Source organism: Parasteatoda tepidariorum, chromosome 6, assembly GCF_982258835.1.
Source record: "Parasteatoda tepidariorum strain Cologne lab strain chromosome 6, Ptep-v5.0, whole genome shotgun sequence".
In the NCBI taxonomy this organism is placed as follows: Eukaryota; Metazoa; Arthropoda; class Arachnida; order Araneae; family Theridiidae; genus Parasteatoda; species Parasteatoda tepidariorum.
Window position 1 is genome coordinate 49,386,328 of NC_141760.1, and position 51,656 is coordinate 49,437,983.

The window sequence follows — 51,656 nt, forward strand, 5'->3', positions numbered from 1 at the left end:
ATCATACTCAAATATATGTGTAACTCATTCGAACGCAACATCTTCTTTAAGTTCCAGTATTTTTTTACTTTAAGAAATATATTAAAATCTAAAAAATTATCATTAATTATGCAACGTTAAAGCAGCCGAAATAACCTATTTTTTACTCAAGTAAAGAATATTTCTACATTTACAGAAAAATAAGTTCAAGGTTGTTGAATCATAATATCGCTAACTTGAACCACAATTTGGTGCAATCTTGATAATTCGTTTCCGTTCAAGTTAAACCATAGTATCGTGTAATAAAGATAATGAACTATAATTTGATTCATATTCGAAACACATTTGCGTTTGCAGCAAATCTAAACAATGTTATGTTTTACTACATTCTGAATTTTTTGACAGTGTACAACAGGGGTGTCAAACTCGCGGCCCGCGGGCCGCATGCGGCCCGAGATGAACATTTTTGTGGCCCAGTCAACATATCCGAAGCAAAGTAAAAATAAAACAGAAATGTGAATTACAAACGAAACCAGCATATAAAATTATAATATACTTTATTTATAAACTATACGGATCATTTTAAATCGTACGCGTGAAAATGTAAAATTCTAATTGACTGAAATGGAGACCGTTTCACACTAAGCTATCAATTAGATAGTACATATTCTGGTTTATCCTACTATAGCGAGGTACGTTGGTTATCTTGCTCCAAGGTTCTCAAACAATTCTGGGATTTAAAAGAAGAAATGTGTAAGTTTTTACAAACTAAAATTCAAGATACAAGCTTGTTCTCCGATCAAATATGGTTGCAAGATTCATCTTTTAAGGCTGATATAACCAAACACTTATCCGATTTAAATTTATTGTTACAAGGCAAGGATCAGATCATTAGGAACATGTTTGACATAATTAAAGCGTTCAAATGTAAACTATTTCTTTGGGAAAGGCAACTGAAAAATGAAGATTTAACGCACTTCCCAACGTGAAACAAGAACATATCTTGTTTAGATGATACTGCATCGTATCAAAAATACGCAGAAAGATTTTTTAAATCTTAGAACAGAATTTGAAACAAGGTTTAAAGATTTTAATTCTTTGGGAGACAAATTTTGTTTGTTTTCTTCGATTTTCTCAATAAATATAGACTCAGTACCCAGTTACATGCAAATGGAAATGATTGAGATTCAGTGCAACTCAAATTTGAAAGAAAAAGTCATTGAAATGGGTGTGCCTGAGTTTTACGAATATTTACCGGCGAGGTTTGAAAAGACTCAAAAATTCGCAAATAAAATTATTTCCATATTTGGAAGTACTTATCAGTGAGAGCAATTATTTTCTGTTATGAATGGAACTAAATCTCCTGTACGAAACCGTATTAATGACGCTCACGTTTGGTCAATTTTGAAAATAGTCTCGGCCAATAAAATTTTTCCCGAAATAAAAAAGATAGTAGCAGAGAAGAGATGTCAAATATCAGGACGTAAATAATAATTTAACTTTATATATGTTTATTACAATTCAAAATAAAAATATTTGTTTTCTATGAACATAGATTTTTGTTTTTGCGCCCCACCTAAAGTTTGGCCCAAGTTAGCTTTTGAGTTTGACACCTCTGGTGTACAGCTTAAAAAATTATTTTTTCCTCTTCAATTCAGTTTGAAAATTTAGCTTTTGATATTATTTGACCATAAAATTGTTACTTAAAAGGTATAATTATCACTTGAGCGAGTTTACCTTGCATAAGTGGAATTGAGTCTCACGACTTCGAAATAACCCAATTATATTTAAACTTTTCTATTTTTTTTTCATTGGGCAGTTCTTAATTAAAAGCAGTTTTGTTATTTTCAGTTTATAATATGTGAAGTTTATCAAAGCTAAATAATATTTTTATTCCAACAAGTTTTATACTTGTAACAGGTGTTGGGCACTAAAATATTTCGAATCGGTAAGGCGCTGGGACCATGTCCGAGAATTCGTGGGTTCGAACCCCGCCGGCCGAAGACTCCCCGTGTACTATAGTGTCGAGTAGCAAAAGTTCTCCATGTTCCCATAACAAATAATACCTCTGGGGGTACTGGATTGGAGATCGATCGTTCTCTGATTCAGGTCAAAATTACGATCTGTGGATGAAAGAATGGATGTATGAATGGGTCCGCCCTATAAATGGGTGCCACGCATGGTGTGGCAGAAGTCGAATTCTGGGCCATTGATGGCGCCACTGAAAAACAAGAAACGCACACTCTGCCTTAAATTTGCTCGGTTGTAAGCAGGCTTTCCCGTGTGGCAAGTGGTATTAGAAACAACACTTCTCAGACAAGCTGGTACCCATCGATCTGCAGCTGGGTAAACTTCAAGTGGCAACTGGGAATCGAACTCTCGTCCTTTATATTGATTGTTCAGTGACTTAACCATTGAGTCATTGCAGCTTTCTGTGTAACTTATTACTTATTTCGGAAATTTGCCAAGATTTGATGCCCACCTTCTCATATCATCTACTAAAATCAGTGTCATTTACTAAATTGTTTCAAAATTGTAGTTTTCAAATAATCTTTTAGAAAACCTGATTATAGTTTTTTTTATTTTCTGAAACACATTGTATGGTATGATTTCAACAATAAAAACCATCTTCCTACGTGTCTTAATATAAAGGTAAAATACAACGAAAACATTTAAGTAAACTTTTAAATAAATAAAAGCTCTATAAACTTTAATAAACTTTAGATGAACAATACAATTTTAGAAGGTTACATTCATAAAATTTTGCAAACTTCTAATTAAACAAAGATGGTTGAGGTCTGTCTTTCAAATATTATAAGAATCAATAAATTATTTTAAAAACCTTTTACACATTACAGTATCTTGAGCAGATTGATTTAAATATAGCAGAAAATTTTTACTTGTACTCAATGTTTCAAAAATAAAATACAAATACATTACATTTCTTCTAACTCTTTGAAATTAAATATTACTTACAATGTAATATGTACTTTATGCATGTAAACTGATAAAAGTTAGTTAATTGAAAAACACTTTGAAATAAAACTCTTATAAATAATGGTAATTCCAAAACTCTTATAGATAAATCGTGGTAATTCCAAAATTTCAAAGATTTTTGTCAAAATGAACTGATATTTTAATGCATGTTACATTCTAAAAATATTTAAAACCAAGGTAAGGGATTTAAAACCAAATTTTCAAGAATCACACTTTTTTTTCACTCTTAATTAACAATGCAGAACAGCAACTATAACAATATAAGAATTATTTTACAAAATTATTAAATATTCAACTAAATTAAACATATTTTCATGTCTTTTACATGTATTTTTTATATGGCACACAGTTCTATACATGACTAGTTAATGACAATATAAATGTACAAATCTGATAAATAATATGGATAAAGTAAAGCTGCATCAATAGTTTTTTGTTGTTAAAAAAATGTTAGTTTTCGAAACATCTAAAAAAAATTAAAAAAGTCGTACAGAAATTGACATGAACAATTAACTCACATCTAAAACTCTTCAATTCAAAAATAGCGATTTTAAAACATTAAATTTCGTATAAACACATTGAAAAATGCTATCACATATGCATCATAATTAATGCATGTAACTAGGAAATTCTCAGTCATGAAAAATGAAAAACTAATAAAATGTGAAATGATATGTTATTTATCCATAATTTCATTCTAAACTTTTTGACCGAGGCTTCAATTCATCAAACGCTGCATTTGTTCTTCGTAAGTTGCATTTCATACAAACTGAAAGACAAAGAAATAAATTTATATAAAGAATATTATTTGAAAAATATACTGTTACAATATAAGCATTCTTATTACTAGTTTAAGACTAACTCTTAACAAATCTATGCCACCACAGAAAAAGCACGGGTACTTGAGGAGGTAACACACAAAAGATGCACATCAACGTCAGTGTAAGTCTTTCCCGCAGATGTTACGTTGTTTTTTTCAGGTGCATGACAGTAAAGCAATTTTCAGTTTCAAAGAAAAATAATTTCTGCGAAAAACTGAACTAACTACATTATGTTCAAGAGCAAACAGTGCACACGTGTCATCGTTGCATGTGTTGTTATGGCGACCGCTGCTATTTAATAATTTTTGGAATTCCATTTTTCTTATTAGATTCATTATGCACTGGACGCCCGGTGGCGGAGTAGTAGCGCTCCGCGCTCCCGTGCCACAGGTCCTGGGTTCGATCTTCGGGGCCAGGCAAGGTTGACTCAACCTTTCATCCCTTCAGTGGGTCGAAAAATGAGTACCAAGCACGTTTGGTAACTAAACACTGGGGGTTCCTCGTTCGGCTGAGCACCTAACTGGAACATCTGCGCTTGCACTCCAGAGCCCAAGGTCAAGAAAACTGAAATGGGCACAGTAGGCCTTGGCCCTCTATGGGCTGTCGAGCACTGAGTTTAGTTTTTTTATATTATACATTGAATGGGATACCTGCAAGCAACCTAGTGTGGGTATCTCTATTCAGATTGGTTGTTGAAACGCGGCATTTGTTTACGTTAGAAACAGTTCTTTCTATTCTATTTCAAGTTAGCCAAACCCGTCAAGTATCAATTTCCTTAATTGACACATTCTATATTCTTTCACAAAGATTTAAATTCTTTCACTACATTTCTTATATTTCTTATTTAACACAAAGACAGGCATGAAGCAATGTAGAACATAAACTAATTATGTATCGAAGTTGCCAGATACACAAAACAAAAATATACCATGATTACAGTAGAATACATAAACAAATAATAAATCTAAGAAGTAGAAGAGAAAGAATTATATTTCAACAAATTTTAGATGCTATACGGCATTGTATTTAATTAACGTCGTGTTAGTTAACATTCCAACTTTTGTGCAGAAACTTAGCTCTACTTTAACACGCCATTTTGTTTATAAACAATCAGCTTTGGCGTCATAGGTCACATGTGAGGGTATCAGTGATCTTCCTCTTCTTAAAATGCAAGTACTCAATTGCGGGACCTGAGAGATCCGATAAAATACTACTAAAATTGTCAATAAAGAAAATTTCCTCAGTTGAACGATGTTTTCTCAATACTGAGTCAGTTATTTCAACTTTATTACAAACTCAGGAAACTAACATCCATTTTATTAAGAAACTTTAATAAAAATCAGATTTTTTTCACATTACTGAAAAGTTGTTCTTCATTGCATAATGAATTCAATAAAAAAAAAGGAATTCTAAAAATTAGTCAATAACAGCGGTCACCATAGCAACGCATGCAATGACGATGCGTACTCACTGTTTGCTCTTGAACAACTTAAATTTATTCACTTTCTAATATATTATGTCAATTATATTACGCCAATTACGGGTGATTATATTATGTCAGGATGATTAATCCCTTTATTAAATAGACATTTCTCAAATTTGATTGGTTGTGAATAAACTCATTTTGTTACTCACCTCTTTCCTCATTTGTATCAATGCCGTGTATATGTCGACAAAAATCATTTTATTATCTCTCTTATTTAATTAAAATTACATAATTAATATAAATTATATAATTAATTAGTTATAAATGCTAGAAAGTAAATTTAAAATACTTCTAAGCCATTACACCTTTATACACACAATCAAACATTTCAAAACTCCAATCGTTATATTTTATTAATCACTATTTAGCCTAAATATTTCACTTCTTAAAAATACATAATATTTTCTACATACTCTTAAAAATGTTTCTATAGTACTCCAGCAAATATTGCAACGTTTTGTTGAAGCATTTTATTTTGGTTAAAATTAGGAACTTTTTAAGACTTTTTAACTGATTACACAATAAATTATCAGAAGAGAAATATTTATGATAAATATTTATGATTAAATTTCGCAATAATGTCTCTTCAGTAGATCCATGTGGTATCACACCCTCCAAAGTTTCGAAAACTGGATGTTAGTAAAATAACCGATGAGCTTATTAAAAAGGGGAATAGATATAAAGAATTAATTTTTATAGAGATTTGCTTAATCTTTACATATTAATATATTAATTCAATCTCTAATGTATGGATGGCGCCAAAATATTTATTACAATTGGATGTTTCAAAAACGTGAATGAAAAGCTTCAGCAGTGCTTTCAAATAAAAAAGTTTGAGACATTTTTATGCATACCCTCGATGATCTGCTTGCCCCTGCGAGCACACCTGACTAATTTTATCTGGTTTTATTTTTAAACTTTCGGCTTTTAGGTTTTCTGGTTTTAAATTTCTGCTTTTAGGATTTTACTCCGGCACTTGCCGTTTCCATGACTTTATTCTCCCCTTAAACTGGCATCTTCCTTATACATAGGACATTCAAAATGAAATCTTGCTCTTGGTCAAGTTCAGCACCCTCTGTCTTACCTGGGGTCATCTTTGAGTGTTATCACCTCAGTGAAACTTTGGTTTACCTTAGAACATTTTAATCTTAGAGGCACTTAGCCTTGAAAGGGAGACACTTGAACTTTTAGTCGACTATTTTATTTATTCTATTGGGCTTATTTTAGTCCTTTTATTTTTAATGTGATTTTTCATATTTTACCATTTGATGTTTTACTTGACCTTACTTTTATATGTTTTTACCTGTATTTTTGACACTTTTATTGTCGGTTGATTTTATCCACTTTGATGTTTTAAGCACTTTTAATCTTTATTCTGTTTTATTTTACTTTTTCGATTTTGGGATTTATCCTATGTGTTTTAATCTTTTTAATTTAGTACTTTCACTTTTCTGTAGTTTGGTAGTGTTTAGTCACGTGCAAACGGGTGAAACCCTTATCCGCAAACTCCTTCGGAGGTAGGTCGGTTACTATTGGTCTTATGCATTACTAACGTTTTTTTTTATTTTGTTTTGTTATGTTATAAGGATTTTTGTGGAGGAAATTTAATATAAGAGGAAAAATTGCTAACAACTTCTGGTATTGAAACTACACGAACGAGAGTGAACTACTACACACTGAAATAAATAAGAGATGTGGCTTGAAAATTTTTCAAAAATTGTAAAGTAAATATTCCCGCAACAGCCCGTAGTGGTTCAGGAAGGTTAAGGCACCGCATTTTTTTTTAACCACCTGCAAAAATTATAGAATTCATAATTTTTTTTCTAATGTTTTCACTTCCATAGATTTTTGATTACAAGTAGAAAATAAATGTAAAAAAAAAAAAAATAAATACTGTTCATTTCGGGAGTTAAAAAACCTGTATAGCGTTTATAACCTCTATAGACATTTAATATCTAATGATACCAACAGCAAAGGCTGTATAATACAACTTATAATACTAGACTGCAACTAAATAGGAAAAACAAATCTATTTAGTTTTCATGTAAAACTTATTTTACACATAATTTTCTAAGTTTGAAAAGAAAAACATTATTAGAACAATTTTACTAGGTAAAGCAATATAATTTTTTAAAAAAAACTCAAAACTCTCTAAATAAGGAATTTTTACTTCAAAATACATAAATAAATAAAAAGAAATACTTTACCTATTATAATTAATCCTAAAAGCAAGCTACTAGAGAATAAAATATTCGAATAGAAGTCATTATAATTCTGTAGCAACGAAGAGGCAGCGTGAGTGAAAAGTATGCTGAAAATCTAAAATAAAGAAATGAATTATTTGAAATTAATGTATGCTGTTAATTAGTATAAATGTTAATTAAAATAAACTGTGAAGGATATTAAACTATAAAAAAATCGGACAATTAAGAAAGTAAGTAAAGTTAAACAAGATTAAGGTGAAAAAAACGCATAAAGCGAGCTTATAACTCGAAGCTATCTGAAAAAGAAACTACGACAGCAGTTTCGGAGGATGTCAAGTGGCGAGCAAAAAGAACCACCAAGTTTTCAAAAATAATTTCGAAATTACTTTAATTCTCTCTGCATAATAATATTGAAAGCTAACGTGTACCAAGCTTTTTCTGCGGATTTCTTTACAAAATCCGCCTTATATGTGTCATGGAAATTTATTTTTGGAAAAAGTTGATGTATTTACCATTAATTGAAGAAGTTGATTGATGCATTTTCCATTTCTCACAATGATATAGGATAGCAATTGCATATTGACACTGCTTAATGAAAAATTAAATATAAATAATGAAAATGTTTTGCATTTTTAAATATGGAGCTCCAAATTAAAGAGGAATCTAATTATTGGATCTAATTATCTAATCTAATTATTGGATCTTCACGTTTTAGGACTTAATCTTTTGGTTCAAAGGAGTGACCTAAAATATGCTATTTAATTACTGCTGACAATATTTTAAGTAACGAAACTAGATACAAAAAGATACTTTCGCTGAATAAATGTACCTTTTTCTTGACGTATTCGAATTTTTGACACCCTAATGTAGGGGCAGCCACAATCTGGGATAAATAGTCCCAATAGTATGGTCAGGAGGGTCGTCCAAATTTTGGACCCCTTAATATTAAATTTACTTTTCGTGTTTCGCTATATCACGAGAAACTCTTAAAGCTACATGAAAAAATTTTACACACAATTATAAAACTTGTTCATCCAATGATAATTCTATGCAAAATATAACTTTTAGTAAATATTTATAATTTTTTATTATTTAATTTGACAACAGTCGAAAAATTTTTGAATTGTAAGGAATACAATTTCTTACATCATTTTAAAGATCACAATGTTAAATGGTAGAGTTCAAAATTTGGGCAAAATTTGCTTAATAGTTCCTGAGAAGTTGAATTTTGAAAAATTCTTATTTTTTAAATTTAATTTCTCATGAACTATTTATCTGATTTCGCTTTGATTTTATATTTTGCCATTTAAAATTACATTTGTAAAAATTTCAGACAGATGTAAAAATTTTACGCCTTACAATTCAAAAAATTTTCGATTATAATTAAATAAAGTAATAAAAAATAATAAATATTTACTAAAATTTATATTTTGCATGGAATATTCTTCAGATAAACAAATTTCCTAATTACGTTAAAAAAAATTTCTATTCGTGCTTAAAACGTTCTTGAGATATGGCGAAATATGCAAAAAGTAAAATTAACATTAAGGGGTTCAAACTTTGGATCGCTTTCCTAACCAAACTATTAGGACCATACTTCTCAGATTGTGGCCACTCCCAGATTGTGGCCCAGTAAATACACCTTCTACATCTAGACTCCTTTATTAAAAACTTAAAATGTAACCATGAGGGAAAAATACTAATATACATTTAAACCACTTTCTAAGAAGATATAACATCAAAAGAAGCAATCTGAAACAGTAATAAAAATTTATGGCAATAGAGTTACCTGTGTTGATGCATTGAGCAAGCTTCCTGACATGGCTTCAGGCTCTGGATAGGTTATTTCAGCTCCAAAATCAAATCCCGCTGGCAAATACCCAGTCATGAACAAACTGCAAGATTAAAGAAAAAATAAGCTTTCTAAAATATTTTATTAGAATTATTTTTTCTGAAAAGAATTTTCTGAATTTCTTTTTTTTTTTTTGTTTTGTTGAAATCAGCATTTTAAATTATGTATAAAAATTTTGGTAATCCGTCCTGTCTAATACTCAACAAACGGGAAATCTAATTCGTTTGACCATTACAGTCCTCGAGAGGAACCCTGGGCAAAAAAATTCCATAGACATAATGTAAACCAGTCCCCCAAGGTTTGATGCGATCCCTGAGAATAAAGGAAAAAACAATATTTATGGGCACAACAGAAGAGGTTCTGGAAATGGGTTTGCACCCTCCTCTACTTTTAATCACAACTAGGGTTAGGGGAAGGGTTGCCGAGAAGAAAAAAAGTTATATCTTTCATTTATCGTCGGTTTGTTCTGCATTTTTACACTATTGATAAACAGTACTGTACTATTATTTAAGATATTTCTTTGAGAAAATATTTATATCAACCATGTTGATTAAATCTGCTAACGCATTTTGACATAGAAAAAAGAATAAAATGGTAATTGAATGGAGGCAGTGTGCCCAAAAATAAGCGCAGAATTGTCCAACAACTCGTTCACAAATGAGGTATCTCCTGACTGTAATTTTGCTTCTTATGCGCATGCAATGGATCTTAAGGGGTCACAGTACCCTTACAACATTTTTTTTTAAATAAAGGTATAATCACGCATTTTGTGCATGCCTTATATGCTCATTTAACTTATAATCAATGATTTATCGTCAAAAAATAGTCAAACTGTTTAATTTTTTTTTTTAATTTGAAGAAAAAAATTGAAAAATTCAAAATGTTTAAATCTTTAAGGCTTTTTTATTTTAATATATTTTCAACAAAAAAATTTCTCAGTGCTTACAATATCTATCTTAACAATTTTGAGCATTCATTTGTTGATAAATCAATTAGAACATTTTTTATGGATAATTTTGTAAAAAAGTAGAAAAAAAAGTTAAAAATTCCTGCTAGGTATATATGACATGCTATAAAAATTGCAAAACCCCATTAAGTGCTTATTCCATGCATGGTTAAAATAAGTGTACTTAAGATATACTTAAGACAAAAAAAGCTTACTTCAAAGCTTTATCTCAAATAGAAAAATTCCTTAGGGATTTAATTGAGATTAAAATGCAGAATTATCATCTATGAGAAAAAGCACTTAAAAGTATGTCTGCTGATCAAGCTTCTGTATTAGGGCAATCTAAAATCATAACTTTTTAAAAATTGCAGCTAAACAGATGATTTTTTTCAGTACATTTGAAATAGTTTGAAGTTTTATTATAAGCTATAAAAAAATATCCATATTTTGGTCATTTTTGGGGACTGTGATCCCTTAATATGCTAAAGCTACGCCAAATCTGAGTATGTTGCTCACCCTGTAGCTTTTTTTTAAAGATTAAATTAGCATACCTCACTGAGCAGTTTCAAGCATTAATTAAGCATTTGAAAAGCTGAACTTTTTCTTTCCCGAGTTCGCAAGACACTAATAATCCATTGTTTTTTTATAATAATGAATTATTTTTCGAAAGAATAAGATGTGAAATATCTACATGAACTAGGTTTTTAAAAGTGTATAGATTAATTATTATAAAGTTTTCCATAATTTCCTTAATATATGTCCTCACAATCTTTGTTCAAAGCGTTTTAAAAATAAAACATAACAGAGTCATAAATTGATCAAATTTTAATATTTAAAAAAAGTTTCGGAAATTCGACATGCTTTACACAAAAAAAATCAAGTTCAAGTATCAAAACTGGTTTCATTGTATGAGAAATCTAGCATATGTTTCTAATAATCACTTTTTATTGTCTGCTCCAACAATAAAACGCGCTTTGATACTTAAAATCCAGCATTGCTCGATGAAAAATCGACCAATTTTGATTTTAAAAAATTTCCATGATTATACAAGCAATAAAGTAAACTCTTTGACTTGATTGTTTGCATAACTTCGAACATATTGAATAAAAGAAAATCTTCAAATTAAAAAACAAATACTTACCCGAGAAATGATAGGAATACATATTGTATCCAAATATGTTCAAGTTTAATTAAGAAAGTGTAACCCAGCATGAGAAGGAAGCTTACGGTAAATACCAACACAGAAATTTCTCTGAAAAACATGAAATATTTAAAAAAAATATTATGCTTTAGACATTTTTAATGAAATGAAATGTTAATATTGAATAAAAAAAAATCAGACTCACTTGTATTTGTGGGTTCTGTCAAGAAATATCCCTAGAAGCACTGATCCTATCATTCCCGCAAAAACCATAATTGCACCCATCCGCCCAGCGTCCACTTCATCACCCTACGGGTAAATAAAAACTCATTTCAGATTTTACAAGAACACAAAATATGCAACGAGTCGCCTGTGTAATTTTTGCTCTGATTATTGAATTTTCACATGCATATAATTATGGTGTTGAGCGCAAGTTACATAATTAGTGCTAAATTTTATTTAAGTTACTGAAAGAGACACAAAAACGTACTTTTTCAGAATAACCATGCCTTTTTTTCAATGGTTTTGGTTTTTTCACCAACTAGTAGCCGCAAATAAGAAACTATAGTTCCATGTACAACTTTTTACATTTTAAAGGGTGTAAATTTTTAATGAGTGGCTGGGTGGCGCAGTTGCCTTGTCGTCGGCCTTCTGAGCTCAAGTCTGCGGGTTCGATCCCCGGCCCAGACACCGGATTTTCGGGATACAGAAAATCCTCAGCTGCCATGTCGTATGATTATGCGGCATGTAAAAGATCCCTGGAGTGCCTTATTGACTCTTGGCATTAAAAACTCTTGGCTATTGGCAAAATTAAATTCCTAGTGCACTTTAGCATCCAAATAAAGTCTCTGAGCTGCCATCCAGTGTGGCAGAAACTAGATGTTCAAATTAACATAACCAACGGTATTTCACCTATTGTGGTGGTCATGAAAGAGTGGATACCACCTCTGGAGAACGCACTAGGTCTGCTTATGGGCAAGACTGAATGTGCAGCTCATTGGAAATAAAAAAATATTTTAATGAAAAAAAATACAAAATTTAAACGAAATTAGACGAATTTTAAGTGATAAATTTTTTTGAAAAATCATATTTTTAAACTTTCACTTCTCAAAAACTATTCGACCGATTTCGCTCAAACTTTTTTTTTCATTTAAAATTACATAGTTGAAAAAACGTAGAAATTTGCATAGTATAAATAATGTTAAAAAAATAGTGTAAAACATTTTTGCATGGAATTGTTTGAATAATTTCATTTCATAATTGTACGCAAAAAAATTACGATAGACTTAAAAAGTTCCCGAAATGCAGCGGAATACACAAAAAGTGAATTGGAAGAAGGAAGTGTTTCCTCAGACCCACACGCTTCGAGTTAATACGTACTAAAGAGTACGTATATCTACTAATAGTGGATGTAAAACGAGGGTACCCAATGGCATTCGCGTCCATGAGATAATGGGCCGCTTGAGTCTGAAAGGCTCGTTGCACAATTGATACCATTGGCTAAAAAGAGAGAATTGCTCAATCACATATATGTGAACTATAATGCATCTACCATTACAATGATTCAATTCACTGGTATATAATATATGTTAACTCAATTCTATCAGGAGGTACCTTTAGATTGATGACGGTTGACATGGTCGGCAGCCTAGCCCTAAATTGGTAACTTTCGGGCGTAATCTGAACACGCCTACCTCAACAGAAACGCCCACTTCGATATGAAGAAGCCTATTTTGGATGGAACGCAGTAAACAGTTAACTTGCTATTTGTGGTTGTGACATAATTCTCCTCACGCTGTTGCTACTCATTCTCGATCACACGCAACGGGGACCTGTACACTCTCAACTTCTAATTATAACATAGGAGAGACCACGCACACAACCGGGATCTTAATACAGCTCTCCCGGCGTGTCACAAAACAGTAATGAATCAACTAGTTATATCCATGCATCGAATTCTATCCCAGATAAAATTCTGTTGAGGGACTATTGTAGCGTAGTTACCACTACAATTATTCGATTCCAATTAACTAGTATATAAACACATGTTAACTCGGTTCTACCAGGAGGTACCTTTTGATATAAGACGGTTGACATTGTCGGTAGCATAGCCCCACAAATCACAGTCCTGAAGGAGTTAAAGGACGTGAACTCCAAATAGTTAATATCTTACACTCATTGAATTGAATTTAAGAAATTTTCATTGAATTGAATTTAAGAAATTTCTTTTGATGCTTTTTCATAAATTTCTATAACCATTTAACTTCAAAAATCAAAAACAGTTTTACATTCATGGAAATCAAAAAGTTCGTGATCATTAGAAATTCATTAGAAAGGAACTCACATTTAATTTTATGCTATTTATAAATAGTTTATATTATGTATAATGAAAGCCAATGAAATATTTTAGAATTTATTTCAGCTGCCATTTTGATTTCATTTCATTTGTTAGTATCAGATGAAAATTAAACTAATAGGCCATTAGTTAGGACTTTGAAAAACTCCTTGGTTATAATCTAGGGCCAAAAGTGCACTCCTTTCCCGAAGTTTTGATTAGAGATCAGATTATGGTAATAATCACCCGGTGTCCGTACTACTCTCCCCAACTTCCTTGAACTGCGAATATTTCAGGTTCATAAACTACAAATAAAATTAAATTTTAATTTAACTCTGTTTCATAGAGTATTTATACATTTACCAACAGTCTTTTGAACAACTTTTCAAATAGTTCTCAGTCTGTAGTCTCAACTGAAAAAATTATTATTTTAAAGTATTCCAATAATTTATAAACAAACTATATAAAGTTGAATTCAAAACCACCACTAATTATAGGCAGAAGATGGAAATACTACTTCATGAAATAATTATTAGTAAATAATCTTTTGAAGTGCTTCAATTGAATGACAGGTGTAATTTGAAATAAAACAAGATAGCATTAAAACTTGTTGAATTCTCATTTAAAGTTTCAATTTCATGTTGTTATTAGCATAAACTGGATTTAAGGCATAATAATTAATAAAAAATAATTGGGAGTTTTTAAATAATCTATAACATTTACAATTCTTTTTCAAAAAAAAGGAAAAAAAAGAGCCTTTAGTAATGGTAAAAGGAAAAACTATGATATTTTCCTTCAAACATAAAATGTTTAAGCAATACGAAAACAAAATGCCGAGCTTCTGAAAATAAACGTCAATTGAAAAACTTTTTCGTATATTTTCCGGTCGGTAAGGAAGGGTTAACTTCATAAAACTCTGGTTTCAGGATTAGTACATATTACAGAAGATAATAAAGCTTATCCGTTTCACATTCTCCAAAGAAAAAAATTAGATCGAATTGTATTTATGGTTTAGTGACACAAGTGGTAGAATAAACTTCGATTCTGCAGACATAAACGATATTAAATATTGAGAGTATCAAAAACTGTGTTGTAAAATATCTGTAAGAAAAAAGGAGGATAATGTTAGTGGAGTGCCTTTGAATCGAAAGAGTTCTATTTATCTTATCTGAGCAAATCTCTCTAGAAGATTCTATAGCATTGGAGCATTAACTTATTCAACCATTTTGAAATGTTATTTCGTAAATAATGACTATAGGATAACTTAAAACACCTCAATTTTGAATTTAAGTACGCAATGTGCTCCAGAAATATCTTTAATGTTGTCTTTTAACTTAAGAAAAATATTTATTCAAAATTAGCATAGACACTTACCGGGAAATGAATCAGGACCATCTCATTGAGAATAGTTGACATTGCAAAATAAGCTCCTGTAATAAGCCCTAAAACACATACAAAAATATTTAACATTAATACAACCGTTAAGGAATAATCGATTCTTTAATGTTATCAATTACTTTTTTCTTATTTCTAATGGTACGGAAAATACAAAGCATTTAAGAACAAAACTACAAACGAATAACAAAGGAAATTAATTGTAAAGGTGACCCAAATCGCTACATTAAACCTTCTACGCCAGAGTCAGCAAAAAATGATGCATATCGACGGAGGTAGTCTCGATTTATTTCATCTGCCGAATTACAAAGAAAAAAGCAGAGTTCAAGTGTGGAGATGATCTGCCAGGCTGTCATGTCTAGTTAGAAGCTGGAACTGGACAGTATTCCAACACTATATCTTAGATTGAATTTGGAATTCCTAACCTTTATCTATTACTTACTTGCTATGCATCTCTCTGGAATGGAAAGATAGTGCAGAAAGATTTGTTTATGACATTCTGGAGATTTTATTGCGAGACAGTCGGCTTGTTTGTTCTTAAAAATGCCAAATACCCAATACCCACCGACAAAACAGTTTCTTTTTTACCGTAGTTAGTGCCAACATTAGGATATTTCTTTCAATGACGGGGGAGGAGACTAGGGGAACTACTGCCCTGCATTGTAGCATAGAAATTAGAAAAAATGATTAATCAAGCAAAGCATCATCCTGTTGAAAAACATTGTCTCCTGAAGAAATCAGTGGCGCTTTTCAAGTAGCAAGCTTTCTCCCAACATATCAACATATTTATCGGAATTTATTTTACTGTTGATATAGATAATTGATTGGTTCTATTTACCTCAAAAGAACCTCAAACCGCCACTGAGCCACCACCATATTGATGTTTGCAAAGCACTTCTTGGGTCTTTCGCATACATTATACCGAAAATAATGAAAACCATCGGTTCCTTCAAGGTTGATCATATTTTCGTCAGAAAAGTTTATTTTTGATAGAGGGAAATATATTTTTTGGCAAAGTCAACTCTTCTTCTCTTATGTTGATTAGTGAACGTGAAACTAATTTTACATAAAGATGAAGATGTTTATTAAAAATATTTTGAACAGTCCTTGATGAACATGGTAAATTCAAATTTTGTTTAACTTCATTTTTTCTGGGACAAGCTCTCCTGACAATCATTCTTTTCTGTTGACGAGTGCAAATTTCTGGTCTCCTAGTTCGTTTTTTCATTCCATACATTCTAGGATTGTTTAGGAGATTATAAACTACTGTTTTTGATTTCTTGATTCTTTTTGAAATTTCCCGTCCACTTAATCCATATTTTCGAAAAACAACACAATTTCCCCTTTTTCAGAGTCAGAAAGATGAGTTTTATTGGGCATTATTCAAATAAAAGTCAACGAGTGCGAATTTTTTTAATCAAAAACCAATCTCTCAATCCTAGTTGCCATTTTTTATTTTTAAATATGCAAATTTTTCAATAGTTGGTGAAGAAAAAGCAATGACCTTATACTTTTTTTTCCAATATCATTTGTATTTAAATATCAAAAAGTAAATTTAAACAGGTTTATATTTGAAATTTTTAATTGGTTTACACAAAAAAATAATTTAACTCCTATTTTTACTTTAAAAAATTGCTCACGATTCCGTAAATAAGAGTTTTTGAACTGGTGATTTTTTGTATATCTTAATACTTTTTTCCCTCACTGTAAATGAAGAAGGGAGCAATGCGGCTAGTAGAAAGCTGGACTTTTTTTTTGAAGTGTGCATAATTGTATATAATATATAACAGGGACACCTGTAACTTACATGTGGCCGGGAGCCACAATTAAAAATACAAATCAAATGGCGGGCCGCAACTTTATCAAAATTTTTTGTAGGACTCTTTTATGTTTGAAGGAACATTAAATATTACTGTCAGAGTTTTATCAAGTTGTACAAAACAAAAGTATTGAATTACAAATTAAAATAAGAAGTAGATTTTTAAAAATATTAAATTGTTATTAATAATATTTTTAAAAATATTAAACAAATAATAAAAATTCGGGCTACAACAACTTTCAAGTGCGCACCTATGTATTAAACAATTAATGTGCTACAGATATCTAATTGTTAAGGTATTAAAACTAACATAGTAGCACACAAAATATTCAATGAGAAAATTGAGCTTTGTCTGCTGCAGCTACCAGAGAATAGATATTTACATTTTAAATTTAAAATTTACAAATGTGTGTTTAAATATTTTTATCCAAAATGAGTGCTTTCGAAAAGTTAAATTGGAGAATTTCTTCGAGAAAATTTCTGATACGCACAGGCTATATCATATTCCCAAAATACGAAAAAAATTAAATAAAAAAGAGCAACAAACACGATTATTTTTGTATTTGAATAAATATTTTCTTGGATTCAAAACCTGAAAAATAAATTTCTTTGCACCGTTAGTATGTTAAATTTCACAGAAACGAAGAAATTAGGTTTTTATTAACGAGAAAAGTATTTTAAACCCATATAGATTTTTTGCGAAAATTGTTCGCAAAAAAATGACAACTAACATATTTTAGTTCGCGGGCCACAAGAAAAGGCTTCGCCGGCCTCGGGCCACCAGTTGGAAACTCCTGATACATAACATAAAAATCCAGAACCTAAAATAAATATATATATGATATAAGTCCTGTCATTCTTTTGAGTGTACCAACACGAACCGCAAAAAAAAAACCTTTTCACAGAGAGTATAAATTTATTTCAACATTTATTAAAATTGTATTTTTTACTACACATATTTACTATTTCGTATTATTAGAAACTCGGTGAGTCAACTCATTTCTAACGATGATCGTAACAAATTTCGTACAAAGATGAAGTTTTGATTAAGACACCAAAATAGAAACGCGAGATTCAGAAATATAGTCTCAGTTCATAAATATTGAAATTAGGATGAACTTTGAAAACGCTTACGTTTTTCTTAAAATACCTTAAGAAAATAATTTATGCATCAAAATATGAATCAAACTTAAACGTATAAATCAAACCACAAGAATAAAAAATTATTGTTATTTATTAAACGCAAACACAAAGTCATGAATGGAAAAAAACAGAAATAAATTCAAATTCCTTTTTAAGATAATAATACAGGGTGTTCCAAAATTCTCTTTACAACTTCAAAAATTCATAACTTCGAAAATAAACAAGATATTTATATTTTGTTTCTTGCATGCGTTACTGCAACTAATAAAGTTTTGTTTAGTACACTTCAACATGCGCACCATTGGTGACCCTAAGCACTTATAATCTGTAATCAATTTCAAGCCAGGTGATGTAAAGATAATTTTAGACCACCCTGTATAATAGATGAAAATCTTGGGGAATGTAATGCACGCTTTCAAATCGTTTTGCGTTTTTGGAAGAAAAAAATACAACGCTACATAGGCAAGGAGATGTTTCTGCATACTGTTCTGCTATATGGAGGAAATTCCATAATTTTCAGATATGTATGGGGAAATTCCTATTGCATCTCAAAACAATATTAAGAAAGAGGTGATTTTTAAAAACGTCACCTTTTAAATAAGCGTGTCGGTTAATAATATTAGCAATAGTCTTAAAACTTCTAACTACAAAATTATTCCTAAATACTTTTTTCAATATCAACAGCATTTCTAACGATGATCGTAACAAATTTCGGTCAAAGATGAAATTTTGATTAAGACTCCAATATAGTAACGTGAGATTCAAAAATATGGTCTCAGTTCATAAATATTGAAATTAGGATGAACTTTGAAAACGCTTACGTTTTTCTTAAAATACCTTAAGAAAATAATTCACTTTTAAGAAAATTATTTACCTCACTCATTAAAATTTCCTCTTAAAAAGTGACTCACCGTTTAAATACTTGATAAAATATAAATATTCTTACCATAAGCAATGAGTAGTAAGACAAAAGGACCATTTCTGAATAGACGTTTTAAAGAAGCTCCATATTCAGGTCCTTCTCTGTGTTTAGTTGCCTGTGCTATACTCGGATATAATTTAGGTTTCTCTTCGAACACTAAATGAGAAAAAAGGAGAAAAAAATAAATTGTTGGTAAACCATAGAGCTGAAATAGAACAAGTAAGCTGTTATATTTCCCCGATCTCTCTACGTTCCAAACATCATAGTCCCCTCAGTCACGTGCTCCCTCCCTTTCGGTAATTTTTTGCGTCCCTCAACAATTGAGATGAGTTCTCTTTTCTGGTGGCTTCGGGTTTTTTCACTTATATTTTACAACCGGCATTGAACAGCAGACCCAAATTTATGGGTTAACGACTAGTAATGTTCAACTAATTAGCCTTGTAATCTTGAACCTAATCCAGAAGACAAGAGAACTCCTAGATCGATTATTGGGAGACTTTTGGTGGGGACTTTTGATGGAACTAAACCGCATTTGCATTGCATGGAGAGAAAGACCGCGAGAGCCTCCCACAGTTAGCCTGACGGCAAGGGGACTCCAACCCATGAACCGTCTACCAGTGAGTATATTTCACGTCAGCACTGTGATCGGATGCGGAATTCCTATCGACGGGATTCGAACCCGGAACACTCTATCCCCTGAGCCATCGCGGCTCTAAAACTGGAATGGACTCTAATGCTGGAAAATTAAAAGCTTCAGGTATCTTAAGCTTAGCGGAACAGTAAACTATTGGATCATTTTTCGAAAAGATTTCGCTTGATAAAAAACCATTTTAGAATTCTAATTTTTTAATATGTAAAAACTGTATAAAATTATTAAAAGTTTTACTAAATTGAGAAAATTTTAATTTTCGAATGTTCTTAAAAATGGTAGAATCGTATCTCGTGAGTACTTAAGTTTTACAAAAAGTTTAAAATTTTTAATTGATTCCCGTAATTTACACTAGCCAAACAAGTGTCCGTATTTATAATTGAGTTTAAAAATCAAAGTTTTTTCCATTTAAACTTGAAAATTGTACAATTGTCAAAAAATCTACGATTTAATTAAATAATAAAAACGTAACTTTTGTTAATACTTATTTCAATAACAATTTCATCTTATAATGTTTTACATAATTAGAAAAAAAAACTATAAATAATTCAACATTTTTATTTTACTTTTTTTATTAATTATTATTTTGGTACATAATTTTAAAGTATGTATAACATTTTAGAGTTAATCTTAGGGAGTTTTTAGTTGCAAGAAACGAGCGTTTAAATTTTAATCCAACATTACAATCAATAGCATAACATCTTGTAAAATCATGAATATCAGTCCAGGTATTGAGAAATTTTCAAAGGATTTTAAACATGTCATGAAATCCAAAAATAAAATAAAAATTTAAAGAAAGAAAAAGATGCTGCATCGCATTAAAAAAATCCCTTACCCCTTACGGGATATACATATTTTTATATTTCATATTTTAAATAAACATATTTAAAAAAATAAGATTCATAAATCTCCCTTACCAAAAACAATTATGAATAAAATGATGATGTTGACTATGACTTGAGGATAGGCCATGCAACCCAAACCTTCAGTTATGCTTGATGTATTGTTGCAATCGTTTGTTAAAGCTAAAGGAGTGAAGATAAAACCGATGGCAATACCTAGCTATGAAAAAGTAAACTCATCTGAACACATATTAAAAAAACATATTAAGATTAAATTTTTAAAACATGCAATCGTAAAACAACATTAAAACCAGTGTCATTATACTACAAAATACTTAATGTACAACTATTTATTAAGTGGTATTTAAGAATGAATCTATTATTTTTTTTTTTTTTTTTTTTTTTTTTTTGGTTTAATCCGGTTAATGAAAATTTTGGAAAATAGGGTCGATTATGTAAAATTCCTGTTTGGGCATGACTACTTTATTATTAAGTATCTAATTCACTTCCTTTAATATTTTAGACCAAAGCTAATGTAAGGCTTTCAATACCTAATTAAAAATTTCATTCTCTTCAAAAATACATAAATATGAAATAACAGTCGACATGTTTTTCAAGCGCTCAAAAATAGGCGACCCTTTTCAAGACTTGCCAAACGTGAATGAGAGAAAAGAAAAATGAATTGAATTATAAAACAAATCTTTCGCAACGAAAAATAAAGGCAAGAAACAAACCTAGAAAAAACCACAGAAACCGAGAGAGAAAAAAGATGAAAAACAGAACAAAAAAGACCACTGAATTGCCCATCTCGGCTACTGTGGCTTTTTTTTTTTTCTTGGTTTTTTGTTCTGATTTTCATCTTTTTCGAATAAGTTGAAGAGTTTATTTAGATAAAATGAAATAAAAATTTAAAAAAACTACCTGAATAGGTAATAATTAAATTGAAAATACTATTGCTATTACAGAACAACTAATAATAACTTTTAAGGGAAATAGTACATAAAGGATTTGTTATTGAGACAATTTCTTTTTCAATAATTTTGAAATCTCAATTTTTCCTATTTATATTAACTCTTTAATTAGTTATTTAAAAAACACTTCCAAACCAATCCTAATTCTTATTTTCATCGAAATTCCTCAATAAAACCCTTTCATTTTAAAATTTGTTTATAAAAGTTTAAATATTTTATTGGTGGAACAAGTTTAACAAACTTCTCCAAATCACACTGTAAGTATACACGAATACAGTCATACGAAATGCTCCTTAATATTTCGATGTAACAAAATAAACTAAGTTTTATCTTTAAAAATGTTTGGAAAATATTTTAAGGCAAATAAAGTTATATAAAGCAATTTAAAGCTTTTCAAAAGATTTAACGCAAGGATGGAATTATACAAGATATGAATTCTATACTTCAAAGTACTTGCATTTATCAAACCACTCGAGATTTATCTCAATAACAATAAAAAAGAATATTAATTTAAGACAAAAGAAATAACATGAATTAAAAGACGTTTCGATATTGCTATTGCTCTAATTACTCCTAAAACTAAAGATTAAAATTTTCTTGATAATTTCAAACGTCATATTTAAATTTCTATAACTTTTGGTGAATGGTTAGATTTTTTTAATAGGTTAAAAATGCCATTTGTGAACTAAATGCCGTAAAACTAAACTACGCAACTAGAAAGGAGGAAGTAATAAAAAAACGAAAATAGTCAATATTTATTCATAAAACCATGCTGAGAGAACGTGATTTTACTTCATGGAACATTTCAGCTGCAAAACATAGTTGTAAACAGCTGCTGAAACAAAAGGAAATCAATCACCTTTTGTCGAAAGAAAATTTTTGAGGAATTTTGAATATTTTACAATGATGAAGCTCAAATAACAACCAATTTTTTGTTTCTAATTTTATTTTTGTATATTTAAAAGTAAGAGGTAGAGAAACTTAGACTAATTTTAAAGTAACAATCAAATGAAAAGTTTATTATAAGAAAGTTCTGATATTTTTGGGTATTCAAGAAAATTAATTAACTAACAAGAATATCAGGCCATCATGATGGGTAGTAACGCATATCAAAGCTTGGGTTGAGATTTCTCATGCTATAGAATAAGTGTCTGATCAGATTGCACTAATTCCGATCGTGTTTTAGTAGTTTTCAAGCAATTTCAGGAGTCCACTAAGCAAGAGGTGGACTACGCAAGGTGGTGGATACGCGGACTACGCAAGTTCCCCATGCATGACTAAGAATTAGGGGAATGTGGTGATGAGACAAAGATGTAAGTCTGCATACAATATAAGTCTACAATGCACTACAACTCTACAATGTAAGTCTGCATATGCGCTATTATTGTCATCGGATTATCATTGTAGTGTATCTACCACTACAAAAATACAGCTCCAATTCACTAGTACATGGATGGTCCATATTGAACAGTTGACTTGCTACTTGTGACTGTGACATTATCCTCCACACGCTGTTGCTTCTCAATCTCGATCACACACAACGTCGGCCTGTATACAATCGACAGCTAATGGCAACACGAGAGCAACCACAAACGTGAACTTAATACAGTTCTCACGATCAGCACTCAAAAGTACGGTGATCTTAATACAGCTCTCCCGGCTTCTCACTAAACAGCAATGAATCAACTAGTGGTGTCTCATTCATCGAATTCTATCACAGATAAAATAGTTTTGTAGTACCACTACAAAAATACAATTCCAATTCCAGCACATAAGACATGTTAACTCGATTCTATGTTGGGGTACCTTTTCATTGATGAAGGTTGACATTGTCGTTAACTATGATCACCTCAATCATTAAGGATGAATCTCTAATTGTCACCTATAGCCCATTAATTCAGCTTTAGTGCTATGTTAACAATCAAATTAAAGTTAACTTTTAAAAAAAATAGTATCAGTAGGAAGCTGTTTGCAAGACTCACATTAATAATTATCTGATTTATTGCTCTGACAGGGAAAAACTAATTGCTGCATATACAGCTGATTTCAACATATTTCAAACTTCGGCTTTTCTTCAAAATATCACTTGAAATTTTCGTCCACTAAACAGTTCTCAAAATATAATTCAAAGTTTAAAACACAATTTTTCGTGATGATTTCTCTCCCCTATAGTTATAGCTTTGTTAATTTTAATTGAAATATTTCATAAGCTCGTGCTTTTAGTTTTAACTTACGGTCGAAGGATCGGGTTTTCACAAGCTAAGTTGAAATCGTAGTGGTTTGAGAAACTTCACTTTATAATTAATTAATACAAAAGATATCGGAGTTGCGAAATCAGACACAAAAACATACTATCTCCAAAAGTTAAGTTATCATTATTTTCAAAGAACTTGTCAATCAATTTCGGATTTTAGCATTCAAAACTACGCAGTTTAATAAAGAATAAAAGTCTGTATATCTGTTTAACTGCAATTATACTGCGTATAAGTATTTTATTCTAGATATAGAGCAAAAAATAACATTTAAGGACAACTGCCCTAACTGCTGTTCTAAACTATTAGGCAAACTACTAAACTATTAGACAAAGAGCAATAATAGCTAAAACAGCAACTCCCCACCCTAAAACATATTACATTCGAAAGCAGAGCTAGCTGGTCACCTAAGGAGGTTATATATATAAGAATTTAGTTTCTGTTTATTATTAAGTCTTATTTTTTTCAAGCGTAATTTTTTTTAGTCACTTATCTCTTCCTCAGTCTTTCCAATAAAACAAGCTCTGATGTTTTAATCTAATCTTTTTCGTTATTCATTCGCCAAGCTTTAACAACATTTCTTTTAATTCTAAAAACATTTTTGGGAGCAGTAATTAGAAGGAGCACCTTCCATTTAAAATAATAGTAATAATACCTGATTTCCAAAGACACCCATAGCACATGCTAATCCTACTTCATTTGCTCCAAACCAGACACCTGCTATGAAGGGAGGTAAACTCAAAACAAATACTTGCCCCATGGCATATATTGTTTGGCAAACCATAACATAAACATAGCGATCAGGTGAGAGAGTATAGCATTGCACTACTGAACCTGTGAATTAAAAAAATACTCCTCTTACTTACATTAGAAAAACTTCGTTTTATAGTCTAGCAATCACGAGTTGAGCTTACAGTGAGATTGCCTTAAGTCCAGGTCTCATTTTGTGATGGCTAGACTATTATTATATAGGTATTATTATATAGACAAACTTGAATATCAGATAATTTACGTCATATACATTAATATTTGTATAAAAACATATGATGAAAAACGCCATCGTGCGTAGCTAGAGGAGCTTCTCTAATAGGGACTCGCTGTTCGTGAACATTTTAGCGTTGTACTTTTATATATATAAGCCATCTTAATTTTAAGTTTTTTAATAATTATTGCGAAAATTGCATTCAACAGAAATAGATATTTTATCAAAATTTAATGATGTGGTAGACTAGCTTTGCGAGTTCGGCCAGTAAGTCACCAAATTAATGAACTACTATAAAACTAAGAACTACTGTAAAAGCTATTTTGCTTATAACTAACAGCTGACGCTGACGTCATAGGTCACATGAGCGGGTAATTCGAGATCTTCTCCTTCTTGAAGTGTTGTTGTTGTTGACGTATGCCTGTTTAGGCAGAGGGGGTGCGATTGTTCTTCTTTTTCCAGTGGCGTCATCTATGGCCAAGAATTCGACTTCAGCCACACCCATTACGTCACACCCGTTTATAGAGCAGACCCATTCATACATCCATTCATCCACAGATCGTAATTTTGACCTGAATCAGAGAATGATCAATCTCCAATCCAATACCCCCAGAGGTATTGATTTGTTATGGGAACATGGAGGACTTTTGCGACTCGACAGATTTAACGTGCATCAGTCACTTTACTACACGGGGAGTCTTCGGCCGGCGGGGTTCGAACCCACGAACTCTCGGAGATGGGCCCAGCGCCCTACCGACCAGGCTATTCCGGCCTCTCTTCTTGAAGTGCAAGTACCTAATTAATACAAAATAATGAAAAATATGTTTAATAAAAATTCTACGAAAAAGGGGTCATGAGAGCGCCTTTCTTTTTCCTGTTATATGTTAATGTATGCTGTTAAAATACGTAAAGTCATCAAGCAATAGAAAGGAGAATTTGGGAGAAAATGTGAGAAAAAAACAAGGCTAGATTCGTTAGTTTTAACCAAAAATATAAAAGATATAAATATATATATTTTTTAAAGTTTTACAAGGTAATTAGAAAAATATCTACACTTACCTAAAAAATTTAATACTCCTCCAAGTACGAGAGTTATCCGTAACCCTTTTGTGTCCATCAGATACATTACAGGAAAGACCAGAGGCAAAAAAGCTACCATATATACAACTGAAGCCCAGTTCACATCATTTAAAGATACACCATAGTAGCAAGATATGATATCAGCTACAACTGTGTACTGGTATTGTGGTACACCGTTCATCATCGAACACAACATGAACACAAACAACATGAGAAACCTCCTCTTGTAAAGTTTAATGGATGCAAAGCCTGCTGATTTCTCGAATTGTTTATCAGGATAAAGAGCTGTCTTTTCACTGTGATCGGGATAAACTTTGTGGATGGTCATATTGTTCACTATGGTGTCGCTGCTAAGATTCTTGTAAAAGTTAGAAGATAAATTACATTCTTTGGTGGAGTCCGTTCCGTAATGCTTTCTCATTGTACTCGTAGACGGGGAAGTATTTCTGGAAGAAAATTCAAGAAATTAATTTATGATGCTTAAAGAAAGACAATTTTTAGTTTTAAATAATTTTAAAATGTTTAACCCTAAAAAAAAATTAAATAATCATTTAAATATTTTCTGACATAAAATAGTATTAGAAATATAAGTTTTAAAATATACAGAGACACATAAAATATGCCTACAGATTACATTATGTTTAAATGTTCCTATTGGAAAAAGTATTTAAATAGTAAAAAATAATTAACGCTTTTCTAATGGATGCAACACGTGTTTATATATTTAGAAAAAATTTGCTAACTGGTTAGCAGAACAAGTTTTTTTTTTTTTATTTTTTTTTTGCTTTATTTTTCTAGGTATCATCCGCTTTAATAACACAGTTGCTGAAAATGCAGTTATCTAATTAAATTTAGATGTATTGTAAAACTAATTAAATTATAGATTTCAGCGAAATTTTTGAACTAAATATAAACTTGCTTAAAAAATATTAGATTAGAAAAATATTATAAAACTGTTTCATATTAATAAATAAATGAATGATATTAAAATATCATTCACTTACTGATTCAGAAGATGATATATGAGAAGATCACGTTTTGAAATCATCAAGGAATAATCTGATGATTTTAAAACGTTATCGTATTATGAAAATGTCTAATCTAAGTTATTCATGAGAACTTTAAAAGTGAAACTTTTTATATTACCAAATATAGGTGTTTCATATTAAGCAAAGAAAATACAAGTGTTTTCAAATATTACGGATTAAACAAGAGATTCAAAAGAAATTCCAGTGTGAGTGAATTTTATGAATAATCATAGTTCCTTAAAGCCAAATCTAAAAATATTTTTTGACAATTATTCAAAGTATTTCAAATTAAGTAGGGGGACAAAACACGGATATAAATAACATAGGGAATTCAAAAATCTTGCTTTATAATGCGTATAATCTTTTATTGCTTCTAAAAATAAATATTTGGATTATCAGAAAACAATTTTAATAATTCTAAAAGCTTGTAATAAACTGTTAGTAATGAAAGGTTTGAGGGAATATAATGATTAACCACGTGTCCAACTTTTCAATCAGTGAAAAATTCCAAGCCTTCTTGCAAAGTAATAAGATATTTCTATTCATTCTACTCTTGTTTCGAAGGTAAGACACAGTTCCAGTGGAACACTGAAGTCAAGCATCACTGGCTATGGTCAATAAGCGGGTGGGTGACCACTTAGATCAACCTGCGTTAGAACCGAAGGTGCGCGATATCGTTTTTCGTTAAACCGTTCTATCGTAAAGTGCACGACTTCCCGAGCAGGTCTTTGGGCTTCCAAAGTTAAGGAGCCCTCCCTTCTGCAGAGGATTAAAACTGTGATGGCACTAAGTTGACCAAACTGTCACCTATAGCTCATTGTACAACTTTAGTGGGACGTAAATGAAGCACCCACCTACTTTATTTAGTGGAAACAAGACTAAGAATTTTGATATAAAAATATCGATTTAAAAAAAAAATCTGTATCTTATTACTAACATATGTAAAACATAAAAAGACCGAACTGCGTAGTGGTCAGGGATCTGACCTTACATCAGAAATGTCCTGGGTTCGAATCCCGGACAAGGCATAAATGTTCTTTCATTCAGTGTACTATCTGCCCTAACTGTGGGAACAACGTTGGCCCACCTAATATGGTGCCAATCGGGCGAATGTGCGAGTGTCAATCGGGTAAGCATTGAAAAAAAAAATCACTACCATATACGTTAAAACAAAAATAACTGGTTTACTCTTGAATATAATACTGTGAAACCTGTAAAGTTGACCACCACTATTATCAAGAATCAAATTTATCCTATATATTAAATGATGGCGAGACCTTCACGAACTACTCACCTATCAATTTTGAATGTCGATCGCTGATGACAAATTTGTGGAAAGCTATTAACTAAAATTAAATAAAAAAAAACTAAATAAAAAAGTTATTTATCCTCTCCCATAAGCTGGTTACCTGTCTAAGTTGACCAATTTAGTTGACCGACGTAACGAATATAAACTGCGCAGTGGAGGATAAATAATAAAGATATCACTACGTTCGGGTTACTAAGCTGCGCAGTAGGGGAAAATACGAAAGACGTTATTACGTTTGGACTACTAAATGATTAAATTTCTTATTTATGGTAACCCGTGCTGAGGCCTTCTCTCATCTAGGATGTATTGGGCAAAACCTTCTAAAAATGGGAAGAATAGTACCGTGAAAATACGTATTTCTAGGAAATTAGAAAAATACTGTTGACGAATTTTATGCAAATTATTATAGGAGGAGAGTAAAAATAAATAGTTTTAAATAAATGAACATCATAATGTACAGTAGTGCAAGTTTTTACTATGCACATATTAATTTGTTTTTGTGTCGGTGGAGCATAGAAATGAAACTCTTGACATTCCTACAAGCCGGAGCACTATGGGATCTCCACGTCTGATAACAACACAAGTTTCAATAGTTTCTTGACCGCTATAAGCAAAATTTATCTTGATATTATTGCCTTAAGTAAAGAACGTCAATCACATTTCAGACCAGACCACTTTACGATTATCTAGAATCCTCAAATTTCTTCTAGAGATCTGTGTTGGATGACAATACGCGTTTTAAATCATTTTTGCAAAAGTAAAAATCTATCGCCATACTATCGCCCAAAAAATATCTATCTACAATCCAAATTTCGATATTTTTCCAACTAGCTAGTGTACTCAAATTTCAACTGGAGCTTTGTGTCTAATACAAATTACAATTGTTTCTTAGATGATTAAAGCAAAATGTATCTCCAGAAATTTCGGCCATTTTCCTACGGTAAAAAACTTACGGGCACAAAATTATAATGAAGAAAATAAAAAAAAATTTAAAAACTACGGTTTACAAGTAAACTAAAAATGAGAAACTAATTTTATTTTTTTTTCTATTCAGTAACAAAAAGCGTAGGTCTCATTATTTTTGTAACGAACTTGTATCCTCAACGAAAATTTCCCTTTCCCGTCTATCGAAAGTTATGTTCCCCACCTTTTTCGCTTTAGGACTGAGTAAATTACATAAATATAAAAAAATTCTATTTTTTAGTCTACTTAAAAAAATGCATATTTAAAATTTATCTTTTTTCAACAAATATAAGAGTTGTTACACATGTTTGTAATACATGTTATACATGTTTGTAATTTATTGAAAGTTAAAAACAGTTAATAAAATCACCATTTATTTATCAAACTGAGATTGACTATCAAACTGAAATTGATTATCAAACTACAAAAGGCAAATTTTGATTATCAAACTGAGATTGATTAACAAACTACAAAAGACAAATTTTCAAATAACAAAACTCAATTATTATTATTTGAAATTTATCTTGATCTGCAGAGATGTCAACTGCTCCGGATACGCCAAAATAATTAAAAAAACCGGTAAATAACTACAAAGTAAATTTTGAAAATATTTGACTATTTTTGCCTGCTTTTTTAAAACGCATAGCATGGCATAAGTACTATAAATTGGAGAATTCTATAAGCCTACGAATTATTTAAAAATAGTGGTGGATAAAAATCAACTAAATTGAATTTACTAAGCCAAGAATCACAATTCATAAACTAGCACTTTAAAATATATATTTGCTCTCCGGAGCAAGTTGGCATATCTGGATCTGTCGCATTTAATAATTTTTTATTAATGTATTTAAATTTTTTACGGTTAAATAGATTTTAAACAAATCATATATGATAAGAACACTATAACTAGTTTTAAATATTTCTTAGGAAAAAGCATACATTTTATTTATTTATTTATTTTCCATTATTCCGAGTTTTAAAATTTTCCATAACGTTTAACTTTAAATGTTCAATATTTAAGTAAAAATGTTTCTACTCATCAGAAATAATGTGAAAAGTTAGAAAGTTAGTTTTAAACTTCACGGCTTAATTTAAAATAGCAAACACCTTTATAACTGAATTGTGGCTTACTATACAGTTTTAAATTAAGAATTTTTATTGCATTTTAAATCTAAAATATCAAAATGATATCAACACAAACTAAATAAATATAGAAAACTTCTTGAAATGTTTAAATATATAGCATTTTTCATTGTAATAATTACTGTAAATTTAAGATATCTTTAAAATATGTATGAATTTAAGTAGGTAACATTTTTTCACTAACCAGTTCCATTCGAAGTTTAAAAATTATGCTTTTAAAATTCAACGGTCATACTTAATAGTTATCTCCATTTTCTACGATTGTCTTTGGTTGATTAGTATCTTGTCTTACAAATAAAATTAAAGCATTTTTGTTCATAAAATAACACAGCTTTTAGAATAGCACAGCTTATGGAATAACATTAAACATTTTAAACTGAAAATCAATATTGTGAGTTTTGTATTTTCAAACAAATAGAGTTAACACATTTTATTTCATAAAATAAAACATAATTTAGAATAATACAGCACATAGAATAACACGAAGCATTTTGTACTGAAAAAGCAATATTGTAAATTTGATGTTTTCCCTTTAAATCTTTTAAACAGTGTTTGATATTTTGTATATCTATTCAAACAAGTATTTGTGTAAAATATTTGCACAGAAAAAAAACATTTTTAATTGTTTATTACATAAAATACGATGTTTCACTATTGAAATTGAAATTATGTAATCATATCTTACAGCTACTTGTAAATTAAAGATTCACACACAGAAAAATGACATTATTAATTCCAACTGATATTTTAAAAAGAAACATATTTTTAACTTACCAATACACTTAAATTCTAGCTTATTTATTACTTTAGAAAAAGATATTTTTGCTATTTTAGCTTTCCAATACATACTCACATTCGCCGTGATTTTGTTTAGTTTATCATTTCGTTAATGAAAGAGCCAAAATAAATCGCCAATTGCCTGCAGAAAGCTAACTTAACGGGCCGCTATTGTGAGGAAATGAAAAAGGCTAGTTTACCATGTTTAGAGCTCTTGTTAGAGCTCCATGTTAGAGCCCATGTTTCTCACTTTTTAAATAATTACATATTTTATCTTTTTCACATAAACATTGATTATTTGATGTGTAGTAAAAAATATTATGATTTTTAACGAAACCATTATATATTTAAATGTTACAAAATTTTAAATCATCATATTTTATTTGAATTTCCTTTTTACTGAAATATTTTTTTAATATTTATTGTTTTCATTTGCTGTAAAATTAAGTTTGAAATGCACTGCAATATAAATTTAGATGATGGCAAAGCGCTTTTAAAATAAAATATGAAAGCAGGTTTATATTTAGTTTAATATTTTTTTCTTTATATTAAAGTAAATTCCTTGTTGAAGGTCTTATAAAAATGTGCATGCATGTAATAAACATAATAAAACATGCACAAGTTTTTAATGTTTTAATGGTTTCAATATTTTATGGACACTTTAAGCAATTTATCGTTCAATCTCAAGCTATATTTTTTAAAAACTTCATTTTGAAAGAAAATTATTTCACAGTTTAATATGTTGTTTTAAAATTGTGAAATAAACTTTATGTACAAAGAAGTTAATTTCAGAATTTTAAAACATTATTATATCCGCACGTTATTGTTGTGCCATCTATAAAATAAAAGTGTAATCGAGTGTGTGCGGCAGGAGAGCCGTGACGAGCAACAACAAAAAAGCTCTGTTTCAAATAATAATAAATAAATATTGTGTGTGTTAACAGTCCACTTGTAATTATTGAGCGACTATAACGTTTTTCTGAGCGTCAACAACTATATTTATGCTTTGGATAAGCAGCTCGGCTTGTCACAGTTTAAAGTAAATAACATTGCTCATTGCGCGTGCATCAAAATTCAAGGTCATTCACAAGCGTGTGTCAATTGTTGGCACGTGTCTGCAAAGTACATGGCTTAAAGCGCATGTACCTTCTTAATTCATAGAATCAATCTGACAAAGGTATGTTCCTAAAATTTAACCCATAAAAATCAATGCTATTAAATGAACACTGCCCAAATTAAGAATTAAAATAATTACTAATAGGCATAAGTTTTTCTTACAGATAGAATCTAACCCTTCAGATAAAAAATTATTCATTTTCCATCTTTGCTGTGATTCACAAAAAAGTTTCGAAGACAAATTCATTGCCCCTCCTCGTCAGCTATCAGTCAAAATTATGTCTAAATATTTGTATGATTGCTGGGGGTGGAAAAGGAAGCCTGAAAGCTGGTTCACGTAGGTAACAAATTAAAAAACTTGCAAAAAAGAAACTGGTGAAACGTTTTCATGACATTTAAGGAAAGAAATACCCAAAAAATCTCTTTAAAATATGTTATATACATGTTTAGAGCTTTTCACTTCCCTACCCCGAAAAAATGAACGTCCGAAAATATTCTTTTCCTTTCTACAAACCAAATTCATGGCCATGAAATTATCGAGAAGGGAAAAAATTAAGGGACTCCTCAAAAAACGATGGGTGATAAAGGGGAAAACGGGGGCCATATTCCACATTCGAATTAAGGTGGTCATTAAATAGTTTTTCATATTCCACGTCTGATAAGTCTTAAAAATGGGCTCCTAATTCTGAGCGATTGAAACATGCCGACTTTTTCCATCTTTACAATTTATCAGTAAAAATGTATACATTAGTTAAACAATTACATTAAATTTAAGAATGTGATTCTGAGTCGAATCTATATATGCAATCATTTAAAATAGAACATTCATAACATTTAAAAGCCAAATATAGTTTTTAATTTAGGTGGGGAGAAAGTGGGTATAAAATCAAGCTTTTTTTAAAGAAGGGTTTAAAATCAAACCATTAGATTTATTTACGGAAATTGTGATGCATTTTACCTACATTGGATTATTTTAGACTAAATATGAGGCATAACTTATCTATTTTGTTTGTTTGTTTTCTTACAGTTCTGCATTTAAAAGAAGTTGCTTTGTTATAATTAGTTTATCCCAGAGTGGGGTAAAATGGGTATAGTTCTAAAATTAGTATACATTTCACAAAATAACGCTTGTAAATATTCTTTTCGAAATTAAAATGCTTGTATCATGATTATATTTTTAAAAAAATGCTAAAAAATATTTTTTTCATATTATTAAATTAAATAATTAATGTTTATTGCTATTAAAATTAGGTTTCACTTCGGGTGTTCGTTTTCGCATATTTTGGTGAACTCTACACAATTTCATTAAATGTATAATAGTCTTTGGTTTATTTGAAATATAAATGATAGTGTAGAAACTAATATCTATAGAGGTAATTTAAAACGTTTTTATTATTTATAGCAGACATAAATTTTTATTGAATTTAGTTACTTTAAGGAAATTGTTTGTTGTCCATAAAAAACTGCCATATGAAGGCAGAAACTTATATGAAAACTCATCTATATCTTTAAATATGCTCATTAAGTTATGCTATTTTGGTACTTTTTTGATTGTATAATATGCCTGTTATACTATTATTCCCCCTATCATTTTTCTCTTTAAAAGATGAAGTTTAAAAGAAACTTTGTTTTCAGCATTATAATTACTATTAAAAGCTATACTATTATTCCCCCTATCATTTTTCTCTTTAAAAGATGAAGTTTAAAAGAAACTTTGTTTTCAGCATTATAATTACTATAAAAAGCTATAATCAATTATTCAACAAGTCAATTATTTTTTTAGCTATTTCATTATAAAATATAAAGCATTAGATACTTACTAAAGCTAGCATAGAACGAAAAAATATCCCTTTAATACAACACTTAGCTAAGCCTAACTAAATACTCACTTTACCCCAACTCAGAAAACAATTCATAATACATAATATTTTGAGAATTGTGCTTAAATTTCTATGTAGGTCTGTTCTTTAGATGTCCCTCTACCAGTTTGGACAAAAATTAATAGTTTTTGACAGTTTTAAATGATATTAGAAGAAAGTTCATCAACAGCTGAAAACATTCTTTATAAGTTGATCAGATCATAAAAGATGGTTTGTAAACACTAAATTTTTTTATCAGTCATTAAAACTCAAGTAAAAATGCTTGCTACAATCCCAGTAAAAGTCTCTAAAAACATTAAATAAATTGTCTCAACTTAAAAGGAGAAAATGGATAATTTTTTAATTTATACCCACTTTACCCTATGTACCCACTTCACCCCACCTGACCCTATTATTTGAAACTGAAATGCTTGAACTTAGTTGTAAATGGTTTTATAGGTGCTAGTTTTGTTGTGTTCTACAGTTTTGATAACCAAATGGGTACTCAACGTAGCTATGGGCACTCACAAAGGGGGAGCTTGAAAACCGTTGGAAATCTAATAAATTAAAAACTATATTTGACTTATAACTATATTTGGCTAAATTATACAATATGTGTTTTTGATCATTTATGCCACCATGTATTAAACCTAAAAAAATATTAATTTAAAATTTAATTTTTATTTATTTATTTATAGTTACTAAATACACTTATTTATATTTATTTGCATGGGCATATAGTTTTTTTTTCTTCCATAAAAATGATCGAGAGAACAAGATTAGACAAGAAAGATAAATGAAGCTCATGATGGCGCATGATTTCTATACTATACTGGTATAGATAGCGCATGATTTCTATACAAAATTCTTTATTTAAGACATATGTTTGTTCTTATATCATTGCTGTGAAAATATTTAGTTTTAAAAATTAAAGAGTTTATTACAAAACAAATAACAAGCCACAAAAATTTAATGATAAAAAGCGGCTCTAAATTATTTAATAAGTGCATGCAGTTGGTAATTTTTGCTATCATTTCTAAATTTTTAAAGGTTGCTCAAGAAGAATTTTCTAACCTAAAATATAAAATTTTTCAATATAAAGATTTTACGGACACAATCGTGTTAAATGTCTTTAATTCTCCCATAAAATATTTCAGGAAATTTCATTCACTATTTAAATGTCAAACTTAAGACATGCAATAGTTTAACAATAAAACCTTTAATTGAGGTAAACAAATAAATGGCACTTTGTTATATTGTATATTGATGTTTCGATGTCATATTAATATTTCGATGATATAATAATGGCCATTGTAATCTTTTAATAAAAAGATAAAAAATTAATTAAAATGTATATTCCTTATATTTACTCTCTATTTTTACATTTGCTTTTAACAAACATCTAATTTCAATTTTTAGATAAAAATAAAAGAGCAAAAACACAATTCATTAGAATAAATTCTTACTTCTAAGATTAAATAATTTGGTATAACTTCGATGGAAGAAAAATAGTTTATTTTCAATCAAACTTCTCTCCATTGTTGTGATGATAATATAGAAAACAAATGCTGATGCTAAAATACAACCAACAAGCTTATCACAATTTCGGAAGCAATAATCTGCGATTTAACGATTCAAATGATATAAAATAAAGGACTTTACGCTTAAATGTGTCAAGCATGTTTAATTTAAATCACGGATGCCGCTCATATGTTACGTCATAGGTATTTCCTTTCCCATTCCGGAAGAATTACGTCACGTCATCTTGAACAGATATTCGCTACGATCATAAAATTAGATAGTCAATCCCAATTAGTCATTCGAATAAAATTTTTATGAAATAAGCAAAAGATTTGAAATTTTGACATTGCTATAAAATAAAAATAAATTGATAAAAATAAAAATAAAAATTTAAAAAAAAATGAATGTGAAGGGGAAAAAAAATCGTAAGAATTTCTTCTCATTAATTTGTCGTTACAATAAATTTTCTATGAGAATATATACTAAACGCTCGAAATTGTTGTTATTATTATTCATAAATTTTTATTAGAATTAAACTTTATTGGTATTTGGTGGGGAAAAAATTGTACGAATTAACTTATTATGTTTTTTTAATAATATTTCTAAGTATTAAGAAATGTTTTCATTTTATTTACTTATTATTTTTACAATTGGATGATTCATTTATATTAATTAGAATTATCGTTAGAATTATTATTAATTACAATTATTCATTAGAATTATATAGCAAATTATTTTATTCATACTAGATATTTTTAACCATGGATGCAAAAATCTTTTCTTTCTTTATGCTTTATTTTGGTCTAAACTTAAACAATCGTTGCGAAATTTAAATTATGTTTTTAAAGTCCGTTTGTCTCAGTGGACTGATATCAAAGACTTGGTTCCCAGAAGAAAACCGATGTAAAGCATCCCTGGAGGTGGTCAGGAAGTGGGTGAGTGACCACTTTGATCAGCCTGCATAGAGACCGAGGGTGCGCGGTATCGTCCTCGTTAAACTGTTCTACCGTAAATTGCTCAACTTCGCGCGCAGGTCGTTGGGCTACAAAAGCAAGGGAGCTATCAGGGAGCCTACAGAGGATCAAAATTGCGATGGCATGTCTTCGGATCATCCTCAGGGGTGTTTCCCAGACTTTCGCCAATAGCCCATTGAGTAGCTCTAGTGTGACGCGTAAATAACTATCTTAATAACTACATGCATAATTAACTTATCGTATGACGCTAATTACTTACCGCAAATAACTACTTACTTTAAAGTCCTTTATAAAATTCTTTTTAAACGTTCTTTTAGTTCCTTACAATTTGAATTGTTATTAACTATTGCCATTCAAAGGATAAAATGGGTAGGACATTTGACAAGAATGAATAATACTCAAACCACAGAAAAAATCTGTTTGGCTAATCCAATCATCTGTAGAAAAAAAGGAAGACCAAGACTTAAAAGGTCCGACCTCTTTAAAAAATACCTTTAAAACTATAAAAGTAATGGATTGGAAATACTAGACCAAGAAGGGTAGCTTGGGGCAAATTTCTGCTAAAGGCCGGTGCCCACCCGGGACTGTCGTGCCAGTGAGGAAGGAAGGATTTATTATTAGCTAAGCATTATAACCTACTAAAAAAACGTTAAAGTGAAATATTTGTTTTCCATTTATATCATTTATTCTGCAAAGAAGTCAGTTAAAATATTTGAACTTATTTATATACTCAATAAGAATTTTCGTTTTTCGTAATTATAGAAAATTTAAGAATAGAATTTTCTTATAAAATAATCATAGTTTTAAAGTTTTTTCTTTCTTTAACTCTATATCTACAAAAATACCTAAGTGTAAATAATATTAGTAGTGTAAACAAAACTCTACAAGTTTCCGTTAAAATCAAATGCAAATTAAAATCAAATAATAATGCATTATAAAAACAATGTAACCATAAACACGAAAAATAACTAAACCTTAAATTATTTGTTCGTTTTTGAAACAACAAACAATTTTTCAAGTAGTTAGACAAAGTTATCATAACATTAAAATAAGTTAACATAACAAAGTCAACATAACATTAAAATTCTTAGAAATTATTTCTTAAGTTTTTTTCAACTCTAATTTATTCCTTTAGTAATTATACGAAGTAATTTTGTCTATTAATAAATTTGATATCATAAAATCACTATTTTCATTGATTTATACATAAAATCTTAAAATAAAAAATGAATTGCAATTACTTACTTGATAATTTTTGCATGGTGGGCAACCTTTATCGAAACACATAAGGCACCAAAAATGTTCCCTACCTTGAAGCTTTATATGACTCATGATTTTTTAAGATTGTTTTGAGTATCAAATCTTACTAACTATCCACGCTTTCTAGGTTTTACGTATTGGTTTCCGCTTCGATGGTTTTCTATGCCAAGTTTGTATTCTTGGTAGTAGAAAGCAGATAAAAAGTAAAGCAAGGCGAAAAGATAGTGCTTTGTTTCCGTAGAAGAAATCATTTCTTCCGTGACGCAACCTAATTACCATTTTCGTTTTCTATAATTGTGACTCAACGATTGGACGAAACGGAGAACGATTTGTAAATTTTCAGTCACAACTAAAACTTGTTACACTTTCTTTATTTTTAAACTAACCTCTAAAAAATTGTGGAAAAAAAAGTCTAAATTTGAGTAACGATTGTCTTATAACAACTTTCCGATCACTTCGTTTTTTTTTTTTTTTTCCCATCGGGCACGGTAATGTTTTGTCTTATCGTGATAGTTCTCGATAGTGTTGGGTAATAGGGGAATTTTAATATTACGATATATCGTCTGGAAATACCGATATTTCACAATAAAACGCACTATTTTCTCGATTTAACTATTTTATATACATTTTTACAATACCCAATATTTTTATTGCTCCGCTGAAATTCATTAAAACTCACGATAATATCGTATTCGCTAATCATGATTATCAGAAATATTCATGAAAAAATCGTATTCGATAATTTTCGTTACCGATAATACTAACGTCGTTATCATAATTGATATTTTACCATTATAAATAAATATCACAATAATACCTAGATCATTAATGATCACGATGTTATCTTTGTTGACCACTATAGTAAATTATATATTTGTTATAAAATGCTGTACACGGGGTATATCATGACAATACTGTATTAAATATTGTTACCGCAATATCGATATAAAATTGATATTTCACGACACATCGATGTATCATCTAACTAGATCTTAATTGGGTGTCTTTCTCGTCTTTTTCGACGGAAAATAAAAATCGTTTTGGTCGTAAAAAATTTCCTTTTTTGAAACAAAACCTTGCATTAGATCCGAGATGATTCAGGAGATAGAGCGTGGTCACCTGAAAATAAGGTGATCCAGATTCGAATCTCAGCCACGTCTGTTTAATTTCTACCACCTCCCTCTGATCTCAGCGCTTAAGTGAAAGATCCCAAAAAGAATCATGAGTTTGAATCATTACAGGCGGGCTAACCTAGGGATGTTTTTGTGTTTTCCTCTATATAAATGCGAGTATGTCTTATCAAAATATTCACCAGGAAGGCCCGTTTGCTCCAGTATCTGATCCACAAATTCCCTTATCTTCTATGCTTGGGTTTAAGTTTCATGGTTCTGGAGTACAACATTAATTGGCGCACATCGTATATAAATCGGGTGTTCAACGTTAATGGTAAAATTTTTAAAAAAAATCTGTAGGTAAGTCATGATATCAAAAAAAGAAAAAATATTTTATTAAGGGTTAAAAAATAATACAAATAATTTAGCAAAAAATGTAATAAATGATTCGCCTGTAGAAAAAAATCTAACGTCACGTTATACTTTGAGTCATATATATTAAATAGGTTCCTTATAATGGGTGTTTGAAATTAAATATTAGTTTGCTTAATAAAGTTATTTTTTGCTACGTCTTTATTAATACGCTGTCGTGTACGAAGCAGGGGTGCCATCCCCTCCGCAGAGGATCAAAATTGCGATGGCATGTCTTCGGATCATCCTCAGGGATGCTTCCCAGACCATCGCCAATAGCCCATTGGGCATCTCAAGTGCGACGTAAATGAACTACTACTACTACTACTCGCTGTCGTGTGTTTTTAAGCGTGGAATCTAGCAAGCAAAATTACCACTTTCCGACTAGCTAGAACATTCAAATCTCTTCTGAAACATTGTCTGTCAATAAGCTTCAATGATTTCCCAACAGCTAAAAGCAATAGGTGATATTATCGCCAAAGGGAATGTATCGTTTATCGAAATTCCGACTACTTTCCGACTAGCTAGAGCACATAAATTTTAATTTGAGCTCAATGATGGATGACATCACAATTTCAATTACTTTCCGATGTCTACAACAGAATTTATTGTCATAGTATAGTCATCTTGAAAAACGTAGTTTTTTTTAAAATTTTTATTTTGCTATTACTATTTAATTTTAGATAAATATTCTAAAATGTATACTAATACCTATCGGTAGTGTTTACTAATCACCGAAGATAAGTCGTCAGATCGGCGGAAGTCAGTTCATGTGTTAAAATAAGTATAAGTCCGTGAGAGTAGGATTGAGAAAGTCGATAAGACTCCGGATGACGCGCAAACTTATAAAGACTAGTTTAATCCGGTCTGAGATAGTAATCGCACATTTTTATGCACCTTAAAAAACACGAAAATACAATTAAGTTTTGCTTATCGCGAAGTACGTAAAATAAAACCTATTTCTGTAAATTAAGCTGCTATGGAATTATTACCGCTATTAAGTTATTACTGCTGTGGAATAAATGCGTAAGTACTTAGACATTTTTACAAAGGTACTTTTTTAATCTAACAAAGTTTAAAAAAAATATTTTCAAAATGTAGTTGCGAAGTTTAAGAAATGCATTTTAATTTTTTTGTTATTTTTTACAAATTCTAAGAAAAAAAATACAGCCACAATAAGAGAAAGTTTTAAAAAAAAAGTACTTTTTTGTTTTAATATAGTAAAACAATTTCTTTTCCTCAAGGAGTTAAGAAAATTAGCTTCTTATCAAAGTTTAAACTATGTACTTACTTATCCTTGCAAGGAAGTTATAATAATAAAAGTTAGTTCATGTTAAACAGCTATGTAGTTTAAAAGAGCTACAATCATTTTCAAAAGTGGTTTAAACCAGTTTCTTTTGTTATTTAACAAATTTTACGAATGATCACTTAATTATTAACTGACTACAGTTGAAACAGTTGTATGGATTCAAGTAGCGCGCTAGTTCTAAAAGCTTTCATTAAGATTTTTCAAGTTAATCTAAAAATGTTAGCGTATAGAAATTTTCACGACAATACTGATGAGAAAAGGGCACCGAGGGTAACAAAAAATTATTGATAGCAGTTTTTATAAAATATTTAAATATTTCAAACTGCTAAGGCCAAATTTTTTAATTTTTTTATTATTTTTTTGATCTACCTAAATGTTTCCTAGTTTTTCTCTAAAAAACATGTATCGTGCATTTAAAAAATGAAAAGAAGAAAGAAGGACACGTCTTAAGTAGACATTATATTGCATAAGTATGCAACATTACTTATTATTCACCTTGTCGAGAATTTAAGTACAGATAAGTGTGCAACATTACTTATTATTCACCTTGTCGAGAATTTTTCTCCATACACACAGGCTATAAATTTTCTATTAACACTATTTTTTTTTAAAAGTAATTTCAAAAATTGAAGCAATATTGAGAAAAAATTTAAAAATAAAAGAATGGAGAATTGAGAAACGAATAAATAAATAATCAGGTAAAAAGTATTTAGTCTCACACAAAAATTATATAGTTCGTACAGAGGTTCGAGCCGAAGACCTCGTGAACAAATATCCCGCACTTTTTTCCTATACCACTGAGATTCTGTTTCTGTAGCAATTTCAGTTTCTTTTTTTTTCTTTTTTTTTTATGAAGTGCCTTGTGTTCCATAATCAGTATTCCTTATGTATATTTTTTAGAATCTTTGTAAAAAGAGAAGTAAAAAAAATACATTCTCGTTTGGAGACAAATTAATATTCGATCAAAGGTCACTGTTCTCTTCCCCTCCCCACAGGTTAACAGTCTTCAGTTAATAGCTAGGCTTTTGGCACAAACTGAAATGTAATTTAAATATAAGGCAGTAGCCGAAAGATTGAAAATGGAGAATATTCTGATAGTATCATCACAGTCATAAACACGGAACACCTTGTAATATCGATCTAACTCTGAAAACAGTATACGATTTAGAGTTAATAATTTAGTCTATCGCTGATATGAACTAATGCTCCCATCCCCAAAAAAACACGAAATCTTTTCACAATCGCTTTGACCACAAAAATGTTTTTAAATCAAACTCCATCTTCTTCTTCTCAAGCACTACATCCGGTTACCGGGCAAGGCCGTCTCTGTCTAGGCCAGGTCAAGCCCATCTAGATCTAATCAATGCTGAATTTAAACTCCGTCTACCACCATTAATATTTAACAATTAATTGTTACCATCATTAAATGTTTTTAAAAAAATTAACATTTCATAACATTTTCGAGTAGCATTTGTACATATACACAAAGTTAAGATTTTCAAAAAATAATTCAAGCTAATTTCGAAGACAGAATGGTAGAAAAATTGCTATTAAATGAACTTTTTTTTTTATTTGTGTAAACTAACTTTAAATTACTACTTACTGAATTGAAGACATAATCAATTTCTCTGAGTATCGTCTCGACATTGATTAATTCTGAATACCACTTGAAAGCCATTTGTTAGAAACTTGACACTTACGGCGCATTCCCAGAAAAGCACATTTAAAAAAAAATTGATATTAAAAAAAAATCAAATGTTTATCAGGACAAAAATTGACTTGTTTATCAGATGTTCAATCCTTCTCCATCCATCTGATTTAACAGGCAAACAATTCTTAAATTCCTGACCGCAGTTGTGGCAACTAAAACAAAGAAGAATGAGAATGATTTGCGACATGTTTTGCCACATATCAATGTCATTTCACAAACAATGCTGCATGGAATAAATAAGTAAGAGTTTTTTCTTACAATTTAAAGATGAAAAATCCTGTGAAGAACTGCTTGTTTCTTTTTAAACAATAAAATATTTTATATTTTTGTTATAGACCAGCTAAATACCTGCTATTTGTACGCGGTGAATAAAAAATAATTGATTTGAAAATCGCCATCAACACTACGAAATCATTCACTAAGTTGAAGTTCATATACCGACATAATAAATAAAGCTAAAATATTTCTAATTTTTTTTCATTATTATTATTATTATTTGCTGTCTTTTCTGGTGATTTCATGTTAGAAGTTCAACAAGATAAAGATAAACTATATTCAAGATATCAAGATATATCAAGATAAACTGTATTCAGTATAACCGAAAAGGATGCTATTGATCACGTCAGTCTCACGATAGCCAAAATTTACCAGAATCAGGCAATTTTTTCTTCTAATTTCACTTTTTTTGCTTTAAAGTTTTTAACTAGCTGAATACCTGTTCTTCTTATGGAAGTAAAACAAAATACTGAACAACACTACAAAATAATGCGCTAAACTGAAAGACAAATATCAACACAAAAGACAATGGTAAATAAATCAAATAAACATATTTATTTATTTATTATTATTTGTTGCCCTTTCCTGCATCTTTGTACTCTTATATTAAGCAAAACTCTTATTTAATAGTTCATCCAATCAAAATAAAGATTAACTATATTCACTATTATTTAGTTCAATGTTTGGTCGAGGCAACTCATAACATATAAAATTTTTCACAATCAAGCAACTATCTCCTGTAATTAAATCTTGGAGGAACCGTCAAAAGCTTATCTACGCAGTATCTATCATAAAAATTCCCAGCGTTGGGGTAACTTTAATAGATACTAAATTTACTCATAAAATACTTTGTACCTACTTAGAAGTGTACTTGGTACCTACTAAAACTGCACCATAATTAAGTATCATTGGTGTCAATAACAATATGGCGACTTCTTATGGTTTCTCTTAATGAATAAGTACAGTTTAAACTATTATGAACTATTTTGCTTTTCAATTTAAAAACTTTTTTTTTCTTTCAATTAACGTTGATTTTAAAATTAACTAAGCATCATTGACGCCGATTATAGTTTTTGCCGATTTTTTAAGCTATCTTAAACGAATTAGTGACATTTCCCCATTAATGTTGCTTCGAATGACATAGCTTATTTTTTTAAACTTCAATTAATAGCTATTACCAAAATTAATTATCATTAATTTCAATTATAATATTGGTGTTTTCTTAACATTTCTCTTTAACAAACTATTAACATTTCTCAATTAATATTGTTTTTCAGTGCAAAACTTTTTTTTTTCAATTGCCGTTAATTTTAAATTATTTTGTTTTATTGTAACACGTTTTGTAATCATAACTATAAACAAAATAAAAGCGTAGCTTTCAGTAAACTTTAGGAATACTAATTTGGTGATGTAGCTATGCTACCACGATCCCGTTGATCATTCAGACAATCTGTCCATAACGAATAAAACAAAATTAATGAAATAGAGCTATAAGCTAGTAAATCATTATAACATCACCGATGTTATCTTTAAAATATTTTACGAAACTAAATCATCCGCAGTTTAATTTAAAGCAGTGACTTCCGCTAAACCAATGAGAAAATTCTAATTTTTTTTTAATGGCTCTGAATTTAAGATATAATTAAAAAGTCAAAAATTGGGTTTTGTAATATATATTTACAATTGATCTTATTGAATTTGATGTTGAAATTCGTATTTTAAGTGCCTATGGTATACCAGCAATCCGGGATTCACTCACATACAAATTCTTTATTTTGTGCATAGATTACTTTTGATTTTAAATTATTTATTTTTATAGAAGCACGTTTCAAATGCTTAACTATACACAAAACAAACAAATGTTATCAGATAACTTTAGAAATACGAATTCAGTGACGTAACATTGATCCTTGAGCTTACCTGATGTAATGAATAAACAATAATTAGTTATTAAAGAGAGTTCAATAAACTCGTGAAGTTTTTTTTTAATTGTTAAAATTGTGCATATAAACATTGTGCTTCAAATGATGCAAAAAATAAAAATTTCTGTGTGATTTCTTTTATTTAATTTTAGAAAAAGCTATCTCAAGATCTATTGAAAATAACTGTATTATATTTGAAGTTATTTATTTTGTTTTCATTAATCGGTCTTCAATAAATTTATGTAGCATTTTCTGATTTTGTTTCATAATTATTTTCTTAAAAAACCGTAAAAAGGTAAAGTATACAGCTTCAATATTGGAACTTTTTAAAAATTTTAAACACTACTAGCGTGAAATGAAAGCAAATTTAAGTGTTCACATATTTACTCAAATTAAACAGCAAAAAAATTTCGCATTGGAACATAATGTTTTCAATTGTGACAAAAATTAAAAATATCATTCCTTGTATTTTCAAAAAATTTTTTGAATATTTTATAGAATATTTGTGAGCCTTTTTTAATATACTCAATAAATTATGACTATATTATGCTATATTTTCATAAGAAAATTCAATGGAGTACATGCATTTTTAAAAAAGTTTCGTGCCTCTTCAAGAATGGCTTACCTTGTATTAAGAAAAAGAATCTACCTGATTAAGAATCCGATGTGCTTTAAGGTGAAGAACACACTAGCGCCATGCTGTCTGTGAAAACTATTTGCAGCTCAGCTTTCCCATAGAAAATGGAACTTTCTTTCAGCTGCGCAAACATCCAAGTGACTCAAAAATAATGTAACTTTTTCTGCAATTGTATGCATTAGGGTGGGGGGAAGCGAATTCATAAATATTATTTTTATAGCTGGCCATTCCCATAGTTAAATCACATTGAACTTATAAGTCATATGTAAATGATGTTGTGGGTGAATCAGAGATATCTCTGAAAAGTGTTACTAATCAAATTATGACTCCAAAAACTATTTTTTTGGAAACACACAAACTGTTTCACAGAAAATATCGGTAATTGATTTTACGCTTAACAATAAAAACACGACAGAGAAAAGTGTAAAATAGTACAATTTTGTATTTAACACAGTGAGCCCTGCTCGTTTCGGAGGGACTCTACAAGAATGCATCTCAAGTATTTTTATTTTTTAACTATGATTAAATTGCTACATCAAATTTCAAAATTAACGCATTGAAAGATATCAAATAGCCCTGTAATTATAAAAGAAAAAAAGGATGTTTCCTTAGAAAAATTAATATTCAAGATATTTTCTGACGAAAAGCTTTGCTTTGTTATTATAAATGATACCTCAAAACTCCCATAATCTCATCTGTACGATTCCCCCCTTTTTTGAGGAATATAAGGGAGGGGGATAAAGAGGGAGAAAAGAATTTCTTCTAAACGGGCAAGTGAGATATATTTTCCGACGTTCTTTTTTCCCCGCTTAATTGAATTAAACCGACTTCGACAGGATTTGACTCAAAATTTAGAAGTTATAAATGGAGTACAAAAAGTACAAATTTGTACTTATACCTATTTACTCATCTGATATTGCTACCTAAACAAGTGAGGTATTGTTTCAATGTATTTTTTACAATACATCGAATGAGACTATACACAAATTTATAGAACAAATAAGAGTTGAAGGTTACAAGAGTATTTATGTTTAAAAAGTGCTATTTTGACACGTATTTTCAGTATACACTTTATATTGCTATCCAAGAACTATCTGAATATGTAAGGGACATTTTCCGAAGCCAATTTTTATTTTGAATTAAATTTAAATGAAAATTGAGACGATTGAGCTAATAATTCAAAAGTTATAAGTGTTTTCTTCGAATTAATTGCAATTCGGCAAGAGTACTTTTTATATAAAAAAGAAATTAACTTATGAAATATTAGCTCTTTTGATTCGTATTTGCTCTCATTCCATTAATAAAAAAAATATGCAGGAAACAATACCTCAGTTGTGTGTATAGCAATGTAAGATGCGTAAATAGCTGCAAGTATAAAACTGTACTTTTTGTACATAAAACGTTTAATTTCTAAACTATTAATCTGACCATCTTAGGAATGTTTTAAATCAATTCAGTGTGATAAATGATTTTGAAAAATATACCTTACATGTTTAGATAGTTCATGAATAGCAATGAAAAGTGTAAATATAAGTACGCGTCAAAAGTAATACTTTTTATACATAAAAACCCTTGCAACTTTTAACCTTACGTGTTTAGATAGTTCATGAATAACAAAGAAAAGTGTAAATATAAGTACGCAGCAAAAGTAGTACGTTTTATACATAAAAACTTTTGCAACTTTTGACCCATTTGTTCTCTTGACTTAAACATAACTTCATTCGGTGCAGCGTAAAAAATACATCGAAACATGTCTAACTTGTTTAGATAGCAATATCAGCGTAAATAGGTACAAGTACAAATTTGTGCTTTTGTACATTAGACGCTTATAACTTCTAAACTATTAGTACGATAGTCACAATCAATTCTGATCATCTAATGCAATTCAATGTGAAAGAATGCTTTGGAAACTTGTCTGTCCTAAAGTAATTCTATTCCCCTCCCCCTAAAGTCACCCCCAATTCCCTCAAAAAATAGTGAAGCATACGAAGAAGAGTAGGGGAGTTTTTAGATATAATTTATAATAATATAACAAAGCTTTTTGTTAAAAAATATTTTGGGTGTAAATTTTACCAAAGAAAATGTATAATTTAACTGGACTAAAAATGCTTCATAGTATTAACACAGTTTTAATTTCAGATCACAATAAAATAAAATTTAAATCAAATTAATAAATTATATAATTAAATAATGCTGTAATAGTTGCAAACAGTTAATTTATATTAGTAATTTTAATTGTATACAGTCACTGAGCAAAGTTGGCATTAAATTTAGTATAAAAATAAATATAACTTAATAAAAATCAAGTATAACTTGCTTACTACTGATTAACTGTAGTTTCGTACTTAAGTAGTTTTATCAAAACATGTTGCATAATAAAGAAACATTCTATTATGAAATATCATGCAATAATAATCCAAATCAAAGCGTAACAATAACATAGAATAAAATTAAGAAAACAAAATGAACAAATATTAATAGTAAACACCATTTCCTAAGGGGTAAATAAATCATTTATTGATAAATACGATTATATCTTATAAATTTTATGCTCATGACAGCAAAAGATATCTGAATTTTCTTGATCATATTATATAATATTTATATCCCATGAGAAAGCATAAAACAGTAAGACGACAATCATGTTGTTAGGATATAATGGCTGAATGCCGGTTCAAAATCATGCACAAACCTGAAAGTCAAATACTGACACAAAATAATGCTAAAATAATTTTAATACTCTATTTTATTAATTATTATTTGTTGCTTTTCCTGCTTTACTTAATTAGATTAGAAAAAACACACATTTAGTAGTTCATCCCATGAAAATTAAAATTAATTTTGAAAAAAAATTTAAAAAGCTATTTAATTTTTTGTTTTAGAATAAATTTTTATTTTCATGGGATGAACTACTAAATGCATGTTTTTTCTAACCTAATAAGGTAAAGTAGGAAGAGCAACAAATAATAATTAATAATATTAAATATTAAAACTATTTTAGCATTATTATTTGTATCAGTTTTGTACATGATTTTGCAGCGTTGTTCAGAAATGTTTTATTGATTTATTATTATTTTTCCCCCTATACGAAGAACTGGTATTCAGCCATTATATCCTATATATTGTCGTCTTACTGCTTTATGCCTTCTCATAGGATATAAAAATTACATAACATGATCAAGAAAATCAAGATGCTGTCATTTTGCCTTTTAAAAAAAATTTTATTATTTATTTTGCACTTTACTTTTTACTGTATTTTACTTTTTCTACTTTACTTTACGCTTTATTTTACTTTAGGCTATTACTTTACTTTATGCTTTACTTTAGGATTCATTATACTTTTCGCTTTACTTTAATTTAGATTTTATTCTATGCATCTTTGTGCTTTACATTACACTCTATTCTTTACTATACTTTACTCTTTACTTTTCTTAACTTTTTATTTTGCTTTTTACCCTTTTTATACTTTAAGTTTTTCTTTCATTTACGCTTAACTTCTTGCTTTGCTTTTTACAGAACTCTCCAACTCTGTCAACACTTTGTATGCTTTCACCAGTAGCGTGTGGAGAGTCATGGAAGTAGGAAATACATTAGTTTCTGTCTTGATTTTCAAATGGATTAATATCTTTTAAGTTACGAAACTATGTGGAACTGAAAACTACATTAAAGATAGTTACTAAAAAAGCGTCATGGAAATAGTAAAAAATATTTTTAACAATTAAATACGAAAAATATTAAGGAAGGGAAAAATATCGTAGTACATTCCTATACAATTTGAAAAAAGGAGGAGAGAGAAGGGGGTGGGTCAAATGTATGGAACCGGTCTTCTCCCCAGATGGCGTATTCGAGCGTTGCAATCGTCTATACTTGAATTTTTTTTGTACTTCACTTTTTACTTGACGTTACCTTTTACTCAACCTTACTTCAATTTTTGCTTTATCTTAATTTCATATAAAAGTTTCACTTTCAAAATCTTAATGGTATGTTAATCAGATCAAACACCCAATATTAATAATAAGATATAATAAGATAATCAAATACCATTCCATTATTGTCTGATAATCAGATCAAACACCCAATATTAAATTAAAAGATAATCAAATACGCAAGGTTAAAAATACTAAGTTCAATTAAAAGCATTGTAAAGTAGCCGATTTCAACAAATCTGTTATTTTAACACAAAAATTTCATTAGTGTTAGACAATGGGACGAAGTCTTAAAAGATGCTTAAAAATGATATTCTGTTTACAATCGTTAATGGCCACATAAGTTTGTTTTTAAATTTATCTGATGGCAATATATTAATAAAAATTGCAATGCTCCCAGATTGAAATTTGCTCATTTTCTTAAAAAATAACGAATGAATTTGGAGCCTTGTCATTTAGCCGGTTTGCTGTCATTTTATAATCAGCATGGCATAATATCATAACAAAATGGCGCTTTAAAAGACTTTATCTAACTAAATAGAGTGAAATCACTATATAACATTTTAAATATCTACATCAAAATAAAAAAAACGAAAGAATTCAGTCATAATACAAACCTATTTATTTAATGTTATATCCCAGAAATTACGATATTAACATGCAATTAAACACAGTTACTACTTTATTTTTAATTTTATAATCAAATACATGGTATACATCCGCCATCATTTTTTCCGGATTCAGAAGGCGAATGGGAAAAGGCATTATAATAAAAAAAAATTTTAAACAGAATCAATTAGAAGGACATGCAACATCGGCTTTTACATTATTATTAATTTCGTTAAATAAAATTAAACGAAAAAAGTATTATTTTTTAACTTCTGTTATTTTGAACCCAATACCCACTTTCTCTAAATAAAAATACCCCTTTATGAAATTTGTAATTTTTCGAAGATTTTTTATTAAATTTCCAAGTGTCTTTAAAAAAATATAAAGGTATTTTGCTGAATTATTGAGGAAAAAACAAATTTTTTAAAAAAATGCAAAAAAATAAATTTTTATTGATACAATTCAGTTTTAAAGGTTTGTGAAAATCCTTTCACCGCAGTACCTGCGTTTATAATCTTAAGTAATTATTGCCGCAATATCAGCTCATTGCCTATAATCACAACTTCAATAATAGTTTAGCGACTTTTTTATCGCTCTCGAAAACGGAAAAGAACTTTTTCATTCTGAACTTCGAAAGTTTTTACGAAAAAGAGTCTATCTATTATACATAACTGCAATGCTAGAAATGTGTTATACCAATTGCTCACTTTTTTTTCTAATTGCAGTTTATTTTTCTTACATTGAATCAATTATACACAAATATAGTGTTTTTTTCCTCGAAGAATTGAAAATACTCCTCAATAAATTAAGTGTTTTAGAAAGGGATTTTAAAGAAACTTTGAGTTCAAGAATTTAAAAAGATCTTTAACTAAACATATTTTTTAATAAAAAATAAATAAAAGTAAAAATTAGTTAAAAATTAAAATTTTTTTAATTTAAGCAATAAATTTTGATTTAAATCGAACAGATGTGTAGTATGTGGATTGTTCCATGAGAATTTCAGAAGTACTTGCAGTTCACACCTATACAATGCAGCGTGCTTTTGAGAGTGATGAAGAAATTTGAGAATGCTATTAATGCGATGTAATCCCAGCAACTAATTCGGAAGTAAGGAATATCACCCTCACTCACAATTTAAATTTTAACGAATCAAACAACATATGAATTTGAATGACTCCTCAAGCATATTATACCCAGCCAGATACAACCCCCCACCCCCTAAAAAATACTAACTGTACACAAGTATAGCCAAATAAGGGATAACTCTCAAAACATGGCAAACCTGACACTTTATTTATGTTGTCATATTAATTTTCTTCAATTCGTTTTAAACTCACAACCAGTTAGAATTTATAAATTACAGAAAACTCTTACGAATGGTGAAATTACGCTTAAATTTAGACATAAATCACATTAATGAAACTTCCTAAAATGGATGGTGTTTTCTACACTAGGGAGCGCTGCAAGCTCCATACCACTTATACATCCAGGTTACTCTTTCCAGTGCATTTTAAAGCCATTTGGCTCACAATGTGATCATTGCGTTTTGAGATTCTTGCAAACGTGGTATTTGATTACTTATTACTTGTGTTTACAATGCTAACAATACTTGTGTTTACAATGCTAGCAATAATTGTGTTTACAATGCTAAAGGTGCTAACACTAACGTAAGATGGTGCACAGCTTGCAACAAGAACAAACAGTAATAAGCAAATGGAAAGAGGCCAAATCAGGACTGCCAAAAAATAGAGTTATTCAAAATCTAGCAACCATGTCAACTTTTTTAACAATGTATCTATAAATAGCTAAAACAAATTTTCACTTCAAACTCACTAGAATTACTTAATAACATTATTCTTATGAAATACGGCACATTTTAGGCTCAAAAATTATCTCATTTACTTCTTTTATTGAAAACAAAATTATCCGTTTGAAAATATCGCCTCGCAGAATGAGCTGTAGTAAGCAGTTGCAAAC

The 51,656-nt window shown here is 29.7% G+C and overlaps 1 protein-coding gene across 9 annotated transcripts; it reads right to left on the reverse strand.

The window, feature by feature from the left end:
* Positions 1–2,650: 2,650 nt before the first annotated feature.
* LOC107447690 (choline/ethanolamine transporter flvcr2a) lies at positions 2,651–45,275 on the reverse strand. 9 transcript variants are annotated; one of them, XM_043054371.3, is made up of 12 exons: positions 45,157–45,275; positions 42,202–42,461; positions 25,796–26,262; positions 24,410–24,588; positions 20,607–20,751; positions 19,065–19,196; positions 15,136–15,203; positions 11,632–11,735; positions 11,427–11,537; positions 9,277–9,382; positions 7,491–7,602; positions 2,651–3,745 (listed from the first exon to the last, which is right to left on the reverse strand). In XM_043054371.3, exons 2-12 carry the CDS (start codon positions 42,243–42,245, stop codon positions 3,669–3,671), a joined length of 1,545 nt encoding a protein of 514 aa, XP_042910305.2. In that variant the 5' UTR covers positions 42,246–42,461; positions 45,157–45,275; the 3' UTR covers positions 2,651–3,668. The 9 variants fall into 9 exon arrangements, with proteins under 9 accessions (XP_042910305.2, XP_042910304.2, XP_042910310.1 ...); XM_043054370.3 differs by having other exon boundaries at positions 45,133–45,272; XM_043054376.3 differs by lacking the exon at positions 42,202–42,461 and having other exon boundaries at positions 45,157–45,264.
* Positions 45,276–51,656: the final 6,381 nt, after the last annotated feature.

Coding starts and splice junctions, on each gene's coding strand:
- LOC107447690 (XM_043054371.3), bottom strand. CDS start 42,245: ATGTCGAGACGATACTCAGAGAAATTGATTATGTCTTCAATTCA. Junction 26,263..42,201: donor TTGATTATGTCTTCAATTCA/GTAAGTAGTAAT, acceptor ATTTTCTTCCAG/AAATACTTCCCCGTCTACGA. Junction 11,538..11,631: donor GACAGAACCCACAAATACAA/GTGAGTCTGATT, acceptor CATGTTTTTCAG/AGAAATTTCTGTGTTGGTAT.